Source organism: Scaptodrosophila lebanonensis, unplaced genomic scaffold (assembly GCF_003285725.1).
Source record: "Scaptodrosophila lebanonensis strain 11010-0011.00,11010-0021.00 unplaced genomic scaffold, SlebRS2 tig00000001-arrow-pilon, whole genome shotgun sequence".
Classification (NCBI taxonomy): domain Eukaryota; kingdom Metazoa; phylum Arthropoda; class Insecta; order Diptera; family Drosophilidae; genus Scaptodrosophila; species Scaptodrosophila lebanonensis.
Window position 1 is genome coordinate 29067869 of NW_022060529.1, and position 68155 is coordinate 29136023.

The 68155-nt window shown below is 40.2% G+C and overlaps 3 protein-coding genes across 5 annotated transcripts; 1 reads left to right on the forward strand and 2 right to left on the reverse strand.

Moving 5' to 3' along the window:
• Window positions 1–6161: 6161 nt before the first annotated feature.
• Window positions 6162–7050, reverse strand: LOC115633747 (ATP synthase subunit s, mitochondrial). The gene has a single exon (XM_030531222.1). It carries the CDS (start codon window positions 6941–6943, stop codon window positions 6332–6334), a length of 612 nt encoding a protein of 203 aa, XP_030387082.1. The 5' UTR covers window positions 6944–7050; the 3' UTR covers window positions 6162–6331.
• A 2483-nt stretch (window positions 7051–9533) lies between these two features.
• Window positions 9534–35560, forward strand: LOC115631622 (leucine-rich repeats and immunoglobulin-like domains protein 3). 2 transcript variants are annotated; one of them, XM_030528431.1, is made up of 9 exons: window positions 9534–9983; window positions 19418–20372; window positions 28396–28467; window positions 28537–28746; window positions 28807–28950; window positions 29842–30677; window positions 33225–33581; window positions 33637–33918; window positions 33974–35560. In XM_030528431.1, exons 2-9 carry the CDS (start codon window positions 19549–19551, stop codon window positions 35110–35112), a joined length of 3864 nt encoding a protein of 1287 aa, XP_030384291.1. In that variant the 5' UTR covers window positions 9534–9983; window positions 19418–19548; the 3' UTR covers window positions 35113–35560. The 2 variants fall into 2 exon arrangements, with proteins under 2 accessions (XP_030384291.1, XP_030384299.1); XM_030528439.1 differs by having other exon boundaries at window positions 9534–9921.
• Window positions 35561–36742: 1182 nt separating this feature from the next.
• Window positions 36743–37867, reverse strand: LOC115633737 (splicing factor YJU2). 2 transcript variants are annotated; one of them, XM_030531209.1, is made up of 3 exons: window positions 37644–37771; window positions 37190–37558; window positions 36743–37133 (listed from the first exon to the last, which is right to left on the reverse strand). In XM_030531209.1, exons 2-3 carry the CDS (start codon window positions 37456–37458, stop codon window positions 36815–36817), a joined length of 588 nt encoding a protein of 195 aa, XP_030387069.1. In that variant the 5' UTR covers window positions 37459–37558; window positions 37644–37771; the 3' UTR covers window positions 36743–36814. The 2 variants fall into 2 exon arrangements, with proteins under 2 accessions (XP_030387069.1, XP_030387068.1); XM_030531208.1 differs by having other exon boundaries at window positions 37190–37867.
• Window positions 37868–68155: the final 30288 nt, after the last annotated feature.

Consider the following 68155-nt stretch of genomic DNA (forward strand, 5'->3'; position numbering starts at 1 on the left):
CATTTTCTTCACTCTATCAATTAGTGTCTTTATAACACCGGATACGTGCTTCCGAAATGTGAGACGCCTGTCCAAATGTACGCCCAAATATTTTTAGCTGTTTGATTGATCCAAAAGTTGATCCTGCAAGAAGACGCCAGGGCAGCTCATCTTGCGCAGTGCATAGGTGACATTGGCGCACTTGCTTGCTTTGATGCCAATGTTCCAGCGATTTGTCCACATTTCGAAGCTCTGCAAATATGTCCTGTAGAATATCTGTGGCTTCATAAACACAGTTGCTTCTGACCAGGATAGCCGTGTCATCTGCGTATAATAGCGTCTAGCTTAAATTGTAACAATAAAACACATATTAACTAATTGAATTAAGTGAATTTAGCTTACTTGGTTAATTCTTGGCTAATACTGGATAAGCCAAAAATGAAATACGAACATAATCTGTTAAATTAACATAATCAATGACATTGCCAGTACCATTGAAATACATAATTAACACAATTGGTAATACGTAAATCTACGAGCCCTACCTACAATCAATTGGTTCGGCTAGTTTTTCTTCGATAATGCAACTTTCAATTACTTATATAATTTTTATGAGATTATTGCAGAAACATATTCATACTTTTTAAAAAGGTGATTTAATTACCTTTAATTTAATATCAAAACATGCACACGTTTCACATAATGATAATGCAAAAAATCAATTTAAATAAGATAACTTTCTTAATATACGAAATATTTATGACGATTAATAATTGATACGGCAACAACAATTGCTGATTGAAACTGAGTTTCATATTTTTGTTTTTACAGCACCTTTAATTCTCGTTTTCATAGTATTTACTGAACTTAGACATTCTTTATTTTAATCCAGACGGAGCAATTTGTGGGTAATTTCTCAGCGTATTGTCATGATTACCGAGAATTTTGCTTCCCCACCATTGGGTTTTATCAGGGTTCGAAAAACGAGCATACTGCTCGCTGCTCGCTGCTGCACACACATGCCACGGATCTTTAAAAAATAGTATCAGGTACCACTGTGTAAGCGTAGGCAAAACTGCAGGGTCAAGCTAAAAGAAGTAGGTAGCAGGTAAGAGTAAAAAGGGATCGCGCACATTCTGCCTTGAAATATGTACATATATACACACAAGCATGCCTTAAGAACGCTTCAGTTGAGCAAGCCCGAAGGTAGAATACCCTGAACTCAGGCAAACTTTCGTCGCTGAGTTATATGCGCCCCCTAGCAGAAGCAAGAAGAAAACAAGTAAAAAAGCTAAAGTCGGGTGTCCCGACTTTGAAATACTCTGTATATATGTTTAGAATAATTATAGAATTCGAACTCACGTAAAAGGATTATAATTGCACATTTACAAAGCAATTGCGTCTATGTGAGTGTATGAATGTCTATGCGCGTCTATTCGTGTCTGTGTGAACATGTTTGCAGTCAACCAAAGCACCAGCATCAACAACACATGCGGGCAGCGCTTGGGCAGCAAATATATTTATGGCTATAATTTCTTGTTAAATAGGTCTATCATAGTGAAATTTGGCATACAGACACTAGAGACTAATCACTAATACCCCCTGTTAGTTGAGCTCGAAATTCCAAGAATTTCGGGAGTTAGAGAAAATTTCAACTTTGAAATACTCTGTACATATGTATGTGTACAATAATTATAAACTAAAAAAATTAGAAAAAAAACCTACAAAACACGTATGTAATACATAATTCCATAAATAGATATAAATTGTGTCTATGTAAGGATATGTATGTGTTTTTGTGTGTGCGCATGTATACAGTGCAAAGCAGAAGTGCAGTGCAAAGCAGCAACATCAACAGTTGCGGGCAGTGCTTGGTCTAAGATTATATACATACATACACACATATATGGCTATAATTTCTGTTAAATCTGCCTATCATGATGAAACTTGGCACACAGACTGATAATTCTTAGACAACTTGCACAGCGTACATATGTATGTACATACATATGGCATCTTTTTTGCAAAATTTGTTGTCTCTAGCTCTTATAGTCGACTAGTCTTGTCACGATGATCAAGAATACACATACTTGTACATACATATGTATTTTTATACTTTGTGGGGTCTGCCACGCCTCTTTTTGCCTATTACATTTTTCAGCTCGCGCAAATCTAATATACTCTTGTACACTTCATATACAGAGTATAAGAAAACCAACTTAATAATGTTATATTTTATAATTCACTAGCAGGTCTTGCCCGTCTTTGCTGGGCTAAGTAAAATGTGCTTATAATTGTAAGTTTATTTACTATATGATAGTCTTCTTTGGACGCTCTCTAAAGTTTTTTAAAAAGTTCCAAATAGCAAATATAGTACAATAAGTACTATATATGGCTATACGTACATACATAAATATGTACATACATATCTTCGTTACGCACCGGGTGAACTGCCAGTCCTGACTTAACTGTGTGCTTCCTCAGCACGTTGTACGCACGGTCGAGTTATCCCCGAAAAGTCTGACGCGGGACATTTAATTTTGATTTATAAATCGGGACGTCCCGCCAAAATTGGAGCGTTCGGCAACGCTGATAAGTAAATACATTTAAATTTTTCATGCAGGCGTTATCCGCCTACATACATACATACATATACGAAAAGTTATCTGTTATGCTAAGCAGGAGCAGCAATCATACCTTATAGAAGCCATATTCAATTCTTTTCATTTGCTGTCGAGTCCATTCTCGTTTCACTGTTTTCCCAATTTTTGTAGACCATTTTGCCGATATATCTCTCACAGTACTTCGCCGATTTTCCTTTATTATACTCGACAAACTTCTTTTGTCACGCAAAGTAACTTTTGGGACTCGACCTCTGTTCGCTGTATTACAGTGAATATTGCCATTCTTTCTGTAGCTTTTCACTATATTTTGAACTGTAAACTTAGAAAGCATAAGACTTTTCGATATTTCACCATAGCTGTTGCCAAAATTAAATTTTTTTAGAATTAAAGCTCGAACTTCCTCACAAACTGGCTTGCCACGTGCCATCGTGCAGAGAATAAAACTAAAACTACAACTATATGTCATATGTTTTTACTTTTCCTTCATCACAATATTCTAATTACCGTTACTTGTCCAGTTTTTGTTTACATTTTACATTTTTCACCGTTTTTTTTTTTTAAATAATGTTGCCGTACCAATTAATAATGGTCAAAATATTTCGTGTAGTATGAAAGTTGTTTTATTTAAATTGAGTTTTTTCATTTTGTTGATATGAAACTTGTGCATGTTTTGATATGAAATTAAAGGTAATTTAATGACCTTTTTAAAAAGTATAAATATGTTTGGCCAATCATCGCCTACAAATAAATATGAGTCATTGAAAGTTGCACTGTCGAAAAAAACCTTGCCGTACCAATTAATAGTGGTTAGGGCTCGTATAAGTATGTATTAAATTTTTTAATTCAACACTAATTTGTGTCTTCAATTCCAAATATGATTGTTGTGAATGTAAAAGGTGTGTTTCTGCTTTTGTAAATCGCATGAATAAACTCACAAAATAAGCTTAACGGTAATGACTCTTAGATTTGTTCAGAACACATTTGTAGCGTTGTTAGCTAACACTAAAACGGTAAGTCGCTGTAAATATGCGATCAGCTGAAATGGGCATTGTCGGATGCACTATGTGCTAGAGCATCAAAACTATCGATAGTTGAATCCGTCGATACAATCAATAATTCCATCGAAGTTTGAATGCAATTAACAGAAAATTTAAATAATAACATCTTATAATTTATTGAGATCAATTAGAACAAATCATATACAAACATACATACATATGTACATCTGCCCGCAACGCGGTTTCTGCTTTACTATCGCTTACGCAGTCGTTGCCTAGCGACGGTAACTGTAAACTTTTGGCATTTTGCCTTTGAAATTAACAGGCGTAAATGATCAAATCGAAAGATGAAGCGCAAGCCAATGACTTGCAGTTGTTGTTGTTTTTCGTTTTTAAAATTTGATTTAAAACCGTAGAACATTTTTTATTACAATCAAACAACAGTGCTCGATTGTCGAATGTATACATACATACACACAGGCATACATACATACATACATATGTATGTACATATGCATGCATGCATGTTTCTCTTTACTTTTTCATACATAGACACGAACTGTTGCTTTTCTGTGTGTGAGTGTGTGTATATGATGTCCCCAACTATTTGATATTTGCGTTCATTGTAATTCGTTGTTGCTGCATAAAGTTACTTATGAAAACCATAATGCCAAATGTACTAAACAAAGAAAAAATACCGTTAAAAATGTTAAATAATCTTTAATTAATTAACATTTCTTGCTCTGTCAGTGCAAGACGAATGAACATACATGCATACATAGATGTGTACATGTACATAGATGTGTACATTTACACATTAGTGCCTCACATTTTATTTTGGCTATTTCAATCATTTGCACGCATGTATGTATGTGTATGTATACTAAGTTGTCCCCAACTGTTTGATATTTTGCATTGTTTGTTCTGCCTGCATTTGTAGAATGCATATTTTGAAAATCCTTGAACGTAAAGTTGTAGATTTAGTTTCGTAGATTACAGTCCCCAAATTTGAAATCGATCGGAAAAAATGTATAGTACAAACTTTTCATTTGAAAAGGTGAATAAATATTAAAACCCCAATAATTCAAGCTCCACCACAAACTGTTTTATATATATAGAGATATATACATACTTATGTATGTATATACATAAGGATACATACATGAAAATACATACTATTATGTATTATGTATATGCTAACATTTTTCGGAGAGTGCGCACATCAAAAAGGATGCAGACGAAAACACGGTCTTGGCCTTTATGGCAATTATATAGTATGCTTTATAATCTTCAGTCTTAATTTTCCACAATGATGCCTTAGTTTAGAGCCTTACAATTAATTGGAGCAAAAATGCATTGCTAATTTGATGCTTGTTTAGCCGTCGATTGAAACATTTATATTATTCACGAACAAAACGGCTAACACTTAAATTTAACCCGAACACCTCTACTAACGTCGATCATTTCGTCGAACTGAACAAATTCGACTGTGGATGGCCTACTTAAGCAGCTGTTCATCAAAATAAAATATTAAACCAGGGTTCGTAACACGTGCTCCTACCCGTTGCTACCCATAAGGAAGCTGAGGCCGTGGGTCGAGTGAGCCGCTGCCTCCAGCAGCAGAGTCGTACGAGCGGGCCTATCGAAGCGCTCAACTCATTCGTGCCAGGCAAGCATATGTGCGATGTGTCAACTTTTTATGATGGTATGCTTGTGTGTATATGTATATTTCAAGACGGAATGGGTGCGATCCGTTTCATTCACTTAGCTGTTTTGAATGCGTTTGCATAGTGACACCTGATACTACATTTCTGAATGAATGCCTTCGATTTTTTGGCTATAGGAAATAGATTATTTGCAAACAAGAGAAAACGCTACAATCGAGCAAGCCCGACAGTGAAATACCCTGTACCCACGTTAACTTCCGACACTGGGGTAGAAGAAGAGCGAACTTGTTGCTGCAGTTTGGGGGGGTTGTACTGTAGAGAATTTGTTTCGCTAATAACTTTTCTTAGAATTGACCGAATTGGGGGTGGGGGGGGGGGGGGGTAAATTCCAAAAAATAAAATTAACTCGTCCTTTCTCGGACATAGGAGAATCTGGATACCAACTTTGGTTATTCTAGCTTTTATAGTTTCTGAGATCCTTGCGTTCATCCAGACAGACGGACGGACATGTCTAGATCGATTTCTCTCGTTATGCTGATTCAGAATATACATATATACTTTATGGGGTCGGAGATGCTTCCTTCTGCATGTTACATACTTTGCACAAACCTAATATACCCTTTTTACCCTACGGGTACAGGGTATAATAAATAAACTTGTTACTAATATATTTTATACTATCCTAAAGAATTATACGAATTACAATTATACTATCATAAAAATTTCATACATATGTACATATGTATGCCTTCCTGGCACGAAAGAGCGCTCGGATTCTGCAGGCAGGCTCGTACGACCTTCTGCCGGCAGCGATTCACGGCCAGCCGCGGCAGAATTTCCCGTAGGTCCGAATGAGTTGTGCTCGCATCTTACGAACCCTGTATTAAACACAATTTAAAAGCAACAGTTTTTATTTATTTTTTTTTTTTAACAAATTGGGTGTTTTTTTCAATACGGTAAACAATTGTCCGGGATTGTTATGTGAAAGCTAAAACTATCATCAACTACAGATTCATATAACATTTTCATGAAATTTTCAATGACTAGTTGAGGGTTGATTGATCTACACGCCAAACTTGGTAGCCTTTACTTCGCAGTTAGGCAGGCGAGTCATCAAATTACGCGCTACCATATCTATGTCCTTCACGTACAACATATCAAAGATCAGCAGCTGCTTTAGATTCCGCAGTTCTCCGATAATTTTTAGACCATTGTCGGTTATATTGTAACAGCCGGATACCTGTAGACGAGTCAGCGATGGAATTAGGTGGGTAAGACCCTCCAGGCCATCGTTTTCGAGGTGCTTGCATTTGTGGAAAATTACAGTATCAATTTGATTACAGCCTTTTAAGTGTTCCAAACCAATTTTCATAATTGATGCATTTGAGGCATCTATAACTTTCACCTGAAATCTAATCGACTCCGGTGGCAAAGAATTGTAATCCTTCCAAAGCTTTGATGGACTGTCAACGGTGCGTACACCTCCACCGTTTTTTAGCACCCACTCAGCACACAGGCGGTTTGGGCCCACTTTTGACAAACGATCCACGTCGACCTGATTGAATGCCACAGCTACATAGCCCCAAATTTTCCTCTCATTGTAATGTGAGCGAATGCGACCGGTACTTTGTAGTAGCCGTTTTGTAATGTTAGTAACATTGTATGGAAAAGACATAAACCAACTTTTAATCAAGCTAGTTCGGCAAATGGGAATTGATTCTAAAGTCAAATACGTTTTTTAAGATAGCGTCGAAACGGCTGGAACAGAGACGAAACCAATGGAAATGTTTCTTGACTGTTGCATATTATGTAATTTTTAGGTATGGTAATATTTCGATAGTTTTCTGTTGGTTACGATTTGTATCCAACCTTGATACAATTATTTGTATTTGATATGTTGTACGTGAAGGACATAGATATGCTAGCGCGTAATTTGATGACTCGCCTGCCTAACTGCGAAGTAAAGGCTACCAAGTTTGGCGTGTAGATCAATCAACCCTCAACTAGTCATTGAAAATTTCATGAAAATGTTATATGAATCTGTAGTTGATGATAGTTTTAGCTTTCACATAACAATCCCGGGCAATTGTTTACCGTATTGAAAAAAACACCCAATTTATATAATAGCACTAGTGAGACTCCTGTTTAATATACATATATCATTGTATATTGTTTAGCAAAGAAGGCTATGTTTAATCTTCATTTTCCTTTCTGGCTTTGTCAATGAAGCTAGAAAAAATATTTCTTGCACGAGGGAATACTAGTTTAGTGCGAATGTATGAACACAAAGGATGAGGTGTGAATATATACATACATATATTCTTGATTGTTATGACAAAACGAGTCAATATAGCCATGCCCGTCTGTCTCTCCGTGTGAACGCAAGGGTCTCAGAAAGTATTCAGATTCTCCTAAGGACAAAAAAGGCCTTTTTATTTTTCTGATACACCCATAACTTCAATTTTTTGGAATTTTGAACTACAATTTGGCGATTTCGGTAATTAGTAATGATTGGTCTCTTTGCATGTGGAAAATGTAACAGGAGGCAGATCCCACTCCTTTCAAAAAGATTTTTCGTAACGCATTCCGTATAATACCCTAGATCTCGGAGAGCTATAGACACCAAGTTTATAAGTTTATTATTCCGGGTTCGCTTACATTCGCAAATTACTTACCCACATACATATGAATATACAATTTATATACCAGCGTTGCCAGAATTTTGTTTGCCAAGTCGGGATTTTGATAATGATTAAGTGCAAAAAGCGGAATTCTTTCGAAGAAAGCGAGACATAGTGAAAAAATCATATATAATCAGAAGTTTTAAATATTTATCTCAAATATTAGAGTTTAAATTATGTTAAATTGACAATATATAGCAAAAAAAAAACAATAGAAAATTTTAAATTAGATTTACCCTATCGTTGACTACTCGAGTCTTACTCGTAATACAAGTAAATAAGCTTAAGTCGGGTGTCCCGACTTTGAAATACTCTAAACATATTTTTGGGCAGCGCTGCAGCAGCAAATATATTTGTGGATATAACTTCTTGTTAAATCGGTCTATCATGATGAAACTTGGCATACGGACACATAATGACTAACTGGGGGTATTTTATTTGAGTTCGAAATTCTAAGAATTACGGGAGTTAGAGAAAATTGCGATTTGCATGGGAGATGGTGGAGGGAGGGAAATTCCAAAATACACATTTTCTGCGTATTCACATAAGGCATGTGGGACTAAAATATGGTGTCCGTAGGTCTTATAGTCTTTGAGATATAGGCGATTATACGAATGAGCACGCCTCCTTCTGCCTGTTACATTTTCAGCTCCCGCAAACCTCATCAGCTCGCTGCACGCACTGCTGAGTTCCTGCCCCGCGCGGGACATTTAATTTTAAAATCGGCACGTACATATTCCCGTACACAAACTGAACTAGTTGTAAAATTTAATAATACGTACAGAATGCTGGATAAATTGTACTAGCTTACTAGTTGCCTACATATGTACATACATATGTATAAACTGAATTGTAAATTAAAGAAAATCCTTTACGAACTTTATATGTCTTCCCAATAGCTTTAAGGCTTTTAGCTTGACATAAAAACCCTGTACTTGAGATGTAAACCCAGGAGATGTGTCAGACCCCACAAAGTTAATATATTCTTAATCAGGATAACAAGACGAGTCGATATAACGATTTCCATCTGTACGTTTGTCTGTTTTGTATGAATGCAAGAATCTCAGAAAGTATGACAGCTCTAATGACTCAATTTGGTATTCAAATGCTCGCGAATGTGGAAATAGTTGATTCAAAAATCGATATCAGCGACCAGTATCATTAAATGTAAAATTTCACACATGCTCATTCGGGCCGATAGACGCAACCCTGCAGCGAAACTGTGACATTGTACCTGTTACTCCTAATATTTTGTCACTGCGTGGTATGAATACTTTCATTATTCGTGACAAAATAAATGAAACACACAACGTCGGTCGGTGCTGAAGTGTTCTCTAGTTTAGTGATTGTTAGTAAATACGATTGTGTAAAAGCAATAAATTTAATATTTATATAATATTAAAAAATCATTAAACAGCACCCATGTGAATTAAACGGCAAATCAATTACATGTATTTTTTCCATACCGTATATGCACATTCATACATACATACATATATATGTAAAATTAAGGTATACATATGTATGCAGTTACCGCAGTGCCTAACACGTATTGTATATGTATGTAGATACATATGTATATTAATGTTTTTAAGTGCCTTTTTTTTTAAAAAAATAAATACAACAACTCGCTACTAGATGGGAATGCCGCTGTGCTATACTCGTTTACAATTGAGTATATAAACTGCGACAACAGAATTAAATGCATACAGGCATAAAAATAAATTCTGAATGTGTGTGAGTGCACTCTCAGTGTCGATGGTGTCGTGACAGTCAAAATAACGTTTGAGTCAGTCCGCGCTAACGTCGCAATCTATATGAGCATCGAGCGTGTGAAAGCGAAGAATAAATACAGTCGGTCGGCAACCTTTACGCATTTATATACACAAATACCTCTTATATGTGTGCACCTACACATGGAGAGACGTAACAACCGCAGCAGGCATTAAGGCTCTGGGCGCAATTCATTTGTGTATGTACATACATATGTATGTATGTAAGTGTGGCCGTTGGCATTGATAATTTTTTGGCATTGTGAGTGAATGTTTCGACCATTTAATTTTGAAAATTAAAAGTTCTTATTAAGAGGATCTTAATAATTCATTTATGGGGATCAAAAGGAAAAATAGCATCAATATGAAAGAAGTATTTAATTTCATACAAGTCCAAGGCAGAAATCGTTAAAAAAATCTAAAAGAATTTATACTTTAATGTACCACTGATAAAAAAGGAGTGCTAGTATCCTGTGGGCCACACTAAAACACTCTACACATTTTAAAGAAAAATAAAAAGAATGTAATACACAAAACCCATTACCCACTTAAATACAACAGTCGAGCAAGCCCGACAGTGACAAACTTTCGACACTGAGTTATATGCGCCTATAGCAGAAGCAAGAAGAAGAGCGAACTTGATGCTGCAGTTTGTGAGCGTAATGCTGCAGTGAAATTGTTTCGTAATAATAACTTCTTAGAGTTTACCGATTTGGATGAAGTTTTTAAGAAAGAAAGATAATTGTATATACATACATACATATATGGATTACGTACGCAAAGTTTGGTTTATGCAGCGTTCAAAATGTGGATAGTATTGACTAAATTTTGTAGCTGGAGAGGGACTTGAAATCCAAAAAAAAAAATAAATAAACTCGTATGGACTAGGAACTAGGAGTCTACATACCAAGTTTGGTTAATGTCCCCTCAGTGGTTTCCGAATTGCAGGACACTCACCGTCGACCAACTTTGTGTGTCCAAGGATACATTTTTTGCTTATTTTAATTGTTTTTATAGCCTGCACACAAAGGGTAAAAGGCTATGCTAGTTTTGTGCGAATGTATGTAACACAGGAGGTGGCGTGGCAGTCCCCACAAAGTATATACACTTATTATTGATCAGGAAGACAAGTCGAGTCGATATAGCCATGTCCGTCTGTTCGTCCGTCCGTCTGTATGAACGCAAGTATCTCTGGAAGTACAAGAGCAAAAATAACCAAACTCGGTATCGAAATTATCCTAAGTCCGAGAAAGGACGAGATTGTGTTTTTTTTTTCTGATACAACCCCCCACAATTTGTGCTTTTTCGATAACTCCAGTAATTTTTGGAATTTTGCACTCAGATTTTGCAAATACCTCCAGTTAGTGATTTTGTGTCTGTATGCCATCATGTCCATCATGATAGGTCAATTCTGAAGAAAGTTATATCCATAATTAAAATCGCTGCCTATGCTATGCTTGTAGCTCTGCCCGCAGCTGTTGTTGCTGCTTCAACTTTGTGCTTTTGTGGAGAGTACAGGCTATTTAACTGTCGGGCATGCTCGACGATTATAATAAATTGAAAATATTCAATATAAACATGTAAAAAAGCTAAAGTCGGGTGTCCAGACTTTGAAATACTCTGCACATACGATACATACTCGGGTAAAACCTGCGCAATACTGAAATAAAAGGAATTTGAAAAATATGAATCTATTTTGCATGCATTTGATACGTCAATTACCATAAGGTACGCGTCCGGCCAAGAGAGGGTTTCTTTCAAATTTTATGTGTTTATGCGTGTCAGCATCCGTTAACACGAGGTTCGCGTCCAGCCAAGAGAGGCTTTAGTTCGAATTTCTCGAAAAATAGTGTCCGCGTCCGGCAAAAGAGAGTGTCTGCGAAAAACACCAAAACGAATGTTCTAGAAAAATTGTCCGTCCAAGAAGGGTGTCCGGTTAAAAGAGGTGTCCGTCAAGGGAGTTTTCACTGTATATACTTTATGGGGTCGGAGGTGCTTCCTTCTGCCTGTTATATACTTTAAACCTTGACCTATCATGATGAAACTTGGCACTCATATTCACTAACTGGAGGTATTTACCAAATTTGAGTATAAAAATCCAACAATTATGGAAGTTATGGAAAAAAACACGAATTGCGGGGGAGTGGGAAAAAAAACTTAAACTCGGTCTTAGGAGAATCTGAATATATAGTATGTATTGTATTTGTATTCTTTTATTGATTACAAAAACCAAATTTTAAGTTCTGAAGATTTTTCAAACAAACTTTGGAGATCGTTTCCCCTCCCTCTCCATCGTAATTAGTGATCTTCCATAACTTCCCTAATTCTTGGAATTTCGAACTCAAATTTTACAAATACCCCCAGTTATTGATTATGTATCCGTATGTCCGTTTCATTATGATAGACCGATTAAGCAGGAAGTTAGAGCCATAAATGTAATTGCTGCCCAAGCGCTGCCCGCAGCTGTAGTTGATGTTGGTGCTTTGGTTGTTCACATAATATGAGGACAACAAATGGTGAACAAATCTTTTTTGCAGTCAAATGGTCATGTAATATCGGTAGTCAAAGTCGGAAGACCTGACTTTGGTTTCTCCACTTGTTTTATGCTAAGTTTTATCATGATCCATACATTCGTAAAAAAGTTATAGCCATAAATGTAATTCTTGCTTAAGCTCTGCCACTAGACTTTGTTATTGTTGCTGGTTTGCCGCAACTCTGTAATGCACACATACTCACGCAAATTATCTAGTTTGAGTTAAAAATTTTTTTTTTTTTTTGAATATATACAAGTAAGCAGACTTTTTTGCCTAGAAACTTACCAATCGACATGTCTACATACATATGTATGTAGCTATACCCCTTATTTTTGTTGCTGCTAGTCTGTTGTTGTGTTTTCTTATTAGTTTTAATTACCCTTAATGCAATTTAGTAATGAGGTTATGCGCTCATTTCGTTTCTGTTGGCACTTGCTGGCCATATTCGTGTCACATTTACAAGCGTTGAAAAATCTGTTATTTGAAGTTGCTTTGTAGAGATGCAAAAAAAACATCGATGCCAATTTTGGATGCATCGAGCATCAACGATATTTTTCCCTATGATGCATTGCCGACTCAGCGCGTAGACCCCCAACTTTTAAGAATTAAAGCAGTAATGGGAAACTAAGTGAAAAACAACGAAAAAGTATTACAAACAAGTGGAAAAACTAAAGTCGGGCTCCTCGACATTGAAATGCTCTGTACCTCTCCATGGGTAGAATCTATATATAAAACAGTTTGCACAGACTGACTGATTGGTAATCAACGCACCGTCCAATCGGTAAAAGCTAGGAAGCTGAAATTTGGACTCAATTATTATTATTTTGCAATGAAGGTGAGCGACAAAAAAAATTTGGAAAATACGAACTCTAAAGATTCATAGTTTGTTTGAAAAACGTTCGACTCTAACTTACTATAATTTGTATACTCTCAGAAAAAATACATAATAAAAGTTACTTAAGGAAGTTATCCTGAATGAAAAAGTTGAGGCACAAAAGGACACCGCGTTAATCTATGAAAGAATACAAAAACCCTGCATACTTGGTTTTTCGAAATTTTTCTTAGAGCCTGAATTATGATATTTTAAACATTTTTATACCCTGTACCCAAAGGGTGAAAGGTTGCTGCTTTGGTTCAACTTTGTGCTGCATACATACACGCATATAAATACGCATAGACATGATACTGATATAAATGAATGCTGTTGAAATTGTACATAAACACTTATGTATGTATGAATGTCTTGAATATTTTTTTAAAATTTAGTTAATCAGGGTATTTTAAAGTTGGGCTCAATTGAGAATGATAACTATCGATAGTAGAGTCCATCGATGTTTTCGATAGTTTTGTATGAATCCATCGATACTATCCATAGTCCGATCGAAGTTTGAATGCAATAAAAAGAATTAAAGAATTATATTATAACTAGCAGGTATTGCCCGTCTTAACCCGGCTCAATATGTTTCCAATTGTATTTATTTTGTGTGTGCATAACCTACCCATATGTTTTCACCTTAAAGGTTACTAGTAGGAAGGCATTTAAGGTATTTAAATGAACATTTTCTGTTCTTGACAAAAAATTGTTCAGTAGTCCGTTACATTTTTGTTCTTGACAAACTATTTCGTTAAACGAACATGACCACTATAACTAATATTTTTTAAAGCTCGTTTTCCCCCCGTTGGAGCTAGAATTTTCCAAAAGCCTTTCTTAGTGTGCTCCTACACTATGATGGATACTATGAAACGATACTTGAGTCCAAATTTAAATTCACATTTGAGTCTTTTCGTGCCATATTGAGTCAATACGGCCACTCGTGTCAATGCCGTGCAGCGATGAGCCACGATCAAAAAGCACTGGCACCGATACCATCAAAATATCGAAGTTTGAATGCAATAAGCAGAATATTTAAATAACAAAATCTAATTATTTATTGACATCAATAAGAACAAATCATATACATACATACATCTGCCCGCAATGCGAAGCAGAATATGCGTAGCTCCGTTATTCGGTTTCTGCTTTACTATCGCTTACGCAGTCGTTGCCTAGCGACGGTAACTGTAACATTTTGGCGTTTTGCCTTTGCAATTAACATTAAATGGTCAAAACGAAAGAAGAAGAGCGAGCTAATGACTTGCAGTTGTTGTTGTTTTTAGAGCATTATTTTTTTTTACAATCAAACAACTGTGTTCGATTGCCCAATGTATACATTAATACGAATGTACATACATGCTATATTCATACACAGGCATACATACATATGTACATATGTACATATGTTTCTCTTTACTTTTTCAACCGTACGTAGAGAATCCCACACATAGACACGAACTGTTGCTTGTTGTGTGTGAGTGTGTGTATGTGATGTCCCCAACTATTTGATATATGTTGTTGCTGCATAAAGTTATTAATGAAAACACTAATGCCAAATGCACTAAACAAAGAAAAAATTACTTTTAAAAATGTTATCTATATATATAAAACAGTTTGTCCTGACTGACTGACTGACTGACTGACTGATTGACTGACTGACTGATTGGCAACCAACGCACAGCCCAAACGGTAAGAGCTAGAAATTTGGACACAAGATCCCTCTTATAGTGAAAGTGAGCACTAAGAAGGGGTTTCGGAAAATTCGAGCTTCAAAGGGGGGAAAACGAGCTCCAACGTTTGTATGAAATATCTACAATTTTTATCCGATTAACTTCAAACTTAGTTTGTATACTCTCACAAAGAATACAAAAAAAAAACTGTATACTTGGATTTTCAATATTTTTCCTGCGGCCTGAATAATAATGATTTTCCGGTGGAAAATTCGGTAAACGAAAAGCTATGTGCAATCAACGCACAGCCCAAACGGTAAGAGCTAGGAGGCTGAAAATTGGACACATGTTGTCTTCAGTGGTGTAGGTGAGCACTAAGAAGCGGTTTTGGAAAATTCGAACGCCAAAGGGGGGAAAACGGGCTCCAACGTTTGTATGAAAAATCTACAATTTTCATCCAATTAACTTCAAACTTAGTTTGTATACTCTCAAAAAGAATACAAGAAAAACTGTATACTTGGTTTTTCACCATTTTTCTTGGGGCATGAAAAAGGGGGGGTTTTCCGTGGAAAAATTGAAACACAATCAACACCCCACAGCCCAAACGGTAAAAGCTAGGAAACTGAAATTTGGGCTCAAGTATCCTATCATGGTGTAGATGCGCACTAAGAAGGGATTTTGGAAAATTCGAGCTCCAAAGGGGGGAAAACGAGCTCCAAAGTTTGTTTGAAAAATCCGCACTTTTCAACCGATCGACTTAAAACTTAGTTTCTAAAATCAATTAAAGGATACAAACAAAACTGCATACTCGGATTTTCGAAATTTGTGTTGGAGCTTGAATTGGGGTTTTAATATTTATTCACTATTTCAAATGAAAAGTTTTTGTTATAAATTTAGTCCGATCGATTTAAAATTTGGATAATGTAATCTACGTAACTAAATCTACAACTTTGCATTCAAGGATTTTCAAAATATGCATTTTACAAAAGCAGGCAGAACAAACAATACAAAATATCAAACACAACTAAGTATACATATACACACATACAAACAGCTGTTCGTGTAGTTGCGTGCAAACGATTGAAATAGCCAAAGCAACATGTGAGACACTAATGTGTGAATGTCCATACATATGTGCACATCTATGTATGTACATATGGATCTACATATGTATGTATGTATGTACATTCGTCTTGCACTGACAGAGCAAGAAATGTTAATTAATTGAAAATTATATAATATAACATTTTTAAAAGTAATTTTTTCTTTGTTTAGTGCATTTGGCATTAGTGTTTTCATTAATAACTTTATGCAGCAACAACAAATATCAAATAGTTGGGGACATCACATACACACACTCACACACAACAAGCAACAGTTCGTGTCTATGTGTGCGGTTTTCTACGTACGGTTGAAAAAGTAAAGAGAAACATATGTACATATGTATGTATGTATGTATGCCTGTGTATGAATACAGCATGTATGTACATTCGTATTAATGTATACATTGGGCAATCGAACACAGTTGTTTGATTGTAAAAAAAAATAATGCTCTAAAAACAACAACAACTGCAAGTCATTAGCTCGCTCTTCTTCTTTCGTTTTGACCATTTAATGTTAATTGCAAAGACAAAACGCCAAAATGTTACAGTTACCGTCGCTAGGCAACGACTGCGTAAGCGATAGTAAAGCAGAAACCGAATAACGGAGCTACGCATATTCTGCTTCGCATTGCGGGCAGATGTATGTATGTATATGATTTGTTCTTATTGATGTCAATAAATAATTAGATTTTGTTATTTAAATATTCTGCTTATTGCATTCAAACTTCGATATTTTGATGGTATCGGTGCCAGTGCTTTTTGATCGTGGCTCATCGCTGCACGGCATTGACACGAGTGCCGTGTTTCATATTCCGAGTTTGTGCGTGGCCGTATTGACTCAATATGGCACGAAAAGACTCAAATGTGAATTTAAATTTGGACTCAAGTATCGTTTCATAGTATCCATCATAGTGTAGGAGCACACTAAGAAAGGCTTTTGGAAAATTCTAGCTCCAACGGGGGGAAAACGAGCTTTAAAAAATATTAGTTATAGTGGTCATGTTCGTTTAACGAAATAGTTTGTCAAGAACAAAAATGTAACGGACTACTGAACAATTTTTTGTCAAGAACAGAAAATGTTCATTTAAATACCTTAAATGCCTTCCTACTGGTAACCTTTAAGGTGAAAACATATGGGTAGGTTATGCACACACAAAATAAATACAATTGGAAACATATTGAGCCGGGTTACGACGGGCAATACCTGCTAGTTTATTATAAATTTTTAATACAAATAAATATGCACATACTTCCCTTCCAATATGCAAGAATTTTTGATTAACAGTTGATTTAAATTTGCAATCTGTCCTAACGGACAATCAGCAAATTATACTGGAGGAACATTGGCATTATGATTTTGTATTATGTGTGGCTTTGTGGAGAGATGGATTGAAAAGTTTAGATTGTGCGATGAGGAAGGTCAAGCGGGTGGTATCTTCTCAGACGACGGGTGGAATTGCTGTTGTTAAGCAGGTTAATGGCGAGGGGATTGGTGTGCCTGTCCAGTCACTCTATGTGGGCTCTGCTCAGCCTGGTAATCTCCTCGTGAACCCAAGGGACACCGAGTTCGTTCTGAATCTCCACGGTTGAGTGGAATGGGTGCGCATTGGAGATGGTTCTGAGCGCTTTGTTTTGAAATTTTTGAATGATATTACAGTTGGTTCGGCAGGTAGTGCCCCAGATCGGAATCCCATAGGTCCACATGGGTTTCATTATAGCCTTATAAATTAATAGCTTGAAGCGCAGCCTCAGGGTGGACCTTTTGCCAACAAGCCAGAGATGCTTTTTCAGCCTTTCGTTCAGCTGTGACCTTTTGTTGAGTAGGTGAGGTCTCCAGGTTAGTCGCCTGTCTAGCACCAGACCCAAATACTTGGCTGTATCGCTGCTAGGGATGGTTGAGCCGTCCAGTTGTCAGTCGTCAGCATAGGTGGCAGTCAGTAGTCTTCTATCCGATATGATAGGCATGTCAGCGGTATATAGAGTATAGAGGACTGGGCCCAGTACGCTTCCCTGAAGAACTCCGGCTCTAATGTCTCTAATGTCCGAGCCTTCATCTCCGCACTTCACGAAGAAGATTTTAGAAATAAGTAGTATGGTGCAGGTAGGGCAATCAATCTTCAGCTTGTAGAGCAGTCCAGTGTGCCATACTCTGTCAAAGGCTTGCTTGACGTCCAGGAAGACTGCCGAGCAATATTTCTTTTCCTCGAATGCATCCAGAATGTTTGCAACAATCCTATGGCATTGTTCAGGTGTGCCATGACATTCTCTGAAGCCAAACTGGTGATCCGGGATCAAATTGGCCTCCTCAAGGATTGCTCGGACTCTGCGCAAAAATAATCTCTAATCTCTCAACTACTTTGGGTATGCAAGAATGTCGGCGTCTTCTGGTTCATTTCGATTCCCTATGTACTAACGCAGCATTATAATGGTGTCTGCCTCTGTGGATTGAATCACTGGAGTATTTTTGCCATGATCCTCTACGACGCTGAAAGGCTGCAGATCCAATGGGTTCGTACACATCAGAGCCTTATGCAGCTTAACTTTTCGAGAAGAATTATTTTCGTACATGTTAGCGGATTTATGTTTCCGGAATAGCACCGAGTCAAATGTTCTCTCATATAAGATGTTTTCTTTGAGGACTTGTGCCACGATTGCAATGATTGCATACAACTGCAAGTGCTTTCCCTGCGACCTTTTTAAAATGCTTCCACACAACAGAATTTTCTCTTTTTGCTGTTGCGCTTTCAGCTTTGGGTTCAGAGCCTGTCGTTTCTAAAAAAAAAAGAAGGGAAAAACACATTTTATTAACACATGAAACTTACTCACTAAATATGCTCGATATTTCTCATGCTCTAGACTCATCGAAAAAATCAAACTCGTGCTTTCTCGGACTTAGAATGGGGGTGGCAAGTTTTGTTATTCTAGCCTTTATACTTTCTGAGAACCTTGCGTTGGTGGCATTTGGTATAATTTAAAATTATGATTAATAGCCGTGTCTGTGTAAGCGCGTTTTTCAAACGGAACTGACTGTCTGTTCAAGCATTTATACTCAACAGGGCTTTTCTGGCTTATCGATATCGGTGCTGATGTGGCAACTCTACAAGTACAATAGATAAACACAACGGGTTTCTATCTCTTAGTCTATTATGTTATGTATTTTAAAAGCATTGTTGGTATTGCTGGACATGCGGGACGCTTTTGGTGTTTTCCGGGACTATTTTTTTTGATATTTCAATGCGGGACAACAGCTGTCAATGCGGGACTGTCCCGCACAATCCGGGACGGTTGGCCGCCTTAGATTATGGAGTCTGCCACGCCTCCTTCTCCCTGTTACAAGCATTCGCATAAAATTATCATATCTTTTATCCTTTGGGTAAAGGCTATAAAAACCGAAACTTATGGGATGGAGCATTATATTAAGCAGGGTATTATAAATTTAAAGGAATTCTAAAGTACATACTATATACGAATACATGCCTATTAATTAAAATACATTTTGCTTTATTTTTCCACAGAATTTCTGTGCTCTATGCTCCACAACATGCAGTTGGTCATTCGGGATCTGTATATATATGATAATGAACAATTTCGCTCATAAATTTTAAAATTCGTACGGTATTTGCAAAATACAAAATCGAATTAAAAAATGCATAAAAGAAAGAGCTTAAGAAAATTGAATATTTCGGTGATTAAAAGCAAAAACAATTGTATCCAGATGCAGAAATTCCGAAATTATCTCAAACGGGAATTATACTTTAGCAGCAACACCAAATTTGAAATGGATGAAACGAAGCACCTACTCAATCCTACTTCAATTAGTGTCAATTGGCGACGGCGCCGGCGACTCAAATACAACAAAATTGGCAACGCAATAACTTTAAATTATGTTACTACAAAAAAACTTAACATAATCAATAAATTATTGCTAATAACTATTATTTTTCTCGTAACAACGATAACCATTTGCCAAAGTACGGTCATTGGTGTAAATAAAACAACCCCAACTTCATCTTCATTGGAAGGCACCGCTGCCAGCCGTTCTAGCTTACCACTCAGTAAGCTTTTGCATTCTAGTGGCTCATACAATATGCCGACACAACAACAACACCGGCAGCAATTGTTTGCGACCGGGGCTAGAGACAACCCGTCTGATGTGGCGACCAAATTAATGCGTGAACACTTTCTTAATTTTCACGGATATGACGATAACACTAAAGACCAAGCCGATCTATCTATCGCGCGTGTACCAGTAAGCACCGCCTCCCTGGAAACCACCGGATTTGTAGCAGATGATGGAGGGCAATATGAGCAGGCCGAGATAGCTCTTTCAGCTGCGGCTGCTGCTACCGCTGCAAACTCTTCAACAAAAAATAGCTGTCCCAAAGAGTGCAAATGTCTGAATGTTTTATTCGTTTGCGACAAAGTGCACTTGGAGCGTGTGCCTATCTTGCCCATTTATGTGCAAACACTGTAAGTATAAAAGCTCTCAATGGTTTTTGAACTGCAATGTGCTCTTCTTCATGTCCCTACTATAAAACAAGAGATAACGCTACAGTCGAGCAAGCCCGACAGTGAAATACCCTGTACCCAGGTAAACTTCCGGCACTGAGGTATATGCGCCTCTAGCAGAAACAAAAGGAAGAAAAAGAGCGAACTTGATAGTACCCAAGTAAAATTGTTTCGCTAATAACTTTCCTTAGAACTAACCGATGTAGATAATTGTATATAAATTACATAGATGTGAAATGTTTCGTTTATGAAGCTTTTAAAATGTGGACAGTATTGACAAATTCTGTCGTGGGAAGAGGGGGAGAAAATTCAAAAAAATAAACTCTTGATCCCTGTAAATGTGCGTGCCTGGAAACAGCGTTCATCCAAATGGGCGAATATGTCTAGATGCCACGCTCACATGCTACGAACAAGCGCTCGGCTATTGCAGGCCGTCTCGTCCAACACTGTCCGACGCTGTCGGCAGCGACCCACGATACCCACGGGCTCTGCGCGCAGCGACCTACTAATACACGCGGCTGAATTTTTTCTGGGTAGCACCGGGTAGGGAGCACATTTTGCGAACCCCGTAATATACTCTTGTACATTTTATGTACAGAGTATAAGAACTGGTCCAGATCATGCATAATACGAGCTCCAACGTGTTTTAGGTTTTTATTGTGAATCTAGGGTGCCATTTAGTGTTGAGACCCAGTTTCACCATGAAGCATGATTTTCAATTCGTCTGACCATAAAATGTTCCTCCATTTCTACACAGATCCAATCAATGTGATCTTGGCAAATTTAATTCGTTTGTACTTTCTACATAAAATGTACAAAAGTATATTAGGTATTGACAAGACGAGTTGATCTAGCCCTGTCCGTCCGTCCGTCCGTATGAAAACCTGGATCTTAGAGACTATTAGAGATAGAGAAACCAAATTTTGCACAAAGATGCTTTTGTGAATACGCAGAAAATGTGTATTTTGGAATTTCCCTGCGTCCCCCCTCTCCCACGCAATTACTGATTTTCTCTAACTCCTGTAATTCTTGGAATTTCTAACTCAAATGCAAATACCCCCAGCTAGTGATTATGTGTCCTTATGCCAAGTTTCATTATGATAGACCGATTTAACAAGAAGTTATAGCCATTTGCTGCCCAAGCGCCCCCCATTGCCAGAAAATAAAACGAAAAAAAATGTTAAATAGTTTTTTTTTAATAAAGTAATTAAATAAAATAAAATATATTCAATACATACATACATTTAATTAAGTGGAGATGTATGTTATAAAAGGTTTCAACAACATTATTTACGTGCATGTAAATTAAGCAAGTTCGCTGTTAAGCGAATTGATGGGGTGCGCGGTGTAACACTATTTCGGAAGCTTTACACTGATTCGTTGTTGAGCGAATTTATAAGATGCGCGGTGTCGCACAAATGTGTAGACTTTTTATACTCTGTACATGAAATGTACAAGAGTATATTAGGTTTGCGCGAGCTGAAAAATGTAACAGGCAGAAGGAGGCGTGGCAGACCCCACAAAGTATATATATTCTTGATCAGCATGACAAGACGATTCGATTTAGCCCTGTCTGTCCGTCCGTCTGTCCGTCCGTATGATCACCTAGATCTCAGAGACTATAAGAGATAGGGACACCAAATTTTGCACAAAGATGTCTTATGTGTGTATTCTATACGAGTTTGTTTTATTTTTTGATTTTCCCCCCCACTTCCCCCCTATGGGGGTTTTCCCGATTTTCCATTCGTATAATCGCCTATATCTCGGAGACTATAAGACCTAGAACACCAAATTTTAGTCCAAGATGCCTTGTGTGATTACGCAGAAAATGTATATTTTGGAATTTCCCTCCCTCCCCCCTCTCCCCCCAAATCTAATTTTCTCTAACTCCCGTAATTCTTGGAATTTCGAACTAAAATTGGAAAATGGAAATACCCCCAGTTGGGGGTATTTCAATATGATAGACCGATTTAACAAGAAGTTATAGCCATAAATATATTTGCTGCTGCAGCGCTGCTCAAGCGCTGCCCGCGACTGTTGTTGATGCTGGTTCTTTGGTTGACTGCACACATGTTTACACAGACACGAATTGATGCACATAGGCGTACATACACTCACACAGACGCAATTGCTATGTAAATGTGCAATTATACACCCTTTACGTGAGTTCGAATACCGAGAAAGGTAAAATCGATCAATTTTTTTTTTTTTAATTTTCTTAATTTTTTTATTTTCTATAATTATTCTAAACATATGTACAGAGTATTTCAAAGTCGGGACTCCCGACTTTAGCTTTCTTACTTGTTTTCATATGGGACTGGGGAAAATGTTTCATGAGAAGTTGTGTTTTCTCGGCTATTTCCGAGTACATAGTCAGGTTGGATGAATGTCTGAGATACTTAAAATTCTTTCAGATGATTGCGTTTCCGTCTAGTAGTGGGATATAATCCGAATTCGAGTAGTCGGTTAGCTTGGCAGTTGTTATTGTAACAAAAAGCAGCATAGGCAGAAACCTAAATAGAATAAATGAAAAAGAATAATAAATGAAATGAAAGCTCATCGTATATTTTCCTTATGGACCTCCCTTCCACTTATCAGAACCGTTGTTCTCAAGTCAGCTTCTATTGTAACTTCCTCGTACAGGGGTGTTAGTTTGTTTCCTAGCCTTTTATTTATTTTCATAAGTACTTTGTCACCTACTTGAAAAGTTCTGTTTCGTCTTGTCTCGTTGTGTCTTCGAAGCTGCGTTTCTTGGGCTTTATTAATTTTGTCTCTTATTTCTGCTTCAAATTCCGGTGTGGAGGAGTGTCGATTGGTCTCTTGTTTATGGTGGAGTGTACTGTCTTATTGTATTCTATTGTTGACTGAAGTATCAACTCAACTGTATCGTTCATGTGTTTTTCTAATTTCAGGCACCTAGCAATTTCTGCAAGAGTACTATGAAATCTCTCTACCTGTCCATTTGAAGTACTATGAAGTGGTGGGGAATTTATGATCTGAACATCGAATTTGTTTTCTAAAAGTGATTTGATAGTTCCTGAATTTAAAGAGGGCTCATTGTCGCAATATATGTTTCTGGTATGAGGATAAAAATTCATAAGCTGTAAAATTGATGGCTCTATGTCTATTATAGTTATAGAAGTAATAGGTTGAACAATTGCGAAACAGAATTGTGAAAATTTATCCACACAAGTTAAGAAGTATTTTTTATCCGTGGAAAAAATGTCAATATGAAGAATCTCACCTACTTGAGAAGGGATGGGTGTTTGACCAATAACCTGTTTTTGTGGGTGTCGGTCGTATTTGGTCGTATTGACTTTACAGTTTGCTACTATTTCGTTTATAAGACGGGTCATTTTCGGAAAAAATAGTCTCGAAGTATTTGTTTGCTATTTTCCTGCGCTGCTCTATGGGCTCTGTTATGTTCTGCGACTATTATTTCCTTTTGTTCATTTTTATCAAGAACGTCGATGACCATTCTTTTGGAATGCCAAAATTATGTTGTAGGAAATGCTTCCACTAATTTATCTTGAATAAAAGCCAGGATTGGTAAGTCGCACGCAATCGCGTTGACTACGTCTTTTTTGACCGCGTCATACACCTTTTCAAGTAAATGTTCCCTGTCAGAAAAGTGTATAATATGTCTTGTCTTTTGGCCGAACATAATTAAAGTGCGCGTTGATGAAACCACGGTTTCTTCTATAATTATCTGGTTTCGGAAACAATTTACTGGTTTATCAGTGGATTCAATAGTATATGTTAGCGATAGTTCGCTATGTATGGTGGCCAAATCGGATGGTGCATTTTCTTTTAAGGCGTGAAAATTCTGCCGCGATAAGGTGTCAGCAACAAAGTTATCTTTCTCTGGTTTATAAAAGATTTGAGCATTGTGCTCATCAATAAAAGCTTTCCATCTTTTAATTTTCGCGTTTGGGTTCCTATCTGAGACTGCGAATGTGAGTGGCTGATGGTCGGTGTAAATATTCAGATTTTTAACGCCATATAGATAATTTCTAAGGGTTTTTAATGGGTTTGTTCGTTATCTCTTAATGTTCTGGAAATCATAGTAATTGGTTTCCCATCTTGAGATAGAACTGCCCCCAGGCCAACGGATGAAGCATCCGTCGTTAAGTCAAATGGCTTCTGATAGTCGGGGTAACGTAGCATAACGTCCTCAGACACGAGAATATTTTTCAATTTCTCAAAAGTTAGACGTTGTTTCTCGTTAAGGCTTACAGGAATTTTTTTGATGTCCTGCGCTGGCTTTGCCGTTGTCACCCTTCAGTATTTCTGTCAATGGCTTAGCAATAGATGCAAAGTCTTTTATAAAGCATCTATAATAGCTTGCTAGACCCAAAAATGATCTAACATGGAACAATGTGGTTGGCTTCTCAAATCTGCTGATTGCCTCAACTTTACTGGGGTTTGTTGTGATACCGCCTCTAGAGACCACGAATCCAAGATACTCTACTTTTTCTTTGAAAAAGTATGACTTTTCTCGCGAAACCCTCATATTTGCATAATAGAGTTTATCCAATACCCATGTAATATGTTTTACGTGGTCTTCCATGCTTTTCGAAAAAATTATAACATCATCTCATCCACATAAACATAGCATAACTTCCCAATTTGTTCCCGAAGGACATCATCAATGGCTTTCTGAAAAAACCTGGGGGCGTTTTTCAAGCCAAAAGGAAGTCTGCGGAATTAATACTTCCCGTTCCCTACAGAGAAGGCAGTTTTTTCCCTATCCTTTTCCGCAAGTAGTATTTGGTGAAATTCCGATTTTAGGTCAAGTGTTGTAAAATACCTTTCACTAGATTTGAGAGGATTGCTACAATATTGGGTATAGGGTATCTATCATCTGTAGTCTTTGAATTACGTTTTCTAAAATCTATAACAAGACGCTTTTTCCGGTTTCCCTGTTCGTCTGTCCCCTTTTTATCAACTACGCACACCGGATTATTATAGGGTGATCTAGATGGCCTAATTATTTTGTCTTTCAACAAGCTGTTGATTTCGCTATTTACAAAATCGGACACCCCCATTGGGTAAGGATATAGCTTAGAATAGACAGGGTCATCATTTACTGTTCGGATAGTACCGACGATGTTAATATTATACGGGAGGGCTTCGTTAGGGTCGGCAAAGACACCCGTTCTTTTTAATATCATTTCTTTGAATTCTTCTTGAATGTACTGAGGAACTTCTATGCCCTCTATTTCTGTAAAATTGACGTCTGTGCCTTTCAGAAATTGAATTATTTCAAATCCGGATTCGGTTTTCAAAATTATATTTTTAAAATCCAACGTGGCATTTACTCTATTTAATAGGTCAAGTCCTATTATTCCATCAAATGTTGTCAGATTGGGGAGTAAAAAAATTGTAGCTGTGGTGTTGAAAAGGTGCATGAAACACTTTTCCTGAACAGAGTTAAAGCCATGAAGTGACTTAACGAAGAAAGGTTTATGTCTAAAAAATTAACCTGTTCATATTCAATACTTTCATCGTTAATGTTGGCCTTTTCCGATTCTGCTGTATATGATTGGTACCCTTGTTCTTCCTGAACAGGTTCACCTTCTTCATGCGAAAGGTGATTTACTCTTTGTAGCTTCGGACCTGTATACCTAGCAGTCCCACTATTTGGTCGTTTTGTGTCCTGATTTTGGTATGATAACTAAGGGGGAATGTTTTGGTTCCTTTGTTGAATTGATTGTTTAAACTGGGAGGAACTGTCAATTTCCATCGGTTGGGGTGGCTCCAGTTTTGAGAAATACCTATTACTCTGTGCTTTTTGCTTATTAAAATATGGACTTTTACCCTGTGGCGGGCTGTTATTATCCATAACTAGACTTTAGCTGTCGTTCGCTTCTGTGAGCTTTCTCCTCGAGGCTTTTTGCATAGTTATTTGCAAATTGGAAACGCTCATGATTTGACTCAACTTCCTGGCCAGGGCTGATGGCAGGTCTTTGGGACGTGCCGAAAAAAGGATGTCGCTTTAGGATTTTTTGGAGCCTGAAATAAATACTCTCAAGGCATCTGTTCTATATTTTTCGTTAAGGGAGGCAGCCAAGGTCCCATCGTACGACATTATTGTCTTATTTATGAGGAGCGTAAGCTTCCGCTCGATCTCTTCATAGTATTGTGTTATTGACAAGTTTCCCTGACGCATAGTCGACAACTCCTGATCAATTAAGTAAATATGGCGTTTATCTGCATACGTAAAGTCAAGTCTGTTTATGATTGCTTTAAAGTTTAATGGTGTATCGTAGGAAGACAGCACCATATCGGCAGGGCCCTTTATCTTGTTTCTGATTATACCTAGCGCCTGGTAATGTTTCGAACTACCTGCGTAGTTTTCGAAAATTTTATAAGCCGTATGGCCGGCTTTACGCCATGAAACGTATGTCTCATGCTTACCCTCAAAGTCGGGTACAGATTTAACAATATCCAATGTCTCACTACATTGGATGCCTGGTATTATATCGGCGTCCCTAAATATCTCTACCTCGGGTACGGTTACGCTAGAAAATTTAGTATCAATTTCTTTCAATTTCTTCTCAAAAATTTAAGCCTGATTTGCGAGTGCAGTGTTTTCTGCCATCTTGACTAGCATTTTCAGATCGGTTATGTTATGTTTTGCTCGGACTACCAATTCTCGCCTTTTTTCCCTGGATTTTTTTAGTTCTGCCGGGATCCTCCCCCAACCGGATACTAGCTTCTCTAGTTCACTATCACTCATAAGGGTATTTGCTAAGGTTTAAATTTGTTGGTTTGCAGAGGCCTATCTTATAAACACCCGCATAAAATTTATTTTATGTTTTTTTTGTTCAAAATATGTTAAATAGGCACTCTACTTACATGTCTTTTACTAATTGTCGTGTAGTGCTTCTTCTTTTAAAAAAGTGACCATCTGTCACTGTAGTCTTCCTTCGTTGGATCTTCTTTTTTAGTTTTTGTTGTTTGCCGGCTTGGCAATTTTTGTTGGTTTTAATGTGGTTTAATTAATTGCGGATCGTGGTTTCCGTTTTGTTGGGCGCCAATTAAGCAAGTTCGCTGTTAAGCGAATTGATGGGGGCGCGGTGTAACACTATTTCGGAAGCTTTGCACTGATTCGCTGTTGAGCGAATTTATAAGATGACTTTTTAATTAATGCTTTCACGTGGCGATGACCGACGCGGTTTATTTCCAAAAATCCACTAACTCTACGTACAGAAAAGTTCTTAAAATGAAAGCTAGCCCTGTGACCCATATTTACTGGTATTGCACTTTCTTCAAGTGCAAGTGTAGGGTGAGTGCCCTGTAGTCACTGACGCGCGACTATGCTACTGTGCGATTGATGACCATGCCCAAAACCGTTCTTATTCTGCATGATCAAGCGGTCACTGACTTATGACCAGCCGGATGTATTAACTTGTACGTGTGGAGTACAGAATTTAGTCAAAGCAGCAACAGCTACGGACAGAGTTTGGGCAGAGGTTACTTTTGTGGCTATAACTTCTTCATCATGATAAAACTTGGTATACGGACACATAATCACAAACTGAAGGTATTTGTTTAATTTGAGTTCAAAATTCCAAGAATAATGGAAGGTGTAGTGCATCATAAAAAACTCATGCTTGTACTTTCTCGGATTTAGGAGAATTTGGATACCAAGTTATTCTATTCTTTCTGAGATCCTTGCGTTCATACGGACGGACATGTATATATCGACTCGTCTTGTCGTCCTGAGCAATAATATGTATACTTTTGCGGGTCTGCCACGGCTTCAAAACTAGTATGCTCTTTTACCCTTTGAGTTCAGGGTATAAAAAAATATTTTTTCGATTCTTTTGTACATATCCGCAATTTATAGTAAAATAATACGAATTGTTGGAAATGTCAAATCTCTTATTAATTAAATACTTTAAACCCAATATTGTAAATGATCACTTTGACAAATCAACATTACCCCAATCCTAAATTTGTGCTTTTCTTTTTACAGCCACCTCACGGGCAACAAGCTGAACGACAGTTCTGTACTGGATATAAGTAATCTGCCTGAATTGCACAAGCTGTAAGTAATGAGAGCCTTTGTACTACAAATAATGTACGCATTTATATTTACACAATTATATTTGCACAGCATGTTAAAGCGCAACCAACTCGATGTTATACCAAAATTTGTTGGCCTCGTAGAACTTAAGCAACTAAATCTGGCCAATAATCGTATACAACGTATTTCTAGAGAAGCGCTGGCCGCTTTGCCTAAGCTTAAGAACTTGGATCTGTCCAAAAATCAGCTCCATAGTGTGGAGGCCAATTGTTTTGTAACACCAAATCGGCTGGCACATTTGTAAGTGTATCGAAGCACAACAATAAAAGTAGTTACATATTTTCTCTTGCATATTTGTAGGATCCTTAACTCAAATGAGATTGCGCGTGTGGATGAAAATGCATTCAGTTCTTTGACTGAAATGACAGACTTGGAGCTAAACAATAATCACTTGTACACTTTACCAGTTGGTGTGTTTAAGAATCTTAGCAGATTAAGAAAGCTGTAAGTTATTTTATTGAATGTGGTCACCTATCATTCACTCTTCCTTGCTGTTCAACCACTAATTGTACAAACACACAGCATTTTCCAGGGTTAATTAAATGTTCCACCTTCATAATTTGTATATATATAAGTATATTATTATACCCTGTACCCGTAGGGTAAAAAGGGTATATTAGGTTTGTGCAAAGTATGTAACATGCAGAAGGAAGCATCTCCGACCCCATAAAGTATATATATTCTGAATCAGCATGACGAGAGAAATCGATCTAGACATGTCCGTCCGTCTGTCCGTCTGGATGAACGCAAGGATCTCAGAAACAATAAAAGCTAGAATAGCCAAAGTTGGCATCCAGATTCTCCTAGGTCCGAGTAAGGACGAGTTTATTTTATTTTTTTTTAATTTCTCGCCAGTACAACCCCCCCAAACTGCAGCAACAAGTTCGCTCTTCTTCTTCCTCTTTTTGCTGCTGCTATGGGCGCATATAACTCAGTGACGGAAGTTATGAATAATTACTAATAGTGGGGGGAGTGGGGAAAGCATCAGAAAAAATAAACAAACTTGACCTGCCTAGGGCTGGTCTGGTACCTGGTAATTATAGCTCTTGTACCTTCTGAGACTCTTTCGTTGATACAGATGGACGGTCATGGCTATATCGACTTGTCATCCTGATAAAGAATATATATTCTTTTGGGGGTCTGTCACGCCTCCTTCTGTGTATTCCATGCATTCGCACAAAACTAGTATATCCTTTCACCCTTTGGGTATAGGGTATAAAAATGGTTATTTAAATTAAAGCGAATATTAAATTAAATCACATTTGTCACCGAAATGAGAGCCACACCTAAAATAAGACGTCACCATTTACATATTCTTTCATTGTCATTTTATAGAGGACTGAACAACAACTACTTGCAAATTCATTGGTCCACATTTCGTGGGCTCTTGTCACTGCAAAAACTCCAATTACGGTCCAACAACATTAGTGCATTGCCAGATGGCGTCTTCCATGTAATGCGTAATATTGAGCGGATCGAACTAGACCACAATGGCATTAGTTCACTCTCGCGTCAGGGCCTTTTCAATTTGACGAAGTTGACTTACCTTAGCCTGTCGAACAATTCGATATCGCGAATAGAAATGGACACCTGGGAGTTTACACAATCACTTGAGGTGCTTGATCTCTCACACAACAACATAAGCGAATTTAAGCCGCAACATTTGGACTGCCTTCAGCGCCTGAAGCAGCTTAATCTGGCCCACAACAAACTGCAATTTTTGCAGGACAGCACCTTCGATTGTGTGAAGAGCCTTGAGGACCTCAACTTACGACGTAATGGATTGGCATGGATTATCGAGGATCAGACAGCGCCGCCGCCGTTCAAGTCGCTGCGAATGTTGCGAAAACTCGACTTGTATGGAAACAATCTCAAGCAAATTAGCAGCAAAGCTTTGAGCGGTCTGACCAACTTGGAGTTGCTAAATCTAGGGGGCAATGCCCTGGCCTCTATTCAACCGAACGCCTTTGAGCACATGCTTCGTCTCCAGAAACTGATCTTCAAGTCACTAAATTTCATTTGTGATTGCGACCTGCTTTGGTTTCGAGACTGGCTTAAAAGTCACTTCCCCGAGCAGTCGCAGCAGTTGCAGTCGCACGTGGTGTGTGGCTACCCGGAACAATTACAAGACCGGGAATTGCAGACGCTGACTAATGCAGATCTTGTATGTGGTAAGAAAACGATTTCAGAAATGGCCTTCGTCGCTTTTGCAGCGATTGTTTCTTAAACATCTAGCCCGCGTCCAGATTTAACCTATTCTCATCTGAAAAATACTATACTAACATGCGGTTTGAAAAGTTCCATCCTCACAATTGTTTATTCAACAAAATCCAGGCGAGTTTTTTTATGTCGAGGTAAAGGAAGAGGTGCCCTTTTTTTTGGTATTTGGTAAGGATCAAAGTGCGCAAAAAATTCATGAGATCTTTTCTTTTGTCAGTGTTAGAACATCTATGGATTAAAAAACAATAGTAGACCGGAAAACTTGCGAAATTTGTGACCAAAATAAGAGAGACACATTGCACTATGGCCCCAAATCCACATTTCAGTATACTAAATAGTTTATTTTATATTTTATTTTATACAGAATATTGTCAATACTGTCCACATTTCGAAAGCTACAAGTACATAAACAAAACGCGGATTCTATTTACAACTGTCTACCTTTGTTTTAAATTTAATCGAAATCGATCAATTTATAAACAAGAGAGAACGCTACAGGCGAGCAAGCCCGACAGTAAAATAGCCTGTACTCTCCACAAAAAAATAAAACTAAAAAAAAAAAACAAATTATTAAAAAAAAAGAATGAATTAATTAAGTAATTAAAGTAAATTAGAAGACATGTTTTTGTTTAGTTTTAACAGCATACATTTACATCACGTGCCTATGCGTGTTTATATGCGTGTATGTATGCAGCACAAAGTTGAACCAAAGCAGCAACAACAACAGCTGCGGGTAGCGCTGCCGGCAGAGCTGGAGGCAGCTCATGAGCAGCGATTTTATTTATGGCTATAACTTTCTTCAGAATTAACCTATCATGATGAAACTTGGCACACGGACACATAAGCAATAACTGGATGTAACTACAAAAATTGATTTCTAAATTCCAAGAATTACGGAAATTAAAAAAAAGCACGAATTGCGGGGGACTGGGAGGGGGTGTATCAAAATAAAAAAAACAAACTTGACCTGCCTAGGGCTCAGGGGAACCTGGATACCAAGTTTGGTCATTCTAGCTCTTGTACCTTCTGAGATCCTTGCGCTCATACAGACGGACGGACAGACGGACATGGCTATATCGACTCGGCTTGTCACCCTGATCAAGAATATATATACTTTGTGGGATCTGCCACGCCTCCTTCTGTGTGTTACATACATGCGCACAAAATTAAAATATACCCTTGTACCATTTGGGTACAGGGTATAAAAATTTCTGAAAATGTTTTTGGGGTATAAATTCAATTTTAATAAATAGACACCCCCATTAGAACACAACTTTTTCTTTGAGCTTTGTTGCAACACTGTTAATTTGGCACGCTCATAAACTTATTTGTTTAAAAATAAAAGTATACGTATGGAAAGCAAAGATCAAGGTATGTAGAATGTGATTAGAAAGAAAGTTATAGCCATATGTATGTACACAAGTACACCAACACGCATAGACACGATTCTGATGTAAATGTATGTATGCATGTATGGAATATTTTATATTTAATTTAGTTAATTAATTAAATTAATTTTTTGTTTTGTGGGGTGGTACAGGGTATTTAAGAGTTGAGCCTGCTCGACTTTAGCATTTCTTGTTCGTTTTTATTCCGCTGTGGGACCATAGTGCATTGTGTAACTTATTTGTAATGGCTTATGGGTCTGTTTTACGTGAAGTTATGTCTGTACCGCGGATCAATGTTAGAACTCCCTACAGAACCAAGCATGTGTGCATCTTCGTTACAGAAGGCAACAGGTCTCTCGAAGATAAATTTATAATTTTTGCAGAGCTTAATTTTGTTTGGCGACTAAAACATGGGCAGATATGGGCTGTCCTCCCGGTAGAGCCTGCATTCTGAATCGACGTATAGACTCATTTTGTGCTGGTGGCCAAAGAGCTTGACGTACCTAAATGTTACCCAGTTCTAGATCGAATTATTTATCCACCAATGACCAGCAAGGTTTTCTGGTTAAAATATGTTAAAAAGTCTACCTGTGTGAGCTCGTCTGCGTTTCAGGGAATTTCATATTCGAGCAGAGCCATTTTGTTGATGACCATGCGCTAACTGATAAGGACTGCCGAAGCTTGCTTCCGGATTTGATTATGATAATCTGCAGGAGGATTTAACCTTTATGACTGTCTCGGTATAAGAAAATGTAGAAAAAATAGCAGTTGAAACGGTTTAGCGAGAATTATAAATCAGTATTTATCAATTACTTTTCGACAAGACATCAAGCTTTCTTGCGCATCGATTTAATGACTATATATCAACTGAAGGAAACACAGTTGACGAAGTAAAGAAACAGAAAATAGGGATATGTAATATTGAAGCAGACAAAAACACCTGAATCACAATGAAATAACATTATTCGACCACCAGAACGTGATAAAAAGATAGAAAATAAAATAGTTGTTGTTTTCAAGATTTATTTATATCATAATTCTATATTATTTGGAAATTGAATGTCTGTTCTTTTATAAAGACGTTTCCCTATTTTGTCTCCAATTTCTTAGGCGAATCTCCAAAGCCAGTTATGAAGCAGGAGCTTAGCAACATATTAGCAGTTAAAGGAGCAAATATTACCCTTGAATGCATTGCCAATTCACCCGTCGCTGCATCAATGGCTGCCGCGGACGAGCTTAAGATTAAATGGCGGCATGATAATCACCACATACATGAGTCTGCCCTTGGGCAAAAGAGCAGCAGCACAGAAACACAGATTCACCATGATCAAGCGACCAATCAGACTACTATCTATGGCTATTTGCGCCTTACCAACGTTAGTTATGAAAGCGCTGGGCGTTATCAATGTGTTGCCTCAAACGCCTTTGGCACGACATATGCGCAAAAATATAAGATATCCATTGGAAGTGAGTACACACTCAAAAATGTATACATTTTTTTTAATGATTACCTTTTTGATAGTACATCCTAGCTTTCTGCAAATACCGTCAAACTTAACCATCGATGCTAGCCAGACTGCACGTCTAGTTTGCTCGGCCACCGGCGACCCCATGCCCGAGATAGCGCTACAAAAGTTTGGAGCCAGTGACTTTCCTGCCGCTACAGAACGTCGTCTTCAAGTCTTACGCGAGGAAAATGCCTTTCTAATTACGAATGCCAAGCCTAGCGATTCGGGTATATATACATGCACTGCTGAAAGTCCAGCCGGAGAGATCAAGGTGAACGCAACGCTCGTAGTCAACGGTAAGTGTTAAGTATTAAATTAATGTTAGCCAAGTTACTGATCATATGTTACCAGATAAACCCCAACCCAACATACCGCTTGTACGCAAGGAAGTCGTTCTTGGTCAGACCTGTGTCCTGGAGTGTCTTATAGATACGGCGAATGCGGAACTAGAGCATCCCCACCGGGAATGGTACAAGGAAAACAAGCCGTTTCATATTTCGCTTATTACACACGACGCAGAGCGTTACTATTTCGCTGGCAATAAAGAGCTCCTAGTGATCATAAATGCACAGTCCAACGATGCGGGACATTATCGATGCGAGATAACCGATAAGTCACGGACTCTAACGCTTCATACGCACTTGTTAGTTGTGAAAGAAAGTCTTAGTCAGCCCGTCATACTAGTCGGCGTTGTTCTTTTGACGGTAGCTTGTGTTGTCGTCGGTTCCTGCATCATTTGGTGCACCTTACGGTACCAGAAGCGCAAACTCCAACATAAACTCATCACAGAGAGGCTGACTGCTCGTTTCAATGCCAGCCACAATATGCTAAGTGGCAGCCGTGCCAGCGCCCTTGATCAGACACAGTCAACGACATTAAATCGGACTCAGTTACGTCCACACCAGTCGCAGATTGTTTTGGAAGGTGTGCCTATACAAGAGCAGCGGCGTCCACGAAGCCTAACAGATTTGTCCAACGATAGAACAACACGCAGTCGACTTATAGTCACAACAACACCATCATATGAGCAACGTTGTATGGAGCAGAGATTAAATCTCAATTACATGCGCCAAGGTGACTTTACCGAACAACAGGATCATCTGTCAAGCAAGGACTCTGGCACCGGTTCAGATGCTGCAGTAAAGCGAAGTCTTGATGATTTTTCTTCAGTCCTAATGCATGCTCCAACTTTTAATTTATCGAAGCCCTGTAAGTACAAAAACTGCGAAGATGGCAAAGTTGATGATGATGGAAATGAAGATGATAACGAGCTGCAGATTGGACAAACGCGTACACTAGGTGTCTCTGTGTACGACGACATGGAGCTTTATGACCTTAATTGCGCTGCTGAGCAGCAAAGTTTTTTACAACGTAACAGCCAATGTAGCGGGGACAGAGGGGCGGTCGTCAATATTGAACCTGTGCTGCCACATAAATGCAGTGGCAATAACTACAGCAAAGTTAAAAAATCTGCCACTGTGGACATTTAAATGAATACAGGAACGGTTACCAAAAGGTTATCCAAATTAAGCACCCACACCAAAAAGCGATCGCCTCAGCAGCACCCAAAAAAAAAAAAAAAAAATTAATATAAATAAAAGCAAAGACTGTTACCTTGTAATTATAAAGTTGTACATGCCTATTCACATCCGTTTTTACATGCTATCACAACAAAAAATGCGGAATGGATCGCCAACAAGAACATACCAGTGTCTTCGTAATTTATAAAATTAAATGATTTATTATTAATTCTACTCATTTAATTCTATTTTTATACCGCTTGTGATATTATTTATTTCCTTTTGTCGAGATTTAAGAGTAGGATACTATCTACTATAAGTTGAACGATTTGACTTTAATTATCTATGTTTCCATGACGTAGATTAGTTCTCAAATTTATGGTTTTTCAATATTTTTATAAAATGTATTCAAGGTTTCGTAACGCTATACTTATAAAGCATCACAAACTTGTTCATTAAGAAGTAAAATAAAAAGTTCTGTAAATAAAAAATCAGTTTGAACTTGTTTAATTTTTGGTCATCATTTGCAAGTCATGGGTATGAAGTATATATAGTAGAATCTTTAAGTATACTTCATTTTGGCTCAATACCTTCATTAACAACATAAACTTTCTCAGATATCTTTCACACCTAAATGGTGTAGAGGGTTGTTTTATTGTTTGTTTATTCACCACAATATAAACAAGCGTTTTCTCTTGTCAAAAAACAACAAAAATTAAAAAAAAATATTTGATACATATGTACATACATAAGTGGAGACTATGTACATATGTATATAGTTTCAACAGATACATTTACATCTTCATGTCTATACGTGTATGTGCGCAGTACAGAAATAAGTCAAATCAGCAACAATAACAGCTGCGGGCAGATATTACATTTATGGGTACATAATTGACATATCATGAACATCGTAACATGCCTATCATCCAAAACTTGGCATAGACACAATCACTAACGGGATGTGATTACTAAATTTGAGTTCAAAATTCCAAGAACTACGGGAGTCTTGGAAAATCACAAATGGCAGAGAGTGTAGGGTGTATCAGAATAAAAAAAAAACAAATTTAACCTGCATAGGGGTTAGGGAAACCAGGATACCTTCTGAGATTCTTCCGCTCATACAGGCGGACATTGTTATATTAACTCGGCTTGTCACCGTGATCAAGAATATATGTGGTGATTTTAACATTTTGGTGCTGCTTTGTTGGTTCAAAGTTCCCAGTACGTAGCACAATTAGTTTGTTTTTGAAAGATAAAAAGGTTAGACTATTTTGTTATGCTCGGCGATGATCTTTTTTCTCGGTCTTGGCTCATTTGGGTGCTTCCATTGGGACGATGTGGCTTTGGTTTCGTTGTCATAACTATACCCATGATTCGTCACCAGTTATGACCCTTTTGACCAAACCAGGATCATCATTGACACTGGCTCCTGAGCGATGATTATGCGACGGTTCTTCTGTTAAAAATTCAAAAGTTTCGGAAAAAACTTCGAAAAAAAATATCCCAAAAAAATTGCATGACACGAGCCGACGCTGAAAACAAAATGAATTATTTTCGGTCCCTGCTATTTATATCGTTTCAAGTAAACTTATATATATACCATGAGAAATGTTGATTTATCAATTTTACAGCAGCAAGCGAATATGTACATTATAAAATTTTCTTAAAATTAGTCGGACTCTTCCGAACTATTGCTGTAATCCGCTATTAAAGCTAGGCCGACCGGTACTTTCGACGTTGGTGGTGTTGATTCATTTATAGCTGGTGGTATAGAGGCAGATATCGATGGTGTCCTTAATGCTGACTTCGGTTTTACAAGAACCAAAGGTGTTTTCCGTTTTACCAACGAATCGGATGCAGCTAATGCAGGAAAACCGATGGAACTCGAAGACTTAATCAGCTTAGCTGCTGGGGGCTTGTCTTTTACTTCTTCAATGATTTCCTCCGCCACAATGCGCGCCCCACTTCCCGACTTAAAGATTACTGATCTAAAATATGTAAAATAGGTTAGGTTGCGGGAAACAGTGATATGAATGTGGCTTACTTTATAAAGGCCTCATCCTCGCGCTGCTCGCGCTCTTGCCTTTCACGTTCGGTTTCGGCAGGATTATACTGCTGAAGCATAGATGTGTAGTCCACGGTCTGTTGGCGTCTATTTAGGTCACGCAGTTCCTCTAGACTCTCAAGCATTTCAATTTCATTGCGTGACTGCTGTGTTCGATTTTCCAGCAATTTCATGGGATTGCTTGCCTCCTCCTCACGTGCCTCTTGCTCTTCACGACGTGCCTGCTCCTCAGCTAATTTGAGCGCCATAAAATTGCGCGTGGCGCCTGCCTCAATCTCATAGTCAGTATTCTGGGGATCGGTTTTAAACGAGATTTCTTGAAGGCAGCGTGTGCATTTTATGTAGAATCTATAAATGCGTATTCCCAGGTACGTTTCGTTTTCAACATCTTCCTTGCGGGCGTTGAATTTCTTGCCCTTGTAAATGTACTCACCGCAAGTCTTACATCGCATGTTAAAGGGAGCCATGAGTCGAACTGTGTATTGCCGATTTTTGGGCAATTTCATGCGTGGAATCTTTGATGGATCAAAATCCGGTGGGTAGTATTTGTTTAAGACTTTGCGCTCAGACATACTGGCTTATATATTTGAGAAAGTGTACAAATATGAAATCCTTTCGACGACTAAACCAATTGTAAAAGTAGTTAGAGTTGAGCAATAAGCACCGCACCCGTGATCTGTCACTAGTAGTGCTGTGCGAAACATCGATGTAAAATCGATACATCGATGTTTTGCAATTTTTTCCAAACATCGATGTTTTATTTCCGATTTTCGATGTTTTTTACTACTTGAAAAAAAATCGCGGGAAAAGCTAGGTAAGTAAAAGCTAAAATTTGAATTTTGTAATAAATCCCCTAATATAATACAGAACAAATTACTAATATTATAGATGGATATTGGTGTTGGCAGTGCTTGGAAATGGAGAAGTTTTTAAAAGAATCTAATAGCAAAGGTAATTTTTATCTTGCAGCTGCAGTCTTATTTGTGTATGTGTATTTTCATTATTTGTACATATATTAATATGTTGTTCTATGTACTTAGATTGTAATGCAAACTCAACTGAAATGGATAAGGAACCTGAGGAAGGTGGTCCTAATAAACGGGCAAAATATGGAAAGTCAACTGTGTGAAATTTCTTCAATAAGTCTAAGGATGGCAAGTCTGCTAAATGCCTTAAATGTGGTAAAGTGTATCATACATGTGGCAATACCACCAATTTATCTGCACATTTTAAACGAATGCATCCTACGTTGACAATTGAAGAACTATCAACGACCTCAAGCTCTATTTTGTCGACAAAAACTACGAAGCATTTTATTTACAGATCTCAAATGATAAGTCACCTAAGGCATGTATATGCAAGTACCTCTGCGTTCCTGCAACGTCCACTGAAAGTGAGCGCATGTTCAGCAAAGCTGGACTTATAGTTAGCGAAAAAAGGAGTTCGCTTAAATCAAAGAATGTAGAAATGCTCATTTATATTAACAAAAATGAGTGGATCTCAAATAATTAGTCATGAATTATATTTTTTATGTTATGCTTTTCATTTTGTTATACTTGTATTCTTTCAACTTATGAAAATATTGCTTTGTTGTTTTATCTGAAATTAGTCATTAACTATAATTTTTTATGTTATACTTTCTCTTGTTTTTAGTTTATTATTTGAAGTTATAAAAATATCGTTTGTTTTAAACCCTTTTGTACCTTTATAAATAAGACAAATCAAAACGAAGTGCCCTATGTTGTATATTAATTTTTGTTTGAAAATTTGTTAGTGGAATTTCGATGCATCGATACATCGATGTTCTTCCCCCAAAAAAATCGAAACATCGATGTTGGCAAACAGTACTCCAGTACTACATCGGCAAATTGCAGCATCAAGTTTTCTTCTGCTGGGGACGCATAAGCTCATTGCCGAAAGTTAGTCTGGGTACAGGGTATTTCACTGTATTAAAAGAAATGTGTCCACTTTTAGTGACGTTAGTCCACAAAGCAATTATCAATGAAAATAAAAATAGAGAAGGTACTGGATGATAGATAGGTTATTAGACCTATCAAAAAAGAAGTAAGATGAAAAAATATAGCAATAAAAGATAGAAGAAAACAAATTAAATTTAAAATACTTAAATAATAAAAGATAAAATATAATTAAAAATTAAAGCTGAAGAATCACATCAGGTAATTATGTGCTAATCTTAGCTAGTATTTGACTTTTCACGATTAATCGATTCTTCGAAAACAAATCGATTTCTGGCAAACATTTTTTACATGAACACATTTTGTGGTTTAGTACAAGAATTGAACATCTGTGTTTTACATCAGTAACGAAAATCGCCACGACAAACATCGATACAGAAATGTATCGAAAAAATTAAAAGTGTTGCAAATGTATGCGCACAGAACCAGTATACCCTTTGGTTACGGGGTATAAAAAGAAGCTAGGTGCGTATTTAAGCATTAATTTTAAGATTTTTAATTCAAAAATATATCTTATATTAATAGGATTAATAAACATGTATGTACTTGTATGTACATATACGTATATATATACAAAAGAGTGCTAAAGAACTGCTAAGGAACCATGCCAGAGTAAATTATAATTTTCCACATGTATTCACATCAAGTAAAATACGTGCAAACATATGTGCACATTGAAAAATTGCCAGATTTTTAGCGATTATAAACAAACGATATTTAATTAGCTATTAATTGAAAGACGGATGTCTTCAGATTATAAAAGTTGGTTTTAATATGGATTCGAAATGTACAACGAGGTATATGGTGCGAGTATTACCTAACGAGTAATTCGCTTGCTGCCGCCACAAAGTCAGCGGACCAGCATAGGAATCATGTACAAAAGGAAGTAGAGAGCGCAATAGAGTGCGGAAAGAAAGACTTAAAACTTTTTAGAGTGCTACAACATTCCGGCCCCGTTGAAGGACTACCGGTCTTTCAAACACTTGTGGACTGGTCGGAGCCGGCTTTGCTCGAAGCCCGTCGAGCGGCAGGGAAAGCAGAGGCTGTCTGACGAACAGGTGGCCCGGAGTGAGCACCTCTCCGTCGCTGCCGCCACCATAGGCCTGGTAAATTGAGAATTGCCTCCACGTCCACCAGATGCATTTCCAGGTCGTCTCTGATCAGGTTCGCGTTGCCTGCGCCCCTGACTAGACGAGCCTTCGCCGCCTTCACCTCCCACAGTCCTCCGAAGTGAGGAGTTTTAGGAGGAATGAGCCGCCAATCGATCTCTCGATCTGCCCCTAAGTCCATCAGTGCGTCCTTTCTCCGCTCGAACGTCGAGGTCAGAACCTTCAGCACGCCGCTCGCTCCGACAAAGTTGGTCGCGTTGTCGATGAAGACCGTCTCCGGCAAGCCGCGTCTCCAGATGAACCTTTTTAAGACGTTAAAGAAAGCATCAGTTGATAAATCAGTTACCAGCTCGAGGTAAACGGGCTTCGAGGCAAAACAAATGAATACTGCTACGTAATTTTTAACGGGAGGTCATCGTCGTTTGCGATAGTTTACATGGAAAGGACCTCACAAATCAATTCCGCAAACCCTGAATGGGCGACCTTCTCGAAGACGATCGCCTAGCAAATTTCCTATTATTTGCCCCAATAACTTGGACTTGTATCGGAAGCATTGTACACAGTTGCGTACATCTGCTGAGCACACTACGCGCATTTACCACCCAAATGAGTTGCCTAAGAAGCCGAATCAAAACAAAAAAATTATCCCAATATCCGAACTAATTTAGGAAAGGATGAACGTCTCAGCATAAGTTCTAATATGTATTTTGACTCTACATCTGATCGAATGGCTGTAAGTACAGTACAGAAGTCTTTTCATCTTCAGATGTCTTAATGTCTGACGATAATTCGACATGATGAAGATTAGGCAAATGCCTGACTTGAGGTGTCTGCGAAACTATGAATTTGCACTGTCTCATAAAGGTTCAAGCAAAAGTATCGAGGAATATGAATTTTGTGCAGCTCACGCAGAGTCTTATTCCACGAAGTTGGAATAGTTTCATCCCAATCTACTTTTAACTCCACAATTCCACGCCACAACTCCACTCCGCAACTCCCCAAGTGGGTCAAACAAACGAGGCGCTATCGAAATAAAGCTATCCACATCTAGATGGTACCGAAATACATCATCTTGAGGGGCCCAGCGCATGCCAAGCGTTTTAATTAAGGTGGAGTCATCAAACTTAGTTGCCATCTTCACCAAACAAGGCCTGAGAATTGGATGGTCACGTTGCCAAAGGGAACCCTCCTGAATCTAGTACCTCTCGTACTTGATTACATATTTCTTTAAGCTCATCTAAAGAATCTGCTCTTGCCAGCATGTCTAAAAGGAATTTTTAAAGACATTTGAAGCGACAGGGTGAGATCGAGCATAAATATGGGCCAATTCAAACAAGCACACAGCTAAAATTTAAAATTTCTGTTTAATCAAAGCATTGAAGCCGTGCATTCAGATTGGTACCTTAACAGTAAATGTTTACAAATATAAAATAGCCTAACCTCAAGCACTACAGCTAAAAATGCAGCTGATGCAGTCACATATGTGACAGTGTTCAACTTGAAAGACTGCACATCATGTGAGGTGCTTTCTCTCTAGAGAATGAGCTGGAAATTTCTGTCTTTTTCAGACATGTTTATGTTCCTGTACATTTTGGAGATGTTGGCAGTAATTGCTTATTTATTCATCCGATAATTTACAAGTGTTGAACAAAGATCCCTCTGAACAGTCAGCCCAACCTTTAAAGTATTATTTAATGACATCTTGTTCTTACTATCAGTTGTGGTCACACCTGCCATTGCAATACTCACAGCAGTGTCTTCACGCTTTAATCCCAAGCGCTGAGCAAGGTTCTCAGGGAGATTCAACCGTGAGCCGCCATCAAGTAACACACGAGCAGGATGGTATTGGCCGAATCTATCATTAATGTTTACCAATGCTGTGGCAAGAATAACTTGATCGGCACTTAAGACATGACCTAAATAAGATTCCGGAGGTGCGACTACTTGTGGAGCTGGTGAATTTGACATACAGAGTATGTGTGCAACAACGAATGGTGTGGTTTTGAACACACCCGACACTTGGAAGCTTTCCAACTGGAAACTATATGACCCACATTCAAGCAATTGAGTCATATTTTTTGAGTATTAGCAAACTCAAAGCGCTGCATAAGGGTAAATATTGTTAAATATTGTTATCCGCAAAACTACAATATGTGTACTTCGAAATCGGTTTTGAAGGCTTTGAAGGAATCTTTGTGCAAGAAAACAAAGCTTTACTGTTTCTTCCAGGTTCGACTCGCGGTTTATTTTTAACCCGAGTTGTCTCTTCAGCTGCTAAAGATTGGTAACGTCTTTTCACTCCCCAAAGAAGTAAAGGACGCAGAAATTGCAGAAACAGTGTCAATTATGGACCGCAAACTAGACGCAGAAGGTTTGGTCATACTTGGGATACCAAAAATTGCGAGATAGTGTCGAAAAATATTAAACATTTACTGTCATACACAGACTTGAGACTAGCAATAGCTTTCGAGTAGTTGCAGTCCGTTAATTGGTACGGTTTTAAAACTCCTAAAGCCTCACCTGATAAGCACGACACCAAATGATTAAATTTTTCGACGTTGGTGAACGAAAGGTCGTCGTGTTCTAGGCTAAGTACATACAATTCTTAAATTCGGCATGCTTTCCACTGAATTTAGGCAGCCGCATTTTGGGTAATTGTGATCGTTGACTCGCCATTATACAAGTACAGTTATGAGATGCCTGACTTTCAATTTTTTGTTTCGTTGCCTTCACATACAACGCCTTAGTTGAAGTGCAGAAATCCTCAAGTGGCCCTCTACTATCGTTACTTGGATTGAGAATATCCAAATCTGCCTGAAGCGCCATAGCTTTCTTTATGTCTCCTTCCAATAGCTCGAGACGACACTCAAGTTCTGTTTGTTCAAACGAAATAGTTTTTAACTGAAATGCTGTTTACATACGAGCAATATCAGCGCTAACCTTATCAAATTTTTGGAGGCATTGTACTAATTTACTGCTAGACTTAGCTACTATTGGCCGTCAGCCAATGGGTATCACAAGGGGAAGCCAGGTGGTACGCACCGTAATTGTGATACACCATGGGAAGTGCGACCATACTCTCCTCGCGAGGGCGGATGGAAGCAGGCCCTTGGCACGGTCATGTCTCTGCCTTGCGGTGCTGACTAATGATGGTCGGGCGAGAGCTGAAAACTCTATACAATTTTCCCCAATCCAAGGCGGAACAGCTTAGGCCGATGGATGCGTGGCAGAGGGGGTGCTCAGTCTCTACTATGCGAACTCGGGATACCTGCCGATTTCCAGTTGAAGTCAGGCTTCCCGTAGTACCCGGGCTATGCCACGGGTGACCTAACCCTTCCCGACTACTCGTGGGACCATCTTGAAACCAAGCATCAAAACTAACAAAACAAAACAATGAGACCGGAACTCGCCATAAGCCGGACGGGACCTCAAATCCCTCTAACCAGACGGTCATAGATTTGACTGTCGCCAGGATGGGAACTCCTAGTAGCTCCCATCCCATTGCTGCCAGTGCAGGTGGAGACAATCCGACAAGCCAATCGGTTGTCTCAGAATCTGGGGAGCATCAGACCCCCTCCACTTCGAAGGCGAAGCAGCTAAGCCAAGCTGCCAAGCCAGCAGTCGATTTGGAGGAGGCTGGTAACTTCGCAGAGCCAGAAACTTCGGCAATGCTACCACCAAAAACAAAAACGTCGTTTCAAGACAAGAGACGCGCAGCAGACATACTGCAAAAAAACCATTCCGCCCCCGAGATCCAGACGGTCGAAGAATGGTGGAATGGGCGAAGAAAATCTTACCGGATTTCAAGCCAGCTCCGGTAAGAAGAAATAAAAATGCCCCGAAAAGGCAGAGGTCGGCAAAAGATACGCCACCACAACCAGCGAAAAGAACACGACCTCCGCAGTCTCTGCATCGAACTTTCGCAGAAGTGGCGAAGGATAAGATCCTCATTGGTCTCCTTGACATGGGCAGCAAAGATGGTCTTATCCCGAGACACCGATGGGCAGGAGTCGAAAACGAGCTGCAAGGTCGGTTTCTGACGGACTTGGCAACGAGTGGAGGACCACCACCGATATGCGACGATGCAGGATGGCATCAAGGCAGGGTCAAGGCCATCGCTTGTCATGACAAGTGGTCGGCCGAAGCCTATAAGAAATCAATCGCAGCAGAAGTGTATCCAGGTGCAAAATTGGTTGCGGTGAACTGGTGCGACATACCCAGTAGACCACGTCACCACGTCACCTTCTCGGGTAAATTCCCTCTAACTTTGTGCGAACGCATGACCGATGCATTAAGCACACTTTCAACTTGGGCGACGTCAAGTGGCCTAAGTGTAAACCCAGCAAAACAAAGCTGGTATTATTCACGAGGAAATACAAAATCCCACCTTTTCGTCCCCCATTACTAAATGGGGTACCATTATCCTTCAGCAGCTCAGCCAAATATCTAGGTTTGATACTAGATAGGAAGCTGGACTGGAACTTGAACATTGAAGACAGAGTGAGGAAAGCCACAGTCGCACTCTATACCTGCAGAAAATCCATTGGACTGAAATGGGGCATGGCCCTCTATGTGGTCCACTGGCTATATACTGCAATAATCAGACCCATACTTTTATATGGTGTCTCCATATGGTGGCCATCACTTACAAAAACTCATCTCTTCAGAGACTTAATAAAGTTCAGCGACAGGCTGAACTAACGATCTCGGGCGCCCTACTCCAAACGATGCACTAGATGCAATTCTGGGAATACTCCCAATACATCTCATGGGGAAGATGAACGCCACGCTGGCGGCTCTTCGCATGAGAGAAACCAACCAGTGGTCAGAAGAATGCTTTGGTCATGCCAAAATTCTGAGAGGAAATGACACTATCCCCTCAGTCACTGACCACTGCATCCCAGGGGAGTATCCACATACTCCATTTCACACCATCATTCCCTCTAGGGAAGATTGGAACTTCGGCCCGCCAGGCCTAACCAAATATACACAGACGGTTCTAAGCTGGATAACCGCGTAGGCGGGGGTGTCTTCTGCGAAGAACTCGGCATCAGAAAAGCCTTCAGGCTACCGGATCACTGCAGTGTGTTCCAGGCGGATATTATAGCCATTCAAGAAGCTCTTCTTATACTGCCAAGCCCAGCCACACATATCAGAACTGCCGCAAATCTCTTCACGAGATGGCAACACAGTTCTCTATATACCTCATTTGGGTCCCAGGCCATAGGGATATCGAGGGAAATTGCATAGCCGACGAGTTGACAAGACACGGTACCACCGCCTCCCTCCTCCCAGACAAGGAGAGCGTCGGTACACCGATGGCCAGCTGTAAACTGTCAGTTCGAAACCACTTTAATTCGGTCGCTAATCAAATGTGGACCACTGACACAGACTCCTGTAAAATCACACGCCAAACGTGGCCAATCCTCAACAATAGACGATCTTCTGAACTCTGTAAACTGAGCAGAAGCCAATGCTCAGTTGTAATCAGAGCCATCACAAGGCACTGGCTGGTGGGCACCCATGCCGCCAGACTAGGACTCTATCACAACGATTTCTGCAGAAGCTGCAGAGACGTGGAAGAGGAGGAAACTGTAACCCACCTGTTCTGCGACTGCCGGGCTTTGTCAAGGACAAGACAACGCTTCCTAGGAGCCAGCCTCCTCCCAAATCTATCGGCACTAGCAAACAGGAAGCCGATAGACATTTTCAAGTTCATCCAGGCAGCTGGATGGACGTAATACTCGCACAGACATGCAGCCAAACACGGGCATTTGGGAAGTGGACTTGTCCATGCGGTATCACAACGGGCCAATTTCTAGGGCCTAAGTGAGTCGGGGTGTATACCCTGGCTGCCGCTCCGACCTACCTACATACCTAGCTACTAATTGTTGTTTCTCAGATTTCGATATGATAGAGTACCCAAAATAAAAACTCTAAACAAGATGCAAATCAAAGAAAATGAGACCAGAACTTTCCTAACAGCCCTCGCAAAGAACAACGCACTAAAACAGCAAGAGGCAAACTAATATGCTCACAGATTGCGCACACACGCATATCATGCATTATGCACGTAAGCAAAATAGCAGTCCAAGCGACCACACAAACCAAAGAACGAAAAAGCAAGCAGATAAGCGTCGGTTACCGCAAGTACGCTTTTAGGCAACGCTAATCCGAACGGGTGGCGGGGGGAAGTTCGTCGGCCCAACGACAAGTGTAGCCGAAACAAGAGAGAACGCTATAGTCGAGCAAGCCCGACAGTGTAATACCCTGTACCCAGGTAAACTTCCGTCACTGAGTTATATGAGCCCATAGCAGCAGCAAAAAGAGGAAGAAGAAGAGCGAACATGTTGCTGCAGTTTGGGGGGGGGGGGGGTGGGGTGTCACTGGAGAGCATTTGTTTTGCTAATAACTTCTTAGAATTGACCGAATTGAATAATTTGGCACACGGACACATTGGTACTAACTAGATGTACCTACCAAAATTGATTTCAAAATTCCGAGAATTACGGAAGTTATAAGAAAAAACACGAATTGCGGGGGAGTGGGGGGGTGTATCAGAAAAAATAAACAAACTCGATCTGCCTAGGGCTTATAGGAACCTTGATACCAATTTTGGTTATCCTAGCTCTTGTACTTACTGAGATCCTTGCGCTCATACAGACAGACGGACAGACGGTCAGACCTTTCACCCTTTTTGTACTCAGATTTGGCAAATACCTCCAGTTAATGATTATGATATGCCAAGTTTCATCATGATAGGTCAATTTTGAAGAAAGTTATAGCCATAAATAAAATCGCTGCTCATGAGCTGCCTGCAGCTCTGCCGGCAGCGCTACCCGCAGCTGTTGTTGTTGCTGCTTTGGTTCAACTTTGTGCTGCATACATACACGCATATAAGCACGCATAGATACGTGATGTAAATGTATGCTGTTAAAACTGAACATAAACATGTATTATAATTTAATTTAATTAATTAATTTTAATTAATTCATTCATTAATTCTTTTTAATAATTTAATTTTAAAAGAAATTATTTTTTTTAAAATTTTTCCTTTTTGTGGAGAGTACAGGCTATTTTACTGTCGGGCTTGCTCGACTGTAGCGTTCTATCTTGTTTTAATTATTGTTGTTTGTTTTGCCTCGAGGTTTTGTTAGTAATTTTGTTTACGAGGGTGTATATGTTATGTATGTGTTAATTTGTGCAAGGTATGGTGTATGTATATGTATATCTATGTATGTATATAAAACAGTTTGTCCTGACTGACTGACTGACTGATTGGTGATCAACGCACAGCCCAAACGGTAAAGGCTAGGAAGCAAAGGACTCAAGTATCCTTTCATAGTCTAGGTGCCCACTAAGAAGGGATTTTGGAATACTCGAGCTCCAAAGGGGGGAAAACGAGCTTTAAAAAATATTAGTTATAGTGGTCATGTTCGTTTAACGAAATAGTTTGGCAAGAACCAAAATGTAACGGACTACTGAACAATTTTTTGTCAAGAACAGAAAATGTTCATTTAAATACCTTAAATGGCTTCCTACTGGTAACTTATACAATTGGAAACATTATATTGATGGTGCTGACAAGGGGCACAGCGGCAATGGAATTGTTAGAACCAGGGAAGCCGGTCGCGGAGGAGTTGTAACGACGCGCTAACTGGATGCTGCGACACTCAGGGCGTCGTTACGAGCGAGATGGCTGTAGGCGCATAAAACGTGGATGTACATACAAGTAGTTGTAAGCCTAGTCTATAAGTTTAGTATATAATTTGATATGTATTGAATTCTGTAGTAGTGTAAGTAAGAAACGTGGCTTGAGTTTAGTTTAAGGTGAGTCGGATTCTGGAGGCGTTCAGGAGTGGACGTGTAGTAAAAGGCCATGGTTATTAATAAAAGTACATATATTTTGGAAACCGCGCCCTTCACTGTTTGCACTTTGGGGTGCCCATTATTAAATTTCAGCACACTCTGGCCGGCGAGTATACCTGCGGCAGAGTAGCAATCGTTACAGAGTGTCGCAGTGATCAAGAATTACATGCATTGAATACGGGCATTGCAAAAGACAGCGTCAATGGCAAAATGGCGGCCGGCGAGACCGCGCCTCGCAAACGGCGTCTGCATTATTGCAATGTCCTTTATGATGAACCAAATGCAACTACAACTGAACACGCTGGAAGCTCATCAACAACAAATGTAGGCATTTCAAATGGAAATGGTGAAATTAAATGAGCTACAAACAATGAAAACAACCAAACAGGTCTGGAAAGAACAAATTTGATTGTGAGTGCTGTTGTTGGCACAACGCACAGGTTTGGCGACGTAAGTGGCGAGTGCATGCAGGAGCATGCGGGGCGTAATAATAGCGTCGATACCAACTGTTGATAACTCGCAATCAGCGTTGCCACATGTGGGGATCAGTAGAAAATTGTATGACTTGCCAGACTTTGATGGCATGCCAGAAGCATGGCAGATGTTTAGAGAAGTCTTTATTATGAATACGGAAGAATATGGGTATAGTTATAGGCAGAATCTTCTTCGTGTGCAGAAGGCCATTAAAGCCAAGGCAAGAGAAGTTGTTGAGTGTTTGGTTATCCATAGCCAAAAGGAGAGATTCGGAAGGCCGGATCAATTGATGAAGAGTCAAATAAAGAGCGTAAAATTGTTTGCCAATATTTCAAGACAATATTTCAAGACAATATTTGAAGACAAACTGGATAATCTGGTTGAATTTGCTACAAGGGTACAAAACTTGGTATCGTTCTTGGAAGAAGAAAATGCGGGTCAACATTTGTAATGAAGCTACCAGTGCAGCAACGAATTAATTTGTCAACGTACGCAACAACATTGACACGGGAATCTACAATAAAGGATTTTTTGGTATGGTTAGAACAACTGAAGAAAAAGAAAAAAACATCATTTTTCCATATGGATGACGCATCTAAACGATCAGAGGGATCAAATGGAGAAAACCACCATCAGTGCTGTGGGCGGTGTCTTATGTGTAAGCAGGACCACGCTCTGGAGCAATGCGAGAAGTTTTTGGCATTGAATTTCGAGTAGAGATGGCACTATGCGCGGGGAAAAAAACTATGTTTTATTTGTCTGCGAGAAGGCCACCGAAGTGGCACATGTAGAACGCGTCACCAGTGCGATACAAATGGCTGCCGTAAGAATATGCACAACTTGCTCCGCAAAGTAAAACGACAGACGGCCGAGAAAAAATAAAAATCGTCAATACTGTTTAAAATTCTACCGGTAAGGCTGTATTCTTAATGAATGATAAATTGGCCGAGGCAGTAGAGCTAAAGGGACCCAAAGAAAGCTTGACATTGCAGTGTTTTGGCAATAAAAAGGTAACTAAACCAACGAGCCGATTCGACATTGGTAAATCGGCCATAAAGGGGTGCACAATTTATGACACAATTTATGAAAGGACAGTGCGGAATTTGAAATTGCCTAAGCAGACTAAATATGGATGAGCTGCAGATGAAACATCGTCATCTTAAAGGCATTTCAACGGAAGAGTATGACACGAGTTGTCACAGCTATTGATCGGAATTGATAACATGCACTTGGAAATGCCTAGGAAGGTGCGATCTCAAGGATGGAACGGGCCTGCGGTTGTGAAACCCAAACTCGGATGGGTCGTATACGGAAAATACTCCGATGAAAAAAAAATATAGCACCAATGGAGTGTACATGATAAACCACGACGATTGTATTGACAAGGCGCATGCTCAAACTTGCTATTGGAGAGAACAACCAAACGGATCAGAGAGTGATTTGAAACCGGCTTGTTATGGGCAACGGATAACATAACTACGCCGGACATTAAAGAAATTGCTTTGAAAATGCAGCTAGCTTTGGAAAGGTAATTCGCCCGTGATAAAGAATACGCGGCTCAATACAAAAAGTTCATACAATCTATTCTAGAAAAAAGAGAATATGAGAGAACTTTCTGGATTGGAGCTTGAACAGAACCACAAGCGAGAGTGGTGCTTGCTACATTTTGGAGTGACCAATCCCACTCAACCGAACAAATTGAGGATCGTATTTGACGCCGCCGCAGAAATTAATGGGGTATCATTGAATTCATTGCTAATGAGAGGTCCGGATGAATGTCAGCCGCTGCACTTTGTTCTTATGAAATTTAAACAAAAGCCGATTGGAATCTGTGCAGATATAGCGGCAATGTTCCATCAAGTATTGGTGCGAAAAGAGGACCGTTGCGCCTTGTAGAGAAAATATACGTCTGAGGATTTCGGGACAATTCCCTAAAGACCGATTAAAACCATATATGAGGCCATTCACCTATACCGGAATTGATTACATGGGCCCATTCGAAGTGATTAGAGGCAGAGGAACTGAAAAACGTTGGATCTGTATTTTCACATGTTTAACTATGCGTGCCATACATTTGGAAATTGCCCGTGATTTGACTATCGACACATGCATCAGGGTAATACGCAACTTCATGAATAGGCAAGGAGTACCGTTTGTTTGCGTTTGAATTTCCAAGAGGTCTCTTAAAAAAGGTTTCTCTAAGGTGCATAGCCTGCGCCGGGCAGTGGCATAGGAGGTGCTCCAAACTTTCCTCCTCCTCCTCGCCTCTGCAGCTTCTGCAGAAGTCGTTGAACAGAATGTTTTGTCTTGATGCATGTCTGCTAATCGGTCAGTGGCCCGTGAGGGCCCCCACCACCATGGAGATTTCTGTCCTTCTCAGCCTTACAAGCTTCCTTTTTATATCAAAGGATGGCCAGGTAAGCCTGGCACGAATGCATGTGTTTGTGCTCTCCCAGCGCTGCTGTGCCATAGAAAGTACATGATTGCGCGTCATGAGCCAAAAGGATGCTATCGGCATTCCCTCCCTTGCCAGCTCGTCTGCAATGCAGTTTCCCTCAATATTCTGGTATCCTGGCACCCATATGAGGCTGGTACTGACCTACTGGGCCATCTCGTTGAAAGATTTTCGGCAGTCCACATTGGAGTCCAATGCTTTGAGATCCGCTTGGCTGTCTGAAAAAATAAAAATCGGTCTTCCGCCTGCTGCGTCGGGGGATAGGCGCTTTGTGACCCCATGTATCGCAGCCACTTCTGTCTGATAGACGCTTCTGTTCGAGTGGGAATCTTGAATCCTGCAGTGGGCCCTGCTACAGAAAGGAATGGTTGTTCAACTGTTCACTGAATCAACCAGCAGACGGATGTGGGGAATGCCTGGTATGAAGTGTTAAACGAGCCATGGGACACGCGATGCTACATAAAAATCTCAAAGAAGATGTACTGTATAGTTTGATGTGCGAGACTGAAAATATAGTTAATTTCCGTCCACTCACGCACATTGCCATTAATAGCACAACAGACAATCCTATTACTTCAAATCATTTTCTCTTAGGTACAGATAACTCAAGGCAAACACCGTATCCACGTGAAGAGCAATACCAACCTACGAAGAAGGAGTGGTGTGTTACGCAACAGCTCGCTCATTCATTCTGGCGCAAGTGACTGAATGAATATTTACCATTGATCCCACCAACCATGGGTCGTGCTTTGTGGGTACCGCGGGCAGTTGTATATAAACTATTTTATATTTATATATTTATTTATATTTATATTATGTATGGTATGTTATGACCACGCTAGCTCTGATAAATGTTAAATATTGTGCGCTGCGCTGTCTATGTTATGAATTAGTATATATAAGTTGATAACAGAAAATGCAAATGCATAACTTAAATATGCAATTTCAAGTTCACTGGCAGCCAACGGCTGCTACCCACTGCAATATTGCAAGCTTTTGCTGAGCGTCTCCATTATTTCCCTTACCACAAAAATTCGAAGTAAAGAAACAATGCTAACGATCATGCCATGAGCTGCAACTCTGCCAGCGACTTCGCTACCGACGTCTTCTCTACCAACTGCTACTTCTTTAGGGCTAAACTTAAGCTTGTAAAATTAGTCTTTAATCAACTCCAAAAATGAAAGGTCTTAATTGACCATAAATAAATATATTTTTTAACAAACCAATGTGTTAAAATTTAACTGGCGCCCGAGCAGGGACCGGTTTAAAGTCGAGTATCAAAACCACGCCGCGCAGTATAAGTGTCTCAAGTAGCCACATTTGCGAAAAGTAAGACCTAATAGAAATAGGTCACGCATGTGTTTCAGAAAAAAGACGTAGCCTGCCCAAACAACGTCGACGAGATCCTGTACTACCCGTCTGCAGGATAATCCTCTGGTAAAATAAAAACCGCACTTCAGCCGAGGATTCGGAATCACCCCCGTCGTCGAGGGACATCGAGAAACAAACGGAGTCATACCGTTGAAGTGGAGGAGAAATCGCCGATATGATAATTTCATTATAAGAAGAATTAATTAATGTGAGTGTATATATGTTTATGCTCGTCTATTCGTGTCTGTGTAACCATGTTTGGAGTCAACCAAAGCATCAGTATCAACCACAGCTGCGGGCAGCGCTTAGGCAGCAAATATATTTATGGCTATTACTTCTTGTTAAATCGGTCTATCAAAGTGAAACTTGGCATACGGACAAATAATCACTAACTGGGGGTATTTGGAAAATTTGAGTTCAAAATTCCAAGAATTACGGGAGTTACGATTTGCAGTGGAGAGGGAGGAGGGAGGGAAATTCCAAAATGCACATTTCCTGCGTATTCACAGAAAATTTGTGCAAAAGTTGGTGTTTCTAGCTTTTATAGTCTCTGAGATCCAAGTGTTCATACGGATGGGCAGACAGACAGACAGGCGGACGACAGACAGACAGGGCTATATCACCCCGTCTTGTCAGGGTGATCGAGAATATATATACTTTGTGGGGTTGCCACGCCTCCTTCTGCATGTTACATTTTCAGCTCCTGCAAACCTAATATACTCTTGTACATTTCATGTACAAGTGAAAATTTGTATAAATTGCACTTGATAAATCAAAACTCACTCAAGGAAGAATAATAAAAACAAAAGCAGATATTAATACACGATATTTTATTTTATTACGGTGTCCCCCAAATTTGTAGTCATGGACAATGATAAATAGCTTAATTATTAGTCAATAACTTGCATGGTGCGAGATCAATTAAATATCCAAATTTTCAAGGCTCCACCTTACAACAGTGCTGTCAACGGGCAAGTTGAAAGATTCTACTCTACTCTTTCAAAAATAATGAGATGTATTAAAACAAAACATGAACACCGAACATTCGAAGAGTTATTAGACAGACCTATTTATGGGTACAACTACTCAATGCATTCGGTAACAAACAAAAAGCCATTAGATGCGTTATGACCACGCTAGCTCATCGATACTCTGTCAGGGTATGAGTCCATCCCAATGTCCGCCTGAGCCGTACAATAACCGATTCCTCGGTTCCAACAAAACACTCCTCACTATTGATAACCCAAACAAACAGACAAAATACAAAAATACTACCATATGACAAAAAAACTTCTCCGGCAGTTTTCTGTGGGCGTCGGTGTTCCTGCCCATGCGCTCCCGCCCATTCTGTAGCCGATGCAGTGGGTGGCTACCCACTATGGAACTAATAGTCGATTGAAATTCAGCTGCGAGACGTCTGGCTCCAAGAATGAACAGATCGGACCACCATCTAGGAAGTGCGCTGGCGTTAGAGCATCCAAGTCTGCAGGATCTTTTGAAATTGGAAACAACGGCCTGGTATTAATTATGGCCGAGATTGCGCATACAAGAGTGAGCAACGCATCAAAACTAAGTTGAGCAAATCCAACAGTGCGGTAGAAGTGGTATGTTGCCGTCTCCACAGCAGCTTCCCACAATCCACCAAAGTGCGGGGAGCGCGGAGGAATGAACTTCCATTCTATGTTGTCGATTAAACAAAACTGCTGCACTTGCTGATGCTCGTCGCTGAGAAACAATGATGCGGCAAGTAGTACTTGCAAAGATGAAGAGAATCTGGACTAACGAGCGACATAGACATAGCGATAACCAGATATTCTCTGATGATCGCTGCATACTGGACCTTCGCCTGTGGGCGACACTCTAATTGAGAATTGCAAGTAGTACTTGCAAAGATGAAGAGAATCTGGACTAACGAGCGACATAGACATAGCGATACCAGATATTCTCTGATGATCGCTGCATACTGGACCTTCGCCTGTGGGCGACACTCTAATTTGCGCTCCAAGTTAAAAAAACGACGATGTGCCTGTAGATAGGAATCTTCTAAAAATAATCCAGACTAAGTTTGTGAGGCAAACGCACAGAATATTCGCCCGACTTAAGCCTTGAGAAGTTCTCCTTATAATGCGTCTCGCAAGCCAGCTCCTCCTTGGTGCGCTTGATTTGTGAGGTAGAATAATTTTCTATTTCCCAAAACTAACGAATAAGACTATCAATGCTGGCAATTGTTTCTGCCTGTGTAGTATGCGAAGAATGCGACGAAAGTAATGTGGACGAAGGTGGTTTTCTGAAACTACCGGAAACAACCCAGCCGAGGCAAGTCTTCTGCAAGATTGGTAAATCCGGGAACATTTAAATTTGGCCAATGCAGAGCAATTCGAAGAAGATCCTTCCGCCAATTAATAAATCGATGTGCCGCGATTTAAAGAAATCAGGATCAGCCAATTGCAGACTTGACGGTATGCGCCAAGCTGACGCGACCAGCGCAGTGAGTACATATTAAGGGTGACTTCAAAGCTATCCATGGCGAAACTGGATTCTCCATTTCCAGAGATATGTGCGATGGACCTTGATTGCTGATTTGAGAAACGTGATGTAACGATGTGCGACTGCGACCCGGAGTCGAGCAGTCCACGACATGGCACCAATGTACCTAAACGATTTCTCACTATGACAATGGCTGTAGCTAGAAGCTACCGAAATTCTGGGCTGCAAGAGAGACAGGATATTTGCGGACGATGAATAATCTGTAGCGCTGGGAGCAGACGAGGATGGCATTGGACCAGATATGTGAACAGCCGAGACGGTAACCTGAGCATTTGATGCAATTGAGCCAGAGTTTCCAATATGCAACAGGGTGTGATGCTTTGATGCAATTAAGGCAGAGTGTAAGCCTTTTCGCCTCTTCAAGACGCAGCGCAGTCGAAAAAATGTCCAAACTATGGCCAATTATAGATCAAGTGACTTGCGTCGTCACAGAATACGCAGTCAGGAGGATTGTTGTTAGTAGCAACAATAGCATGCTCTACATTTTCCATAGTCTGATAGCGCCGCTCAAGAAATTTCTAAAACTGCTCCCACGAAGGAATCGCGCCTTGCCTTTGAGTTACACCGTCAACTTTTTGAAGAAGCGTATGCAGCTGGCTATGTCATCAGGCATTGAACTTATCCGAGAATGGCCGTAATTTGCCAACTGCTCCACTATCCATTCTCTTGAGCGCCATTATCTTTGCGATGTGTGCCTGAAAAATCAAACGCCTGTTATTAAATCACTCCTCTAATGCGTCACAAATTTCCAATGAACAATGAAATTTCCATTGTCGATGACTGAAGAAAGCATTGAAAAGAAATCGCCCCACTCGGTATACGATCCACTGGTAGGCAATTTCAGCTCAGGCAGCCGCACTCTGGTGGATGAAATAGCAAAAGAGAGAGTTACGCAGACGAATTTGAGATTTAATCCGCGTCTGCAGACTTGCCACTAGTTCAAAAAAGTTCACTCGCAGCTGACTGCCAATTTCTTCGTAGCATCATTCCTCGAGTTCGTCATGAAAAGAATTAAATTACGAATTAAATTTATCAAGAATATTGTCATAAGTGGCCAACTCGTCGTAGCTCAAAATGCTAATTTTATCAGCGTCCACGACACTATGCTTCTTTTGCAAGGATTGACAAAGCGACTCTACCTTTCGTTTGTACAATTGTACTTTAGTAGCAGAAGCCAACATGTATTGAGTGCCAAATGCACGCCAAAGAACAAAGCAAACCCGCGAAAGATAACTGTCTGACGATGCACGCCAAAGTACAGCCACGCGAGAAAAGTAACTGTCCGCACTTATGTGTATGCGTATGTAAGTTAACAAGTAACCCTCGCACCTAATTATTAAGCGGGCCTTGCACACGCTGACACATAAATTCTTCAGTTCAGCACCTTAGTTGCAACAGTGATGCTCTTGCTGCTCTGCGATTATGCTGAGCCGACCATGACTTTTGCAGCGTTTTATTTCGAATTAAGCTTTTCAATTATTGTCTTTAGCTTAAGCTGCACCAAATTTGTATTCTTGAATTCAGTTCTGTATCAGCGTTAAGCAAGTGTAATACCTTAACAATACATTGCTCCGGCATTACCGTAAACTATACCGTTTGTTTTTTTTCTGCGCCACAAGGCGAGACATAGGAAAGCTCGCAGTCGCAGTTTATTTTGGCGACTTCAAATCGGCCACCAGATACAAATTTGTGCATGTGAGCAGTGTCAGCTAAGTACTTCAAATAATCGGCCACAAGACGATTTTTTGCTATTATAGCGAGGTTAGATTGTACATATGCCGATAGAACGTCATTGCGCCTACTGCGACAGGGGCTGGAAATGGTGAGGCAGGGCGACCTCAGTTTGATGGAGTATTACGACTTGGTCGAGCGAAAGTTAACTCTCTTAACAAATAAAATCGTGTACCACGATAGGGAGAGCGCTGATTTGCTCAAAAGGGAGGTTAAATCTGATGCATTACATGAACTTTTTCGGGCCTCAAAAAGGCTCCAACATCAATCATGTTTCCAGCACAGCCTAAGGACTTGTCGTCCGCGAGTCCAGTAAGAACCGCTCGCAGTTTAGGCAGGGAAAGAATGGCAGGGGCGAAAGGGGTCAGGAGAAAAACCCTCATTTTGTCAAACGTCAGCACAACAATTCTGGCCAGGAGAAGGGTAGAAGGGAACAGCAGAGACAGGCCCCAGAGCCCATGGAAGTTGATTCCACTGCAAAATTCAGACAGCGCACAGAGTTTGGGAAGCCCCAGATCAATAGTGTGCCGGCCCAGAAGCGACAGAACACGTCTGAGCGCACTGCCCTTTAACACTTCCGTCGTTGCTACGATCCGCACAGAGGACAATGAACCAGTATACACTAGGTTATTTCCTCATCCCATGGGTGTTTCAGATTTCGTAAATAACGAAATCAAACAGATGTTGGAACAGGACATCATTAGACCTTCAAGGTCCCCCTACAATAGCCCTTCGTGAGTTTTGGTAAAACTTTAGGAAACTAAATGAAAAAAACTGTCGCTACCCAATGCCAAGTTTTCCCATGATTCTAGCGAACTTGGGAAGGCCAAACTTTTTTACTACCCTAGATTTAAGGTCAGGGTATCCACAAATTTAACTTGCGGAGCAGAACCGCGAGAGAATCTCATTTTTTGGTAAACGAAGGAAAATACGAATTCTGTCGCCTGCCATTTGGCCTGAAAAATGCAGGACGCATTTTCCAAAGAGGCATAGATGATGTTCTAAGAGAACACATAGGTAAGATCTGATACGTCGGTGTGAATGATGTGATCATATTCTCAGAAGGTGAGGACGATCACGTTAGACGTATTGAGACCATACTAAAGTGTTTCATTGACGCTAATATGAGAGTCTCGTGGAAAAAAAACAACTTTTTTAAAGACAGCCTGGAATACCAGTTTCATAGTTGTTAGAGCGGAGCCAGGACGGGCCCGGAAAAAGTCAGGGCCATACAGGTGTTTGCCGAACCAAAGAACTTGTTCAGTTTGGGCCTAGCGAGTTACTATAGAGGATTTTTCAGAGATTTCGTCTCCATCGCGAGACCATTGACGGACATACTGAAAGGCGAAAAGGGCTCAGTAAGTAAACACATGTCGAAAAAAGTTGCTGTTGAGTTCAAGAATATGGTGTCGGATAAAACCAATAAAAACGAGCAGATTGAGATCATCATCGCTGAACATAATCGGGCACACAGAGCCGCTCAGGAATACGTCAAACAGGTCCTTCGTGACTATTTTCCCCCAAAAATGAGCAAATTGGCCAGCGAAATTGTTAAAAATTGTAGAGTTTGCACTCAGGCGAAATACGACAGACATCCGAAAAAGCAAGAGCTGGTGAGAATCCCAATTCCCACATATGCAGGCGAAATGCTGCATATCGATATTTTTTCAACAGATGAAAAACTGTTTTTGACCGGCCTTGACAAATTTTCTAAATTCGCCATCGTGCAGCTGATAGTGTCAAGGGCAATAGTCGATGTCAGGGTACCCATAGTTGGTGAATTTATTTCCAAAAATCAGAACGATATATTGTGACAATGAGGCTGCGTTCAATTCGGAGATGGCATAGAACGTGAACGCGCCTCCCCTACACAGCTCTTCAAATGGTCAGGTGGAGCGTTTCCACAGCACTCTGACAGAGATTGCGCGATGCCTTAAAATTGATAAGAAAATCAATGAAACGGTAGAGTTGATATTGAGGGCAACAGTGGAGTACAACAAAACTTTGCACTCAGTCACTGATAAAACTCCCATTGAAGTCATACATGTGGCGTCGGACGAATTCCGCCAGCCCATACATGTGGGAATGCCGAGATTTGGCTCAAATTTTAGAGACATTGAAGATTCAATAAGATCGTTCAGTGGTGATAATACTGTCAGTTGAAGTCTGGTTGGAAGATTTCGAGGACACTGCTTCCATTATGTATTGGGACGACTTGCAGAAATTTGTTTTTGCAAAACGTTCTTTAAAAGGATTGGCAAAAATGTTCGTGATGAGTGAGCGCGGTATTTTGAATTGGCAAGCACTAAAACAAGCCATTTTAAGTGAATTCAAAACAATAACAAACAGCGCGTAGCTGCATAAGCAACTAAATGAACAAAAAATTAAAAAGCTTGAAAACTTACAAGAATATTTCCTTGTTATGAAAGAGTTAGCTTCGCGCGGTGATATTGACGATGGTGCACTAATGGAATATGTCATAGATGGTATAAATGACATGAGCGTTGATAAATCAATATTATACGATGCAAATAACTGAAAAGAATTTAAACAAAAGTTGAAATGTTATGAAATAATGAGATCAAAACGTGGAAATAACCAACGTAATGAAAACAGAAATCCAAATGTGGTAAACAAAAGCTCAGTGCTAAGCAAGAGTACAAATGTGTCAATTAATACAGATGAAAAAAATAAAATGCTATAATTATGATGTAAACAAAGATGAACCCAACCCGATTAATACAAAAATAAAAGTCGATCACACATTTATGTGCAAAAGATTTTGAAATGAATAGAACAAATTATACCTCTCTAATTGATACGGGTAGTAAATATAATATAATAACAGAGCAAACATACAAAAGTCTTAATAATGCAGCCCTAAGTGAGCGCGTTTGTACCTAGTTGGTTTTGGAAACAAAAATGATCAAAACAAAGTAAAACCCTCAGGTAAACTCGAAACAGCTTTTGCTATAGACGATGAAGAATTTATTGCAACATTCTTAGTTGTGGACACAGAATTTCTGGATGTTGATGTAATTTTGGGTAAACATTTTTGTAAACAAGCTGAAGTGAAAATAAACTCGAATGGTGTAACAGTTTCAAAAGTACAAAATGACTCAAATGAAATAAGCATTTTAGTGAAAATAGACGGTCTGAATAAACATGAAATCGATATTGATATCGACTTCAACGCAAGTAACGCTGCTAAAGGTAAAATTTTTAACTTAATTAAGGACTACAAGTCAGAAAATATCACGACAACAAATATACAAATGCGAATCATTATGAGAGAAGACATGTCAATTTATTCACGACCTCACAGATTGCCCTATGCCGTACGATGTATCATTGATAACCAGATCGAACAATGGTTAAAAGAAGGAAGTAAACCGGACTTAAAAAAAAAAAAAAACAGAGCAAATGGTTTTTTCGGCAAAATCAATTTATTTTATTTAAAATAGTCTCCTTCTGCTCCAATACAGCTTTGTGCACGATCCAAAAGAATGTCGAATGAGTGTTTTAGCTCGTTGGCCGGTATGCCCGCCAGTATGCCGGTGCAAGCCTTTTGAATGGCCTCTACGTCTGCATAACGCTTTCCTTTCATAATTAAATGCATTTTTCCGAAAAGGTAGAAGTCGCACGTTGCCATATCAGGTGAATACGGCGAGTGGTTAATGGTTAAAATGTGATTTTTGGTCAAATAATCGGTCACAAGCGTCGATCGTCTGAGCAATTTTTGGTCGTCAGTCAATTTGTGCGGAACAAACCGTGCACACACCTTTCGTAAGCCCAAATGTTCGGTGAAAATGCGGTAAATCGATGTTTTGGAGATGTTCAATTCCATTTCCATCAATTTCAATGATGATTTCGGCTGATTTTTGATGAATTCACGCATAGTTTCGATGGAATTTTCGGTGATCACGAATTTTGATTGGCCCACACGTTGATCGTCATTTATGTCCTCACGACCAAAGATAGCAGATTCTAACGCACCAGTCGACATATAGATAGCGCCACCAGGGGGCGCTAGATTCAAAAAGTCCTGTTTATTTTGGAATGCACCTTGTATAAACAAATGTATTGTACGAGACCACTTTCCCCTGCCGTTGATTAAAGATCAGTTGTATAGACTTCAAGATGCTCGAATTTTCAGTACAATTGATCTTCGAAATGGTTTTTTTATGTTGACGTAGAGAAAGATAGCCGCAAATATACTTTGTTTGTTACATACAATGGTCAATATGAATTCTTAAAAGTTCCATTCGGTTTGTCAAATTTCCAGGTGTTTTCCAACGTCATGTCAATGCTATATTCCGAGATTTAGCAAGAAAAGGAATAGCATTACCATACATCGATGACGTTATTATCCCTGCATAAAATGAAGACGAAGCATTAAACTTAACAGAAGTCATCCAACGTTGTTTAGAATATGGACTCATGATTAACCTAAAGAAATGCCAGTTTTTAAAGTCAAAGATTGAATTTTTGGGACATGTCATCGAGAACCAAAAAATAAATCCACCTCCTGAAAAGACTAAGGCCATGACGAACTTTATGATACCATGTAATTTGAAGCAGCTACAATCATTTTTGGGTCTAGTTGGGTATTTCCGAAAATTTTTTCCCAATTTTGCTACGGTCGCTAAGCCACTAACATATTTAACTAAGCAAGATGCAAAATTCAAAAGTTGAAGAAAATAATAACCGAAAAACCAGATTCAAAGATTTTTCATCAACAGCATGAGACAGAGCTTCACACCGATGCATCAATTGAATGGTATGGCGCAGTCCACCTACAAAAGTCACCCGATGACGGCTATCTACAACCGGTTTACTACATGAGTAAGAAGACTACAGACGCCGATAAAAAATTGTCTAGCTACAATTTAGAGATTTTGGCTGTTATTAAGGCCTTGAAAAACTTTCGAGTATATCTTCTGGGAATGCATTTCAAACTGGTGACCGATTGTAATGCTTTCGCCAAGACATTGGAAAAAAGTAGCCTATTGCCGATTGTGGAACACAGGACAGGCACACGTATATGTCACATAAATATGTCCAATTAAATGATGTAGCTCGTCATCATTTGAGCCATTATTGATATCCACAAAAATAAGACGACACACAACAATTACTTCATGAAGTCTGGACTTTTAATAAGTTGGTAGATGACGATGAGCTTATAGTGGCAATAACACGAAATTATCAAACAAGCACACGAGAGAGGACACTTTTCTGTTAAAAAGACAAAAGAAATGCTAGCAAAAGAATTCTATATTCCAAATCAGTTACTGTATCCCATTTATAACGTCGAACCGCAAGCAAGGAAAAAAGGAAAGTGAACTTCATCCTCTTTCAAAAGATGAAGAACCGCCGACTTACCATATTGATTTTTTGGGAATCCACAGTATAAGCATATTTTTGCAGTCATCGTCGGTTTTAATAACTTTTGCTGGTTGTATCCGACCAAAACAACGTCTGCCAAAGAGGTAACAACACATCTACATGCTCAAAGTATGATTGTCGAAGGTCCATTGCAAATCATTTCTGATCGAGGCTCTGCATTTATGTCCGACGAATTCAAACAGTATTGTTAAGGTGAAAATATATGACATCATGCAGATACGACAGGCGTTCCACGCGCAAACGGTCAAGTCGAGATGCTTAATGCAATCATTATACCTGTTTTAACAAAACTTTCAGTCGCAGATCTTAGCAAATGGTACACATATGTCGACCAGGTTCAACAAACGATTAATTCTACATTCTGCAGAAGCACTCAAAAGACGCCATTCGAATTGCTTATCGGTACAAAGATGCGCACCAAGTCCGATTTGAACATTCAACAAATGATATAAGACGAGATGATCCAAACGTTTAACGATGGTCAAGACAGGCTTCGTAAGAAGGCCAAGGAGCAGATTTTAAAGATGCAAAATGAAAACAGAAGGACGTACAACTTACGACACAAACCTGGTAACACCTATAAGGTTGGAGACCTTGTTGCTATTAAACGTATGCAACTCGGTGGTGGACTAAAGTTAAGGTCAAAATACTTGGGTCCATACCAGATCACAAAAGTAAAGTGCAACGACACTTACGACGTAGTAAAAGAAGCAGCATCCAGCGACGGTCCAAGACAAACAAGTACTTGTGCCGAGTGCATAAAACCCTGGATTTCGATCCAATACGACGACGACGAAGACTTGGAAGCATTTGGGTCGAATGCTGTGTAAGATGGCCGATATATGGGAATGGGTCTGGCAACGTAGTGCCAACAGACCACCAAATTCATCACATGCATGAAGAATAGATGAGAGAGGAGATGAGAGATGAGAGGAGGACGGTTGCATATAAAAGACGAAAGACGAAACGACGCTGTTATTCAATTAAATAATTCAATTAAACATTTTCTTGTACTACAAATTCATAATTATATTCAATAAAACTATTAAAACATATTAAATTGGAGCCTTGGATCCTTTATTTCCATTAAAAGTGCCACATACATGAGAGAATAGCAAGAGCTCAACAGGTTAACATGGACAGATGCAAGAAGCACAAGAGCCTCATAGCCCATTTTCTCTCTTGCAGGTTTGTGGGCGCGATCCTCTCTATCATAGCAATAGCGAACGCTCGGATTACCGACTATTCACATTACACCTACATACCCGTAGTAGACGGGAATGCTCTGGTGTAGGTGCAGCGGGACTACTTGAGGCACTCCAGTAATTTGACGGTCTTTAAGAACATCGCCGATGATACAAGAAAGTTGTCTTAGTTATTTCCGCAATCGCACATGCGAAAGTTGTTGGACGTCGACACAGATTACATTAGAACAAAATCCGGACAAAATCCGTATTAAAAATACACCGCAGAATTTCTAGAAACTTAGATTTTCTGGGCACAGCCCTCAAGGTGACAGCAGATTTGGAGAAAATAAGAATGTCCGAGTCACAACTGATCGAATCAAACAATAGGCACCTGCCTATCCACACAAACTACTTAGTAATAAACTCAGAGACGCAGAAATGAATAAATCAGCTAACAGACACCATTAATCAGATAATTAAAGCAAAATGTAATGCTCACAATCACACTCGCGAAGTTTAACATAGTAAACCCCACTATATTTGATCACAATGATTTGAAATCTCTGATTGAGCACGCCATAGACGTACCCAAGGTTAGCTTAATGGAGGCATCCAACATAAAGGTCTTTTAGTCCGAAAATATTGTGAGTCTTCGCCAGGAGCCAGGAGCATTCGGTACCCTGAATACGGTAAAATACCTGGGTATAGCACTGGACAGCAAATTGTACAAAGTGAAAGCATGCATCACCAGTCAGACAGTAGCAGGAGGGAGGGGCAGAACCGCACACGTGCGGACCTTAAAACCACGGCTGCCGAGGCACAATAGCATGTGAGAGCGAATAAACACAAAAATATTTTGAATAGTAATTTTAGGCTCATGGCAGGAATGACCACTTACTCACCAGCCAACGCCCGGGCGGTGCCGCAGAACGTCCACAGGGATAATTGCAAAAACCTCAGAAGTGCAGAACATCGGTTCAACATACCGCTGGGCCAGGGCATCGTTACAACCTACCACCACGAACGCGTCACTGTCACGTAGAAGATTAGAAATAAATTGAAAAAATAAAGAAAGCCAAAGCAACATTTAATTCTATTTTTTGTGTTATTCCTTATCTTCCTAATTCCTCCGACGACCACGCTACAGTGGGTACAGCTTACATATGGAGTGCATTAGTCACTAGAAAACTGGTTGTGGTTAAAATGTCGTGTCGCAAGAAGTCTTGCACATTTCAAAATGTTCTGGATTGGGACCAACTGCAGTTAATCAGCTGCTAGTTGTGTGACAATTCTGGTGTGTTCAAAAACTAAGATGACTTTTCAAGTTTCGCGGGCAACGTACATTCGATTATCGACATTTTGTCGTTGTGTTCGTACTCATGTCCCGAACATATGTATGTTCACAGTTTCAAGTACGTAGCACACTTAGTTTGTTTTTGACAGATAAAAAGGTTAGACTACTTTGATGTGCTCTATTTTTTGGTCTTGGCTTGGCAAGCACAGCTGAGTGCTATAAAAGCTATTCTAGATGCAACCGGGCCAAGAGCACTAATTGGATTGGATTGCCAAAATAGGGAGGCGAAATATTAGCTAGATGAGCCGCGAGCCGCAGCACCAAATTTTTACAACTGGTTCTCACACCAGGTGAGCCTGCAGCGACTTCGCCATCTACCAGGGCCTACAAGATTGCTGTCTCAAAATAAGCAGCAACTGGGACGTACATATCGATCACGTCGCTTTGATTGCAGAGAATTTCAACGTCGTTTGAACAGAGAAATCTACCTCAATATGGAACTGATAAGTTGAAAATGGGGTTTAGCTTAGGTACAGCCACAAAGGCGGACAGTTCATTTTGTAGAAATCTTAAGTTAAGCCACACGAAGTGTAAAAATATTCATTAGCCACGGAAGCGCAATAAAATTATAAGACACACATAAATATTAAAACGCAACCACCCAGCAGTTTCCAAGCTTTATTTTGGGGTTCGGAAAATAAATATAATAACCGAGCGACTCTGGCCGGCGAGTATCACCGGGGCACAATATGAGAATTCCCAGTCATGCTCACAGAGCCCCGCACCGCCGAGAGTGCACCTGGAAGTCCACAAATCGGAGGAGCAGCAGGAAGATTCAGCAGATCCGCAGCCAGCATCAGAGGAAATGGTGACGCCGGAGCACACAGTAGATAACTTGGTGCCGATGTTACCCAATACCCTGCAGGGCGCGACGTGGGACCGGACAAGGCGAAACTCGACCCAGCCGTGAGCCGAGTTCCACGCGGAAGCGTACCCGGCGCCCCCTCACGTAGTGCGTTGGCGACAAAACGCGCGACGACGCTTCCAGTGCGAGTCGGAGCCCACGTCGTCCTATATGCAGGCGATGCTGGAGCTGATGCTCGATGCCGACATGCCTGGGGAGGATCAGCTAAGGCTCATCTACAGCAATAGCCGGCCGGCGATCAACATCAGGATACGGCATCAGGATGTCCATACTGTGGCAGAATTCAAACGGCAGGCAGCAGAACTGGAGGAGTTGGGCTTGGTCTCGGCCTGTTCCGCTGGGGCAAGGCCAGCCAGCGTTCATGGCTCCACTGGGCTCACATCCGACATCCAGGGCCAGCAGACACGCAGCCCATATCTGGCCGTGGGTCAAACAGGCAAAACTTTCTCCCTTTGCAGACTGCACACTCACCAACAACAGCAACCAGTGCTGAGCCGTGGACGATCTTGTAGGCGCTGCGGTATGGCAGGGCACGACACCGGAGGCTGCCCAAATCCCCAACAACTTTACTGCTGGGATTGCGGTAGGCTGGGCATACGGGCGACCGAAGGCTGTCGCCGCAGGGCGGGAAACGCCAGAGAGGCTAGCCACACGCAGCCAATGGGCGAGCCCACGCAGAAAAACTAAAGGCAGAACGCACGCGGGTTGTCAGAGTGGCCACGTTCCTTCAGGAGGAGTTGCTGCGCTTTCATAACATTGTAGGTGTGTCGTCAGTTGCAACAAACACGATCCGCGTTAAAGACGACAGGCCCATCAAACAGCGCTCCTACCCGATAAATCCTGCGATGCAAGCGGTGATTGACCACGAAGTTGACGAGTTCCTGGCGAAGGGCTTCATTGAGCCGTCCGACAGCGCGTACAGCGAGCCCATAGTGCTGGTACGTAAGATGAATAGAGGGTGGCGAATGTGTATCGACTACCGCCAGCTGAATAAGCGCTCAAAGCCACACGCATACCTCATTCCGAGAATCCAGCATATCCTCGAACAGCTGCGACAGGCGAAGTACATCAGCAGAATCGACTTGCGAAACGGATATTGGCAGATCCCCATGGAGCGAGAGAGTCGCAAGGGCCTTTTCCAATGGCGGGTGATGCCATTTGGCCTGCACTCGGCCCCAGCCACTTTCCAGCGGGCACTAGATAGCGTTATCGGCCCAGATATGGCTCCACACGCGTTCGCCTATCTGGACGACATAGTGGTGGTTGGGAAGACATTCGAAGAACACCTATGAGGGAAGTGTTCCGAAGCCTGAGAGCAGCAAATCTACGGTTAAATCAAGATAAGTGGCAAATGGCTTCAACATTTGATGACAGCAGTGGTAGAGCATCCCGAGAAGTATCCTGACTACGCAGTGCAGAACGATCGGCTGTACAGGTGCGTCGGCCATGTGCTAGGAGACGAAGATGTGTCCCCGTGGAGACTGTGCGTGGGCGCGGCCCAACGGCAAAGGGTGCTGAAGGAGTGCCACGATGCCCCCGCTGCCGGTCACATGGGCGTGCGCAAGACATGCGCGCGAGTCGCTAACCAGTACCACTGGCCGGGCCTGTATCGGGATATCGCCAAATACGTCCACAAGTGTCCTGCCAGCGTTTTAAAGCCCAACAGCCCCAGGCCAGCGACGGCGGCGTGGGATGTTATATGCGCCGACTTTGTGGGACCACGGTCCACTAGGGGCAACGCGTATCTCCTGGTGCTCGTAGACAAGTTCAGCTGGTATACAGAACTGGTCCCAATCCGCACCGCCTCAGCGGCAGCAGTGAAACTGGCATTGCGAGAACGAATTCTAGCTCATTTTGGCACGACGATCATTGCGCAGCTGGCAGATGGCCAAAACGCACAATCAGAATCCACAGACTACACACCGGCGTTCATATTGTTTGGATGTCAACTAAGACGACCACATACGCTGTATGGGGAGGATCAAGATACGCACGCAGCGCAATTGGTTGCGCAGATGGCGTGAAGACACCAAGGGCTGGCCAGTGAAGACCAAGCGCGCCATTACAACTTGAGGAGGAGTGAATGGCGGCCCCGATTTGGCGACGAAGTGCAGCAGCACCTGTCCAATGCTGCTGAACAGTTTGCAGCAAAGCTAGCTCCACGCTATGACGGGCCATACACGGTGAAGGCGTTCGGTCATTGTGCGCCTACGGCCGGTGCCAGGAGACAGGGGCGGAACAGCACACATGCGACAGCGGTAGGCAGTAATTCCGTTGCCAGAACCGGCGGTACCAGCGGGCCTGCCGGCAGCCAACCCCTCCGAAGAAAGGGGCGAGTGTAACGACGCCCTGGCGACCGCCACAGGGTGTCGTCACTAGGGGAGGACGGTACCAGCGGGCTGGAAGAGGACAGCGAGGTAGAAGAGTAAGGGAGTAAAAGATGGATAGGGAGAGAAGAGAGGTAGAGATAAGTTGTAAATGGAGCTTAGCTTAGGTACAGCCACGAAGGCGGGCAGATGCATTTTGTAGAAATCTTAAGTTAAGCCACACGAAGTGTACAAATATTCATTAGCCACGGAGGCGCAATAAAATTATAAG

Bases quoted from the DNA above. Each gene is read 5' to 3' on its own strand.
- LOC115633747 (XM_030531222.1), bottom strand. From the start codon at position 6,943: ATGTCTTTTCCATACAATGTTACTAACATTACAAAACGGCTACTACAA.
- LOC115631622 (XM_030528431.1), top strand. From the start codon at position 19,549: ATGCATAAAAGAAAGAGCTTAAGAAAATTGAATATTTCGGTGATTAAA. The intron at 28,468-28,536 runs GTAAGTAATGAG...ATATTTGCACAG, and splicing joins CTGCCTGAATTGCACAAGCT to CATGTTAAAGCGCAACCAAC. The intron at 28,747-28,806 runs GTAAGTGTATCG...GCATATTTGTAG, and splicing joins CCAAATCGGCTGGCACATTT to GATCCTTAACTCAAATGAGA.
- LOC115633737 (XM_030531208.1), bottom strand. From the start codon at position 37,782: ATGTCTGAGCGCAAAGTCTTAAACAAATACTACCCACCGGATTTTGAT. The intron at 37,134-37,189 runs GTAAGCCACATT...TACATATTTTAG, and splicing joins GAGGATGAGGCCTTTATAAA to ATCAGTAATCTTTAAGTCGG.